The 61,002-nt window shown below is 41.3% G+C and overlaps 1 protein-coding gene across 4 annotated transcripts; it reads left to right on the top strand.

The window, feature by feature from the left end:
• Positions 1-15,273: 15,273 nt before the first annotated feature.
• On the top strand, positions 15,274-49,585 carry Csgalnact2 (chondroitin sulfate N-acetylgalactosaminyltransferase 2). 4 transcript variants are annotated; one of them, XM_041640521.1, is made up of 9 exons: positions 15,274-15,378; positions 23,317-23,396; positions 26,244-27,167; positions 29,537-29,753; positions 31,476-31,577; positions 34,970-35,148; positions 36,224-36,318; positions 40,832-40,913; positions 47,245-49,585. In XM_041640521.1, exons 3-9 carry the CDS (start codon positions 26,507-26,509, stop codon positions 47,535-47,537), a joined length of 1,629 nt encoding a protein of 542 aa, XP_041496455.1. In that variant the 5' UTR covers positions 15,274-15,378; positions 23,317-23,396; positions 26,244-26,506; the 3' UTR covers positions 47,538-49,585. The 4 variants fall into 4 exon arrangements, with proteins under 4 accessions (XP_041496455.1, XP_041496471.1, XP_041496483.1 ...); XM_041640537.1 differs by lacking the exon at positions 31,476-31,577; XM_041640532.1 differs by lacking the exon at positions 23,317-23,396 and having other exon boundaries at positions 15,276-15,378.
• Positions 49,586-61,002: the final 11,417 nt, after the last annotated feature.

The following is a 61,002-nucleotide window of genomic DNA, read 5'->3' as shown; positions in this document are numbered from 1 at the left end:
TTCTATACTGATGCCAATAAATCAGGGGAGGCAAGTTACAAATCAGAAGACTTGGGTAAGGTGGAACAAAGTCCTTATGATTCTGTCCAGAAGGCAGAATTATATGCCATTCTTATGGTACTAAGAGATTTTAAAGAACCTATCAATATAGTTACTGATTCACAATACGCAGAAAGAGTTATTTTACATATTGAAACTGCTGAATTTATACCTGATGATACAGAACTAACCTCATTATTTATCCAGGTTCAAGATTTGATCAGGAACAGGCTTTGCCCTATGTACATAACACACATCCGATCCCGTACGGGTCTGCCAGGTCCTCTAGCACAAGGTAATGCAGAAATTGATCAATTATTGATTGGTAGTGTGCTACAAGCCTCTGAATTTCATAAAAAAACATCATGTTAATAGCAAAGGTTTGAAGAAAGAGTTTTCTATTACATGGCAACAAGCTAAGGAGGTTGTGAAGAAATGCCCTGCCTGCTCTTTCTATAACCAAACGCCACTTCCAGCAGGGGCTAATCCGAAGGGCACCCATAGGAATGAAATCTGGCAGATGGATGTGTTCCACTTTGCAGAATTTGGCAAATTGAAGTATGTTCATCACACCATTGACATTTATTCAGGCTTTCAGTGGGCAACTGCTTTAAGTTCAGAAAAAGCTGATTCGGTAATCACTCATTTATTAGAAGTCATGGCTATCATGGGTATACCTACACAAATAAAGACAGATAATGGTCCTGCTTATGTCTCTAGGAAAATGAAATGGTTTTTTGATTATTACAATATCAAGCATGTTACAGGTATACCATACAATCCTACAGGTCAAGCAGTCATAGAAAGATCAAATCGAACTATAAAGGATATGTTGAGCAAACAGAAAGGGGTGGAAAACACCCCCAGAAATAGGTTACATAATGCTTTGTTAACCTTGAGTTTTCTCAACACTAATGAGAAGGGAACAACGGCTGCAGAAAGACATTGGATAATGGAAAAGTCTGCTGAACTAAATCAACCAGTTTATTTCAAGGATGTGCTGACCTCACAATGGAAGCCAGGAGATGTGCTGCATTGGGGAAGGGGTTTTGCTCTTATCTACACAGGTGAGGAAAAATTATGGATACCGTCAAAATTAATAAAGGTTCGGTTTGAAGAAGAGAAGTCACTTGGAAAAGATAAATAACAATTCATTCACAAGGATGGCGAGCATACTGAGGGTAAGGTTTACAGATCGGTTGGGGGCAGGGTTCTTTTCTTATCTCCACAGGAAAATACTCATCTTCAAAGCATTTAAGGGACCCTGAATATTTAATTACTGATGAATGGAAAATAGTTACGACCCACTGAGTATCAACAATAAAATTCTATACATACTGTAAGTATTGATTTTTTATATATATATTTATATGTTTTATTGAACACTTCTTTATAAATGTGTAGAGCTGGTTTTGGAGTTGGACTATGGCTCAGTCCCTCTTCAATTCCAAGCCTATTGATAAGAGATATTTCAGAGTTTCTGTCTCAGGTCAGGAGCCATGAAATGGGACAGAATAAGAATAATTTTATACTTGATAAACTTTCTTTGCCTTTCCTCCTATCTGTGTCTTTATATGTCAGTATATGTCCTTGTTGTTAATGTCTTAATTTCCCATAACAAGCAACATATTTTCCTACAGTAATCTTTGAAGTTTCCAGGATGAAGATGGGGCCCCACAACATCAACTCAATCTGGTTTTTATGACGTCATGAATTTTTTTTTAAGCGCTAATATTAGACCTGTTTTTTGGTACCAACTGCAGGAGACAATTTCGAATGATGCACATTTTTTACAAAAGTCTGGCTGGACCTTCTCAAAACACTCAGAGACTAGTTATAATTTCCTTAGGTCAAAGGTTAATTTGGGAATTTTACCATCATTTGCTTTCACAGGGGCCCCTAAGAAGAATGTCGCCCCCATGTCAGCTAGAAGCAATCTAAGAGGACGACGTCCCCTCTCCCAACAGAGTTTGCCCACAGGGTTAGGGACATCTTTCAGTGGTTGGTTTAGGGTTGAGGGGATGGGGGAGATATTGTATGAAATTAGGGGTTAAAAAAGGGGGGGCATTAACTGGTTTGATGGGATGATTGGTATTTGTGACTTACTGTTTTTAGAAAATTATATTGGTACTGTTTCTTGTATATTGATATATTGAATATTGAATGTGAGTGTTCCTACCTCTATTTTTAAATAAGAGTATGCTTATATTGTATGGATACATCTATCATATCAGAATGTACATTTCTACCTCTGGTACTATTTATGTAATAACATTGTTTACATTTGATATGTAATGACATTGTTTACAGGTGAAAATCATTGTCTTCATATATTGCACAGTTGTTTATTCTCTTAGTTTTCAAATTAGATAGGTATTGAGAATTATATGTTTGTCATATTTATTTTTAGGTTAATCAGGTCTTTTAGATATATAGAGATTATTTTTTGTATAGATAGTATAATCTTCAGCCTCTTTGAAGAGCTGTAGAAAATGGCCTTTAATCTAACCTAGAATTCTGTGCCAACGAGACACAATTACTCCTGGCAACACCACTCTACTCCCGAGAGATCGTTGAGCACCGAAGACACTCCACTGGGAGCTTGTCTTCTTGGCAGAACTGGCCTTTGGGTTAAGAAAAGCCCATACCTCAACTACTGACTAAGATATGAAACAGGATTATCTTATCTTGCCAAGACAGGGTAGGATAATTCTAAGAAAGTTCCTTGCATTTGATAATGGTATGTCAGTTATGTTAGGACTTAGCCAAAGTTGGTTGACTCAACATTGCAAATGAGACTTTGGGTGATTGCCCAGGTAGTCAGTTGTCTCTGTCATTTGTTGCACATTTTGGATATCTCTCATTTGTTAAGTAATATTTATTCCCTTCTCAGATCTTTGATGGAGTTGAAGATTATTTAATAGTAGTTACTCTCTACATTGTTCAGACTCCTTGAGATAGAATGTCTAGCAAAACTTTTGTTCTCAATATTGTTTGTTATATTTATCATTTGTTATTATTGTTTATAGTTATATTTGGTTTAGTTCTGTCTTATTTAGACAAAAGGGGTAGATGTAGGGTTAAGTCAGCCCCTTTAGGGGGCGGGGTTTGCCTCGGGCGAATGTGTACCAATAAATGGGCGTTCGGGAGGCGGCTCCTCCCTTTCCTTCCTACCTCCTGTGCTATGCGGGAACTTCGGTTCTGTAAGTTTTATTTAATCATTAAATTTGTATATATTCTTTAATATTTGCCTGCGTTTATTCACGCCGATACAGGAAGGAAGTCAAAGGGGCAATGTGAAAGGTCAGCTTTAAGCAAAAGACCATGATGTACACAAATGAAAATTTAGCATAAAACCCATGTTTTAAAAGCAAAGCTTCCCACCTTCTTGGTTTCTTTAACAGCAGAATGGAGGCACTATAAAGTGCCGGCCATGAGACATCCTTTGGGCATGTATTAGGGTTCTCTAGAGAAAAAAAAAATATGATAAAATACATTACAAAATGGGAATAGTAGATTGGCCTACATGGTGTCTTCGTTATAGTTTTTATTGCTGTGAAGAGACATCATGGCAACTAAAAAGAAAATGTTTAATTGGGGTGGCTCACTCAGAGTTTCAGAGGTTCGGTTCCTTATCATCATGATGGGGAGCAGAGCAGCAGGCAAGCAGACATGGTGCTGGAGATAAGAGTGCTACATCTTGCAGGCAGCAGGAAGTCAACGGACTGTCACACTGAGGGAAGCTTGAGCAAAAGAGACGTCAAAGCCCACCCCCACAGTGACACACTTCCTCTCTCCAAAAAAGGTCACACCTCCTCAAAGTGACACTCCCTTTAGGGGCCATTTTCTTTCAAACCGCCATACATGGTATAGGCTGTGTAGTTGAACGATCGCTGTCTGCATGTTGGAGAGGCAGAAAACTCAGAAGCCGTTCAGTCACTGAGGCTAGACCTGACAGTGAAGGCCTGGAGGATTCCCAGAGGGATGCCAGTCTTTATTTGATTTTGAAAGCCTGAAGAAACTGGGTTCCATGTAACAGAATAAATGCACTCACCAAGGACCACAGGCAAACAGATAACAGTGGTCCTGATTTTCCTTAGACCTCTCTGTACTGCTACCACCATGGGAAGGTGCCACCTGCTCTCATAGAACGTCTTTTCCCTTGGTTAATCTTCAGGAAGTACCCTCATAGGTCCACTTGGAAGCATGCCTCTTCCTTGGTACCTGGCCAAATCAAGTTGAAAGTCAAAATTAACCATTATAGGATGGAAGCACAGGTTTGATCATTTTTCTAGTTCTGCTTTTGAGGCACATTGAGTAAGCATGAGTAATAGTTTAGTAGAACCTACTAGAACTTTTGATTAGTCCTGCTCCTGTCATTTCCCCCCCCCCCCCCATCTGTGAAATCTTGATTCCTTAACTGATGTCTGTGTAATATGTGATGCAGGAAGCAAAGGTCCACACAGAGTAATGTCAACCTGCAGAAAGAGCAGTGTTTATATGAGAGACCGTCATGCTTGCTATCTGAAGTGAGTAGGATTGTATTCCTCAGAAGATGCGTTTCAGTCCTCATCCCAGAACTGTAAACCTTCTTTGGAAGTAGGATGCTTCATATTATGGAAGCAAATTAAAATGAGGTTATACATGCCAGGCAGTGGTGGTGGACGCCTTTAATCCCAGCACTCAGGAGGCAGAGGCAGGCATGGCCTACAAAGCGAGTTCCAGGATGGGCTCCAAAGCTACAGAGAAACCCTGTCTCAACAAACAAACAAAAACAAAAACAAAACATAAAATGAGGTTGTACTGGATTGGGGTGGGCCTGACTCCAGTGGCTGGTGTCGTCAGATGGAGAAGGCAGTGTAGCCATAAAGAAGAGAGTGTTAAAGACAGAAGATAGAGGTGTGCTTGGAGCATTGGAGATCTATAGCATGCCAAGGGGAGTCAAGGGATGGCAGAAACCACTAGAGGAAATTTCAGGCATTCCACAGAACCTGGGAGTTAGACTGTGACACCTGGCTGTGGGACTGTGACCTCCAGAACTATGAGACTCAAATGGCTGTTGTCCTTGTGTCGGCTGACGTGTGCCCTAGAAAACAATGCCACTACCCAACTCTATAGCAATTTTTCCTTGAGTATTAAAGGCCATAGTAACTTACCAGCAATTTCCCTGTCTCTGGAGAACTCCATCAGCCTTAGAGAGTTTTCTTGTTGGGGTTCCTTTTGTCAGGTATCTCTATGCCCCAGAACCCCTCCTATTCGCACTATTGACAACCTCACTTGTTGAACAGAAAAGATGTGGGAAGTGTCCATGGAGCTGTTAGATGTCAAAGCCACAAGTTTACTTGGGTTCCCCTCTTGATTCTCTTCTTTTCCTTTCAAAATTCTAGTCTGATGTTGCAGCTCGGGCCAGGGGCTATCTCTTCACTCCTCTTCTGTTAAAGAATCGCACCTCCAGTTCCAGGTTTAACTCCACAGAGAAAACTGTTAACAATGCATTTTCTATTTTATATCTCTGTGTTGGTTTGAATGAGATGACCTTATAGGCTCATATGTTTGAATGCTTGAATTCCCAGTTAGTGGAACTATTTAGGCAGAGTTAGGGGGTGTGGCCTAGTTGAAGGAGGTGTGGCTTTGTTGGAGGAGGTGTGTCACTTGGAGTGGGCTTTAAGGTTTCAAAAACCCAAGCCACAGCCAGTCTCACACACACTCTCTCTGTCTGCAATATGTAAATCAGATATAAGCTCTCAGGAACTGCTCCAGAGACATTGCCCCACCTGACGACCTGCTGGCTGCCACACTTACCACCATAATGATCACGAACTAACCCTCTAAAACTGTAAGCAAGCCTCCAATTAAATGCTTCCTTTATAAGTTGCCTTGGTTTTGGTGTCTCTTCACAGCAATAGAACAGTAACTAAGACAACCTTTTATATTGTCTTTTTGTTGTATGATTGACTCTTGATCCAGTCTTTTTATTTAAAGTATTTTAGATACAGTTTTAAGAGACTTCACTCTCGTGGTTTGAATCCTCTCATGGGCTGTGTTAACACACAGGGAAATACTGTGAGTCCTTTCTGTTCAACTCCACCTGCTTTTGCCTTCCAGAATTTTGCATGAGAGAGTAGAAACAAATCAGGTAATCCTGGATCATTGCCTGCCCCTCTGCCAAATACTGTTATTCTATGACTAATTGCCAGTATTATCCAGGAAAATCCTTAATTGTAGTTTACTTCTAGTATTTTTCTTTTACGTTTTTATTACATTTACCCGCTGTGTGTCTGTGCACACATTCACATGCCGCAGTGTGTGTGTAGGTCAGAGGACAGCTATCAAGAGCCCCTTCTTCCATCATGTAGATCCCAGGGATCAAAGTCGGGCTGTTAAACTTTGCTGCAAGTGCCTCTAGCCATGGAGTCATCCCTCTGGCCCTGTCCAAGGTTCTCATTCTACAGCTGTCTGCATGTGTGGCTTATAGGAAGGGTGAGCCTTTAAAGAAACGTCTAGCATTTGCAGGGACTAGGCAGGGATCTGAACAAAAAGAAGGAAGTGGTGGACAGCTGGTGGAAGGCAATTTGAGGGGGTGGGGGCGTGGATTCAGGGAGACAATTAGAGGATGCATCTACTAGGAAAACCCACCTGGTATTTTGCTATTAATATTTATCAAATTGGATTCATTTTTGAATTGGACTTTCACTTGGAAACTTCTGTTTAGTGTTTACAAACTACTGCACAAAGCACCTGGGAAGCGTTCTTCCCTTTGGTCTGGGAGCTGTCTCTAAGCTGAATGCTTGTGTCCAGTTTCTGGTTTCCAAATGCTCCCTTGGTGAAGTGAATACTTTTCAGAGAGGATGCACCAGCTGTGACTGTAAACACACTGCTGGTGCTCCTTCACTTAAAATGAGGTGACGTCCTGCTAACCTTAGTGCTAACGGAGAGTGCCAGATGTCACCATGTGTTTTCTCCACCTTGCCAACTGAACGCCATGGTTTAGCAATGCCACCCACTGTAGAGCACTGCCTGTTCACTCTTAGGACTGTGTGGCTAACTGTGGGCTGTGGCTCAGCAGGAGAGCCCACTGGTGCAGATTACCAGTGAGGAAATAAAACAAGGGACAACCACAAGATGGGGAACCTGAATTAATTTGCTACCACCCCAAGAAGAGGAGCCCTGGGAGACAGCTGTGCAGAATGACAAGCCAAAAGTGCAGGTGGCAGGAGTTTGGAGTCAGGCAATGAAGTGCTGACAGAAATGTTGCCCCACCTTTGCTGACTGGGGGCAGATCTCATCCACTAAGATTAAACCTGGTGCTTGTAATCTGGAGCCTTAACTCAAGGAGTGGGACAACCTCAGGTGCTGCCGGTCTGCCACTCACGACTGTGAATCTTGATGGCTGAATCTTCAATGCTCTGCTTGACCCTGAGTTGTACCCCTCCAGCAGAGGGACTGATAGTGAGGAATTCTTATAAGGACAGTCTCACCAGACTCTAGATACCAGGGCTGTGGTTGCGTCTACTACCCTGTCTCGAAAAACCAAAAAAAAAAGACATATTGTTGAGATTTCATGGGTGTAGCTTCCCTGCCACATATGGAAGATTCAGTTTACAGCAGACATCCTGATCCTCAGAACCTTACAGTCTTTCCACCTCCTCTTCCACCATTTTTCCTGAACTTTGGAATGAGGGGAGACTTTGTAGATGAATCACCCCACAACCACTTCTCTACATTTTGCGTAGTTAAAGCTTTCTGTAATGGTCTCCGTCTGTTGCAAAACCAGCTTCCTTGGTGCAGGATGAGAGGTTCGTACATCTGTGAACAGAAGGAAAGTAATTAGGATGCAGTTAGGAAGTCTATTGGTTTAGGGATGTAGCGGTAGTAGTTCTCCTATGACCTCACTAGTTACTAGTAACTGACTAAGTTTACGGTACCAGGCATAGCTTCCTTCCTGTGAAGTAGCTCTTAAGTCCAATTAGGCAGCAGTTGCTTACTGCCCAGGCATAAGCATCATTATTATACTTTTAGGGACATTTTCCTGTGGTAGTTTGAATGTAATTGACCCCCATAATCTCATTGGGAGTGGCACAATTAGGAGGTGTGGCTTTGTTAGAGTGGGTATGAACTTGGAGGAAATGTGTCACTGTAGGGGTGGGCTTTGAGGTTTCCTATGCTCAGAATAGCACCAGTGTCTCAGTCAACTTCCTGTTGCCTGCAAGATGTAGGACTCTCAGCTATTCCTCTAGCACTACATTTGCCTGCGTACCACCATGCTCCCCACCATGATAACAATGGATTGAACCTCTGAAACTGGAAATGAACCACCCAGATTTAATGTTTTTCTTGTAAAAGTTGCTATGGTCAATTGGGCAGTGGTTGGTGCATCCCAGCCTTCGTCCCAGCACTGGGGAGGCAAAGGCAGGCAGATCTCTGTGAGTTCAAAGTCAGCCTGGTGTACAGAGCAAGTTCCAGGACAGGCTCCAAAGCTACACAAAGAAACTCTGTCTTGCAAAAAAAAAAAAGGGGGGGGGGGTTGCTGTGGTCATGCTGTCTCTTCACAGCAGTAGAGACCGTAACTAAGATGCTTGCCATGCTGACCATTGTTTTGGTTCATAGGCATCACATCTCATCAAGACTGTCAAGTGTTTTCCTCCCTTGACAGTTTACATAGAACTTTCTGTTATTATAAAAAGTAGTCATCAGACATCTTTAGCAATAGGAACTTGCCTTTAACATCTGAGAGACAACCAAGGAGAACAAATATAGCCCACATTGTTTGGGGATTCTCTTGGAATCCTTTGCCCAATAACTCAAGGAAGTTTCTCATGACTTGTATTGGACATCTCTCCCCCTCCCCAATTAAAGTCCCTGTGGTGGTTTAAATGAAAATGGCCCCCACAGGCACACAGGGAGCAGCACTATCGGGAGGTTTGGCCTTGTTGGAGGAAGTGTCTCACTGAGGGTGGACCTTGAGGTTTCAGATGCTCAAGCCAGGCCCAGAGTGACTCCCTTTCTGCTGTCTGTTGATTCAGATGTAGAAATCCCAGCTCCCTCAGAATCATGCCCGCATGCATGCAGCTGCCAAGCTTCCCACTATGATAATAATGGATCAAACCTCTGAATTTGTAAGATAGCCCCAATTAAATGTTTCCTTTATAAGAGTTGCTGTGGTCATGTGTCTCTTCGGAGCAATAAAACCATAACTGACAGCTCCCCCTTCCATTTTCCTCCCTTTTCATCTCAACCCCACCCTGCTAGTCCTTTCTCTGGTGTTCCTCCCGTCTTCCTCCCAAAGTCCCCCTTTTCCCCCTAGTTTCTGCGCTAAGTCCGTGTATACTCACATCTGAGGATTCTATGTGAAGAGCTTCACATGATGAGAGATTTGTCTTTAGATGCAGTATTTGTCTTTGCAGTTCTGGATACCTCATCCAACATAATCTTCCCTAGTTCCATCAATTTACCTGAAAATTTCAGAATTTCATTTTTATTTTTTATTTCCAGATGACTGATATTCCATTGTGTGTGTGTGTGAGGGGGGGGGGGGGAGAGAGAGAGAGAGAGAGAGAGAGATTGATTCATTATCCATTTATCAGAAGAACATTGATGTTGTCTCTATTTTTAGCTATTATGAATACTCTGGCAATAAGTATTGGTGATCATGTGTCTGTGGAGTGTGATGACAAGTCCTTTGGGCATATGCCAAGAAGTGACATCAATGAGTCATATGGTAGATTTGATTTCAGTTCTTCAAGGGTTCTCTATACCGATTTCTGGAGCAACTGTACCAGTTCACAATCCCACAAATAGTGAATGAGGGTTCCCCTTAAAACATTTTTAAATAAATTCTAGATATTAATACTTTGTCATATGTATATCTGGCAAAGATTCTATCCTACTTCGTGGGCTTCCTCTTTCCTCAGTTGATTATTTCCTTAGATATACCGAAGTTTTTTTTTAATATTTTAAGATATCAATAGCCAATTGTTAGTCTTACATCTGGGCAAATGGAATTCTATTCAGAATTTTTTTCCTATATCTAAATGCTGCAGGATACAACCTATGTTTCCTTCTTGCAGTTTCAGTATTTCAGGATCCACTTTGAGATCTTTGATCTTTTTGGAGCTACATTTTGTATGGGGTAATAGACACAGTTCTAATTTTATTCTCCATGTAGACATCCAGCAACTTTCCCAGCACCATTTGTTGAAGATGCTGTCTTTTTTTTTTTTAGTGTATGTTTCTGACATCTTCATCAAATGTCATATTGTATGGAGCAGATCAATTCTCTAGTGAGTGTATTGTTGACATGAGCATGGCCGTGTCAAGGACCCCAATGTCTGAAATCCATGGGACTGGCAAGGACTTCTCCTGGTGTGAGCATGGATCTTGACAGTGTGTGCAGAAAGTCTCAGCCACGCTTCATCATCCCAGATGACTGTAGCCCGAGACTGTTTCTCTACAGAAACCTCCTGCCAACATTAACTAACTCCCCCTTGGCAGTGGTGCTGCATGGTGGGGGTGTGGTCCATGCCTTTAACCCCACACTTGGGAGGCAGAGGTAAGTGGATCTCTGTGAGTTTGAGGCTAGCCTGGTCTACAGAGAGAGTTCCAGGACAGGCTCCAAAAAACTACAGAAAAACCCTGTCTCAGTATAAACCAACCCCCCCAAAATAGCTAACCCCTTCCCCATTCAGTTGTTTATAATAAATGCACCTCCTCATTCAACTGTATATAACAAGACCACCTCCTCATTCAGCTGAATATAATAAATACCCCTCTTATTCAACAGTAAAAAATAAACAACACAGGGTTCTAGTCACCTTCAAAGAAAGTTGAAATCATGACTTTTGAGGAAAGGAAATAATCCAGACTTAGAGAAATACCATGTTTTCTCTGATATGCAGACTCTAGACTTGAATTTATATTTTTGTTTATATGTATGTACCTGTGAGTGTGTGCATGTGTACATGCATTTGTGTAAGTGTGTGTGTAGGTCTTGAAGGTAGAAGAGATTGTGATTGGGAAGAAGTCAATCCTATCATGGTGTTGTGTGGCACTCCTGAATAAATGTTTACTCACTTCAGAAAGGGAATCGACAATAGATCAGAGTAGTAAAGATACCATCAAAGTCCAACTTGGATAACCATTGAGTTTTTTTGGAGTTATTTACTGGAGAAAAATTACCCAATGACAGCTGCATCACCAGAAGCTTGCCCCAACATGGGTGTTAGCTCAGGAAAGCTGGAAGTCTGAAGCTCACTTCATAACCTGAAGGTAGATCAATACATTGGAGATGATCTCTTTCAGATAGCTCAAGTGGCCTTTTCCAGGCAGCCCAGATGGTCTGAGAGCATCCTTCAGCAGTCTTTACTGATTATATCTGCTTAAGAAGGGAGGTAGAAGATGTATCTAGTTCGTTTCATGGACTTCCTGAAGCTTTTGAGTTGTATCCTGAGTTTAACTAGCTCTCCTACAGGATGGAATGTTGTACCTTTCAAATACCTTGGGTCTTAAAAAGCCTCACTCCAAGATGGAAGGTTTTATTTATTTATTTATTTATTTATTTATTTATTTATTTATACATGGTTTCTTTGTAGCCTTGGAGCCTGTCCTGGAACTAGCTCTTGTAGACCAGGCTGGCCTTGAACTCACAGAGATCCGCCTGTCTCTGCCTCCTGAGTGCTGGGATTAAAGGCGTGCGCCACCACTGCCCTGCGATGGAAGGTTTTAATTGAAGGAAGTTGCTACTTAACACCTGCGTAGTGGTTCCTTTCTGTTGCTATGATAAAACCCTGACCTCATTCGACTTGGAGAGCAGAGGGTTTGCTTGTCTTTCACTTCCACATCACAGTCCACCACGGAGGGAAGTCAGAGAAGTGCTCAGACCCCTGAACTGAAACTGAGGCCGCAGCGGAAGCTGCTTACTCGCTCTTTCCATGCTCTCTCAGCTTACTTTCTTAGACACCCCCAAAAGCACTTGTCCAAGGGTGGTAACACCCACAGTGGTCAGGACATTCTCACATCAGTGATCAATCACGAAAACGCCCCCCAGATCAACCTGATGGATGCGACTCCAGCTGAGGTTCCATCTTGGAGAATGACTTCACTCTGTGGTAAAAGACAGCCAGCACAACCTGGAGTGTCCTCAGCATTTTCTTCTACGAGGTTCATTTTCTCTCTGGACACTGATGAGCCTAACTATAGATTTAGGAAAGATTCAAAGATTCAGATGAAGGGCTGGGAGGCACACACACTTCCCAGTGTGTGCCCCACAGAGAAAGGCACGTGGCTCTGCCTGTGGTGGTCAGGAAGGAAGGAAGATAAAGGGAAGAGAGCAAGCACACATGAATGAGCCAGAAACCCAGCATCTGTAGGGATAGCAAAGAAGGGGAAGAAGAAGATGCTTGAAGTGGCTAGGAATGGATCTACCCTGAACTACAGTGTGCTGAGAAGGAGCTGGATCTGAATTTGCTTAATGGGGCCACAGTCTTCTTTTGTGGAAACTTTGCAAGAATTCGGGCGTTCACAAGTCCACTTAGATCCTGTGTTTGGCACTGAGATGCCAGGAACTCTAGATGAAGTCTCATTCTTTCCATCATAATGCCCTTTCAATTTAAAGTGTCCACAGGAAAAATCCAGCCCAAGCATGTCCATGACCAGAGATGAGCCTAGAGGGTACATTCTAAAAGCCCCGACGTCTGCAATTTCTTTTCTTTTGAGAGAGGGTCTCAGTATGTATTCCAGGTTGGCCTGGAATTTACTGTGTAGTCCAGGCAGTCCTCCAGATTATTATTCTTCTGCCTCAGCGTCTTGAGTGCCGTGACTACAGGCAGATGCCACACATGGCTTCTGGGGACTTCTTGGTGACTGTTGATGAAATGTCAAATCTAGTGTGGGCACACAGTAGATGTGGGCTTGGACAAAAATTGCCAAAACTGCCAGTCTGGCATCATGGTTCTCTAACATGCTGATGAAATGCCATTTATACTTACCCTATTAGTCCCTTGGAGAACTTCGGTCTTGTCTTGGAAATTTAGCAGTGCTGAGACTTTACCATTTGCAGGAGGTTCCCATGGTCCACATCTCCTAGGAGAGAACCGTTGCATCTTTACACTCACACTCCTGTCGTGTGCTCACACTTGTGGTAAATAGCATGACAACCCCGTGCACTGGAGACACTTTAGCCAGACTCACATGTAGTTAATCTTCGCTCAAGTGCTTACCCTTCTAACTGGGAAGAGAGCCGACTATTGGGCCGACACGGTCAACATGCCTTCTGCTCAAGAAAGGTCATTACAGAACACAGAAAAGATCCCTACATGTTTTTATTTTAAGCAATTTTGTTTGGTGGGTGCAAAGGACCAGGAGGCGAAAAGACTGGCCTCTTCAGGAAAGCACAGGCTAGGGGAGTCTATGTCCGAATGAGCTCTTTATCCCTGGGCCAGGCAGGAGGCAGGGAAATCAAAACTGTCTGTGTTTATAGTTGTTTGGAAATGACTTGGGGAAGAGTGAGATCTTAAAGTTGGGAAGAGACTGGATATTCAGTCAGCAAGCCTGTCTTAGAAGGGTCCAGACCCTTACGGCATTAGATGAGAACATCTGGACTAAAGATATCGCAACAACTGCCAGTCAGGAAAGTCATCTGTGATTAACAACAAACCATCTCTCCTGGAATGCTGCTTCTATAGGATGCAACCTGGCAGTCACCTCAGCCATCCATCTACTCTAACACGTTCACAAACCACAGTAAACATGAGTTAATCAACTGCTGTCTGCCAGCCAAAATCCCAAATACTTCAAACGTAAAACAGCGTTTAATTCAGAAATAAAAGCATCATGTAGCTGGTTTAAGGAAACCACTCAAACCCTTGCCCCAGCCCAAACTGCACACTTCTCAGTAGACCCCTGTGCAATCAGAATGGTCCTTCTGAAGCCCTGGAGCTTTGCTTAGGAGTTTACTTTCATGAGAAATCTCTCCTTTTTTTTTTTTTATTTTCTCTTCTTGTGGTTCTTGCTACTTCAATGCCCAGAACGGTGAACACACTTATCCATTATGAAAAAGGGAAAAGATTTGAAAAACCAGCTATGATGGTGTGATAGGGCTGAAACTAGAAAAAAGGGGGGAAGGGAGCTTTAGATGTTCTTTTCTGTGCCATGTGTCCCTTCATCTACATTCCATGCTTCTATTTCGGAATTAGTTAGAATAAAGTGACTTTGTAAAATTGCATTTAATCCTCACTGTTTTAGGAAACATGTATTATTGTTATTGGCCGCTAAACAGATGAGAAAAATCGGGAGTCAAAGGGGCTAAGTCCAGATAGTCTGCCAAAACAACCCTGCAAAGAAAACAGAACCAGAGTGGAACAGACACCAGAGCTGCCCCTTGGCACCTCCACATTCTACCTGGACACACGAGGGCCTTGTGCTGCTAGCCGCTCACCTGATTATGCTAGCGTTTGTGGTGGACACTGCCTTGAGAATATGCCCTGAGCAATCATTAGGATAGCAGCAAGAGTGGGAGAGGTTTGTTTTTGTTTCTCTAAAAATTATATAATTTCAGACCTTAAAATCATTTACCGGACTGTCTACTTAAACGCCATAATTTAACATAACCTTGGGTCTGATGAAATGGAATGACTAGCCCAAGTGATGTTGGCAAGCTAGGTTCGTGGACTAGGGCCCAGTTCACCTGAGAATGGTCAGACCGCTCTGGAGACCTCTTGGTCCCTACCATAGCAACACAGAACATAGAGTAGTCTCTTAGGGCGCTGCTACACACCACTGTTCCCCAAGTCTTCTGGCAGGGATCTACAGAGCTAATCTGCTGTTTGGCCTGGCACTCCAAGTCCCTGCAGGAGCTTGTTTCTCTGCCTTCATCCTTTTCTGGAGGTCCACAGGCACTCTGCTTTTGTGTGTTTGATTTTAGAAGAATCAACATTGTCAGTTGTAGAGTTTCCTGTGCCTGGCATAGGACAGACGAGGGAAGAATGGGCGTGTCCTGGCTGTAAAGGGCAAGGCCTAGCCGTGGAAGGGCGGGACTTGGCAGTGGAAGGCGGGACCTGGATGTAGAGAGCGGGGCCTGGTCGTGGAGGGTGAGACCCGGCCGTGGAGGGCGGGGCCTGCCCATGGAGGGCGGGACCTAGGCCGTGGAGGGCGGGGCCTGGCTGTGGAGGGCGGGGCCCGGTTGTGGAAGGCTGGCGCGCGCGGCGGCGCCACACCCTCATTTCCCTCATTTCCTCGCGCGCGCCGGAAGTGGCGGTGCTCGGCGGCGGCGCGCCGGGCCGGCCAGCGCAGAGCGCTGGCCAGGTGAGCAGTTCCCCAGGGCGGCGGCGCTGAACGGAGGGCGCGGTGAGTACCTCCCTCGCCTGGCGCGCCTCTGGGCGGCGGCCGGTCCCCTCCGACGAGCCCTCTGGGACGGGACGCAACCGGGCGCGGTGCTTCACTGACGCGCCCTCCCCGGTCTGGTCGGGTTTCAGGAGACCGCTGCTGCCAGAGACCGTTGGTTTGCCTGTCAGTTATGGGCTGTGAGTTTTTATAACCTACTCGCCATCGTCTCTGCTGAGTGGCTAAACTTTTTACTGCGGGGTTAAAAAGCGTCCTCTGGCATCAGCCCTCCTGGCTCTGACAAAACGGCCTCCTGTAAAAAGATGCTCTTGGAGTAGGACTCGGTGACCCCCGGAGCCTGAAAAAACGGGGAATTGTCAGAACGGTCCGATAGTTTGGGAAATTCTTGCCTATCTGAGCAAGTGGCTGTGTAATTTGTCAAACACTTGGGCGGTGCTTGTGTTTGTCACCGGTGATGGTATTGGCTGCATGACAGTTTGGTTACAAATCTAAAGCTTCCCCTCTTAAACCCTTGTTAAATCTGGAGGTGTCTTGAGCCTGCTTTTGAGATGTGTGTGCAGTGTCTTGACAGTCCGTGTCGCCGAAGGCCCCTGGGCTTTTAAAGCTTTGTAGATTAACGTGTCTTTTAAAAATGTATTAAAATAGCACCTTCGGCTTGGGAAGTGACAAAAAGTGTTTTATGGCTTACAGTTCAGGAATAGTTTGTATTATTATCTGCTACTACTTGTTTAAAATTAGGTGACTAAAGAATGCAAAAAGGATGTTGGATTTCCGGTATATGTGGCTTGGAGGATTTGGAGTTAACCAGCTTTAGTTTCAAATAATTTAGAGATCACCTTTTTCCCTTCTCCACTTCTTCTGTGGGGGTATAAAATACACATGAAGTCAACAAACGCTTACAGGTTAACTGTGTAGGTCAGTGGCTTTCCATGCCCAGTCCCGTGTTTCCTGCTGCACACCTCAGATTGTAACTGTAGAGCATTTCTAGAGCGTTCTGCTTCTGCCAAGTAGGTTGTACCCCTGCTTCCCCATCTGTAGTCTGACTTCTCTCATCAGCCTTAGTTCGATCTATGTTGAGCTTCATTTTAATGGAGTTAATATGTAGTATTCTCAGAAGTCACCTGTCATGTTTTATGGTATGGTGTCATTCGTATCTGTGGTAATTGATAGTTCTTTCGTAATGTCCCACAGTGTTGTGTGACTGGTTTTCTGTTGGCGAGCATGTGTGCTTCTGGTTTTGTCTATGTATGTGAATGCATTTCTGCCAGATGTAGAATGACTGAGACATCCAGTAGGGGGAAACTACATCTTAACTAACGTGGACTCTTTCTTTTAAAAATGTAACCGAATTGCTATGCTTAACTATTACAATAGGAAAGGTTGGTTTTTAAAGTATAGCTGTCATAAGTTAAGTCATGGTGGTGCAAACCTTTAATCCCAGCACTCAGGAAGCAGAGGAAGGCAGATCTCTGTGAGTTTCAGGCCAACCAAGGATACACCCTGGCATGCTGTCTCTAGCAAACATTTATATATCCATTATAGTTACTATTTACATTCTGTATTTGCACCAGCAACAATCTTCTCAAAGACTCGTTGCATTTAATTATCTTTTACCCACAAGTCAGTTAGAGCAGGCCATGATATGACTGTACAGTTTGATAACAGTTAGGCAATAACTGTGTTACTCAAGTTAGTGGTTCTTAGGGGAAATGTGATAGCTGTCAGAGGAAATGAAGCACCGAAGGATCTAACTAAAAATGGATTGGAGAATCATGAGATTTCAAGACGAAAAACATAGATAGTCACTGTAATGCCACACAAAAACTAGGTGTGAATATAAAATTGAATTAAATTTATATAAAGTTAGTTTTGGATGTAAGTTTATTAAATTAGTGTAGTTATATCCATAATAGAGAAGAAAAATCACTAAACATCTGTAGGAAGTCAGATCATGAAATTTGGGCAAATACAAGAAGCAATTGAGTTGAAGAAGATGTTTAAATATTAGTACTCTTAAGTTTGGAAAGGTGCTTTGCCTACTGAACACACACACAGCAGGAGAGAGGGAGGGAAAGAGAGAGAGAGATGCATCAGGGGACAGAGTACTGGCAAACATAGATCAACCCTTCCCTCTAATTTCTGGGTTTTTTTCCCTCTATGAGTAGAGATGATCTGAGAGTATGATCTTTTAAAAGAGCTGTGGAAATATAGTTACCTGTACTGTCAGCTCCTGATTGTCGCTCTCCTACCAACTCACAGAAGATAGCAAATATGATCAAGAAAATAAGGGTATTTCTGAAAGCAGAAGTGTATGAGTTTATGAGTAAATTGATACACCAAAACTATTAATATTGTTGAAGTCACACTTAGATACTGTCTAATAAAATTTATGAACTGTGGAGATAAATATATAATTTTATAAGATTCTCAAAACAATGCTTTGTTTATATAAAGGAATGGAAAACAGATTTCCAAACATTGTGTGACAATAGTTTAGGTTTCTAAAGAGCCCATGGAAACAGGGCATGGTCATACATGTGTGTAATCCCAGCACATGTTAAATTGAAGATCATGAATTCAAGGCCAGCCTTGGCTACATTAGGAGATTCTATCCCAGAAAAGAAATCAAACAAACAAAAATTCCCATAGGACTGTTTTGAACTTGGAACTTTGTCTCTAAACAAAATCATTTCACCCATATTCAGTAGAATATACAGGAAATACTCTATCAAAATGAAAAATTTCTGAAAAAATATATATGGAATTCAAAGAAAACAATAAAACATTTCTTAGCTCCAAGTTGTAAATAAATTTAGCTAAAAAACTTAAATGTAATGCTAAGGATTTTTAAGTCTTTGTTTGTTTGTTTTTGTTTTTTCTTTTCAAGACAGGGTTTCTTTGTGTAGCCCTGACTTTTTTGGAACTTGAGACCAGGCTAGCCCAAAACTCAGAGATCTGCCTCCCACAGCCTCCCAACTGCTGAGATTTAAGGCGTGCACCACCATGCCCAGCCTGAATTTTTAAACTTTAATAAACTGCAGAAAAATTTTTAATGTGGTAGTTAGTCAGCTTTCTATTATTATAATAAAATGCTTGGAACAAAAGGGTTATTTTTTTTCTCCAAGTTTCAGCTTGTGTTCACTTGGGCCTGTTGCTTTGCTTCTGTGGCAGCATAGTCAACATGGTAGCAAAAATAGGTGGCTTACCAAAAAACAAAAACAAAAAACAAAGAGTGAAAAAGGATCCAAACTTCAATATTCCTCCCAAGAGCAAAGAACACACTCCCAGTTACCTAACTCCCCTCTCTGCTCCTTAAGTGGTTAGTAATGATTCTGCTACCTCCCAATAGCACCATAGGCTTGAAGCCAAGTCTTTAACACATGGAGTTTGGAGGGACAGTCCAGATCTAAGAGATAGCAGGTGGAAAGTAGAAAGCAGTTAAAGGCCTAGTGGAAACTTATCCTAGGCAGGGGACGTTGTAGAAACTGATTACATTCAAGGGAATTTAGGCAGCAGTTCCATTAGGATTTGTGTGTTAGTGAAATACTGTGTTCAAAGTCAGGTATATGAAAGCCATTCGTGCCACGATGCTTAGTAGTGGCAAAAAATTTTGGAAAGATACACAAAAATTGTGGGGATGGTAAGAGAGACTTTTCACTCATTCCCTTTATTCATGTTTAATTTTTTGTTTTGTTTTGTTTTCAAGACAGGGTTTCTCTGTGTAACAGCCTTGGCTGTCCTGAAACTTGCTATGTAGACCAGGCTGGCCTCAAATCATAGAGATCTACCTGCCTCTGCCTCCCAGGTGCTGGGATTAAAAGAGTGAGCCACCACGCTCAGCTACATTTAACCTTTTTTATCCTATTCATTTACTTTATGATATTTTATAAGCATAACCCTTTCTTTTTTAAAGCTGGACGTTGTGTAGCTGTAGTTCAGTTCTCTAGGAGGCTGAGGCAGGATGATCACTTGAGTTCAGGGGCTCAAACCTATCATGAACGACAGAGAGAGTGAGCCATAGGGAAAAACTGAGACGTATAAACAGAAGTTTTAGAATAAGAGTTGCTGTGTCTGGCTAGTCTTATCTGTGGCGTAAGAGGGGTTGCTACGTTTTTAAATGCTAGGGAAAGTAATACACTACGATGTGAGGATTATATAAAGTTCAGACTTCCGTGGCCCTTGAAACTCAACTCTGTCTATAGTTTCTGTGCTGTCTGTGACTCCTGCAAAAGTGGAATCAACTGGCTTCAACCTGAAGTCTTTGCTGCCTCTGGCTTAGAGACCAGGTATCGAACTCTACATAAAGACATTTTGTCTGTGACTAAACTGACATTTCAAAGGGTTTGTAAAAAGAGTAATGAAACTTACTTATCTGCTTGGGAAATAAGGTGCTAATTTTGCATTATGATTATTTCTGGTAAAAAAGCTAAAACTGAAGAGTTGTATAGGAAAAATTTGATAGATTCAACTATTAAAAATTATATAATATAAAATTATTGAGTACTTAATGCTTGTTGAGTTTTGCCTGACTGTTATAGTAGTACTCCAAGGTAAGTTCTTTAGTTATCCCCACTTAGATGAGGAAGCTCAAGCTCAGAGAAGTGTAGGAGCTTGTAATGTAGAACAGATATTGGAATTTTGGCTATCCAGCATGAAACCATTTATACAGGCAAGCAAGAAGAACTGAGAAAATTAATTTGCAATATATTAATGCCATTTTATAGGTATTATATGTGTTAGAAAGAACTATCTGCTTCATTTAAATATTCCATGTATAAATGCCTATAATTTTTTCATCTTTTCTATTCTTTATTTTTCAATAAATTGCTTTTATTTCATTTTTAAAATTTCTTTTATTTTAAGTATATGATGTTTTGCCTGCATGCATGTTTATGTATGAGGCCAGAAAAGGGCACTGGATCCCCCAGAACTAGAGTTATAGACAGTTGTGAGCTGTTATATGGGTGTTGGGAATTGAACCCAGGACCTCTGAAAGAGCAGCAACTACTCTTAACTACTGAGCCATCTCTCCAGCCCTAAATTGCTTTTTGTTTTTATTCTACTGTTATATAAACTTATGAATTCACATTATACACTAATATTGATAATTGTGTAGTGAAAATCTTAAAGGAAGAATTACAGATTACTGAAAGTGAATGCATTTTAATTAAATCGGTTCCACAAAAAGGGGTGCATGTGCATGCACACATATATATTTAGTTTATCTTAATGAAGGAAATCATAACATCTTAGAAGGAAAATTGGCTAGAGAGATGGCTCAGTGATTAAAACTGCATCCTACTCTTGCAGAGGACTTGAATTTGGTTCCCATCACCACATTAGGTAGTTCATAAATGCTTGAAATTCCATTTCCAGGGAGTCTGGTACCTCTTACTTCAGGGGCATCTACATTCACACACACACACACACACACACACACACACACACACACATTATTATTAAAAGTAATAAATAAAAATAATAACTGTCCAGAATAACTGCCTCATTTTATAGAAGAAGTCCAAAATGATTAAATATTATGCCCAAGATTTTATAATTGTTAAATAGTTGGCTGTATTCTTGAACTTGTTTTTATTCTGCCACAGACTAGCCCATTTTGTGCCATTGTTTGGCCTGCATTTAAGTGCTGTGAGTATAGTTTTCTCCAGAAGCACCTTATTGAAGGATCCATTTGGTGTTGCCCTTGGTACTCAGCACAGTACTTAGCACACAGTAGGTGCTCTCAAGGATTTGTGGGAACGTGCTGCTTTCTGATGATCAATCCCTTTGTTTCTAAACACTTAACATTTGTTACGTACTTAAGAAATCAATGGTTCTAAGCCGGGTGTGCTAGTGCCTTTAATCCCAGCATGGGAAGCAGAGGCAGGCGGATCTCTGAGTTTGAGGCCACCATGGTCTACAAGAACTAGTTCCAGGAAAGGCTCCAAAGCTAACCCTGTCTCAAAAAGCCAAAATGAAGAAAAAAAACTGGTGTTTTAGGCATGTATAGTCCAGCACTTGTGAGGCTGAGACTGGGGGATTGCCATGAGTTTGAGGTCAGCCTGGTCTACATAGTGAGTTCGAGGACAACTGTGCTATGTAGAAAGACTATCTAAAACAAAAAACAAACAAAAAAAAAAACCAAAAAAAGCCTTTTAAAACGTACAGTAAGAAGCCAGTTACCAATGTAGTTAACAGTACCAGTGCTTTACATTGCTTTTTATAGATCTGTTTTCCTTTTTGTAGTACAGGTGATGAATTCTTTCAGGTTATTTTTATGTCCAAATAAAAGTATTTTGCCTTTGTTTTTCAAAAATTGTTCTGATGACTCCTCAGTTGGTAGAGTAGAGAACTGTAGTGAACCCTGTCAAAAGTTGGTTTTGCTGGGCATAGAATTTTAGTTTGGCCTTTTTTTTAAGTATTTAAAGTGTTTATAGACTATATTTTATATGTATGAACGTTTTACCTGCATGTAGTATTGTACCGTGTGTGTGTGTGTGTGTCTGTGTGTGTGTCTGTGTGTGTGTGTGTGTGTGTGTGTGTGTGAGAGAGAGAGAGAGAGAGAGAGAGAGAGAGAGAGAGAGAGAGAGGGGTCCTCAGAGGTCAGAAGAGGGCATAGATCTCTTGGAACTGGAATTATAGGTGGTTGTGAGCCACAAAATAGGTGCTGGGAACAGAACTATGTTCTCTGTAAGAGCAGCAAATGCTCTTAACTGCTGAGTTAGCTCCCTAGCTCCTCTGAGTATTTAGAAGGTAATTCCACTTTTTCTCACTTGTATTGCTTCCAAGAGTTCATTTTGTTTCATTAATTTTTTTAGAGATTTTATTAATTTTTATTTTCGTGTTTGAATGTTGTGTCTGCATATGTTTGTGTATCACATGTGTGCAGTAGCTGGAAGGAAAATGGCAGTTTATAAAGGTACAAGGGGAAGCCCTATGTTAGGATGAGCTTGCTTAATTTTAATTGGGCAAGCCAAAGGGGGCGTTTGATGGCTGAATTTCAGTACTTTGATTGCTGGCCCTTGGTAGTCTGCCTCAGGAGGAGGAAGTGGCCAAATAAGGGAATAGACCATGGGGACTAGCTTTAGGAATGTAATCAAATTGTTTTTCGCAAGGCAAAGGGATTGGGGGAGAAGGGCAAGACCTGCCATAGCCATGCTCTTGAGAGGGCTAGTGCCCTTCAATACCAGAGGAGGCCAGGAAGGGTGACAATCCTCTAGGATGGGCGGTTCCAGATGGTTGTAAGCCTCCGTGCAGGTGCTGTGAGCAGAACCTGGCTCCTCTAGAAGAGCAAGCAGCCATCTCCTTTCTTTGCTCCATATGTATTATGCATTTTTTGTATAGTCACTTTTAAAGTAGAATAACTTTTATGTGAGTGTCAGATATTGTAAATTCTATTTTGTTGTATGCTAAATATTTTATATTCCTATAAATGTTCTTGAAAATTATGACATCATATGGAAACAATTTAATTCTTTCAGGTTTTGCTTTTAATATTTGTTGGCAGGAGTTAGATGAATGTTTATAAGTTGGTTATATTCCTCTACTAAGCCAAGACTTTTTTGAATGCCCAATGCCTCATAAAGTTAAAGTTTTCCAGTCTGTCTGCTAGGAGCATATACTATTCCTGGTCCTATTTAAATGTTGGGATTTGTGTCCTCTGGTTTTTTATAGTCTTTTCCTTAGCTTATTTCTTTATAACCCTACACTAACGAGCAAGCACTCTGTGGAATACCCAAAGGATACCCTCTTTAGGTCTCTGGAGTTGTTTTGAACCCTTACTGCCTTGAACTTTTCAGACTATCGGGTCCATCCTGTCAACTCAGGAAATCTGCTGGGCTTTGCTTAGGCTGGTCTTCCTTAGTATACACACATACATATTTATTATCAGAAACAGTTTCAGTAAGAAACAAGTAATCACTTGTTTCTCATTTCTCCAAGGATCACTACTCTTCATTTCCTGATGTTCAACATCTGGAAAACTGCTGTTTCATGTGATTTTGGTTATTTCAAAAATAGAGGTAAGTCTGGTCCCTATTATTCCATCTTAGGATGAAGTCTCTTAATCTGTTTTTGAGTTAGGATTGATTACTTTCAAAACTTCTTTCAACTATCTCTAAAAATACTTGATTTTGTCTTATTTACCTTTACTATCTCATTTTCCTGTCACTATAGTATTTTTTATCTCTTCAGACCCTTCACTGGGTTTAGAGGTTGGTTGAATTAGCTCCAAACTGTGAGTGAATGTCATATGTATAACATATATACAGTGCACAGAAGATGAAATCAAGATGGAATCAAGCAGAACGGTGTGCATGTGTGAAATCATAACATGTGTGTGCAGCATGTATGTGTGCATACAGGGGTGGGGGTGGGGGAGTTGTGTGTGTGCGCACGTGTGTACGTGTGTACGTGTGTGTGCATATGGTGGGTGTTGAACCTAGGACCTCAAGCATGCTTGCAAATACTCCACCACTGAACTATATCTCTAGTTCTTCTAAGATTCTTAGTAGCTTGTTACAGTTATAATCTGGTCTTGTGGTATGTGGTCAGAGTTCCTTTTAGGAACTAGGCAAGTAGGATGTAACAACTACTATAGAGACACGCAAGTATACTCTAATTAATTATAGCAGCCTTTCTTTTATTGCAGTGGAAAGCAATCAACTGCAACATTATCACGTAAATATTATAAAACCTATAGTTTTATTAAAATGAAGAAACAACACCCAAGTTTTAATGCTTCCATTTAATGGTTAAATAGCCTTATTTAAATCTCTTTATTTCTGAACAATTTTTCTTCTATAAAAAGAAGCTAATAGTAGCACTATTCTGAAAGGATATTTCATATATTGTATGGAATATGTGAAAAGTGGGTCTTAAACTAGTGGCTTTTAGGATTTTTTAATCACAACCCAATTATTACTATATTATCATGAAGTCTCATATATATATATACACACATATATATTTATACATATACACACACATTTAATCACAATGCAAAACTTACTGCTACACATGTTTTCTCTTTCACTGAAAAATAAACCTTTAGTGGTGACCCATTATGAATTGTATAAAATGTAAAATAAAGGAAAAGACTATGAGGTAACCTATTAATAAAAAGATATGGTACAGAGAGCATATATTACTTTATGATCAAGTTTTACCTCAAAATCATTTGAATATATTGTATGGTTAAGTGTGTCTATATTTATTAACAGTTTTTGTTGTTGATGTTATTTTGTAGAGTCTCACTGTGTAGCCCTGGTTATCCTGGAACTCACTATGTAGACCAGGCTGGCCTTGAACTCACAGCAATCCACCTGCCTCTGCCTCCTGAGTCCTGGGATTAAAAGTGTGTGCCACCACCACTGGGTTTATTAACAGTTTATGAAATTTTATTTCTATACTTTCAAGTGTAGCCTTTTCCCCTAACAAGTAGGCTAGTAATAACTTGCACATAGTAAAGAAATTCCTCTCAGTTTATTTTTTCAGTAACGGCATTCAAGTGGCTCTTTTGTTCATGATTATGTTTCTAAGGAATGGTAAATTCTTAGAATTAGTGTTAGCTTTGCATTGTCTTTTAATTAGTTTGTTAAAATTTAAAATTTCCCCTATTTTTCTCTAACATTTAAACAATATTTACAATTATTTTGTAAATATTGTCATAGTAAAAGATATTGTCATATAAAAGACACAGTGAATTAAATTTTTCAGGATGTCACTTGGTTTGCTAAGGTAACAAATGGCTTAGGGAAGTTAAGCCTATTATTTGTGGTCCACTATCATAAAAAGTTTTAATCTTGCCTACATTTTAATACAAATATCTACAAAAAATACACAATGCAGAATTTTTGCAGCAGGCACCCAGGTTTTCCTAGTGACTAAGAAAGCAAGTACCTAGGACTGATGTCCCTACTGCTCAGCTTCCAGGGTTGTGCTGACCTGGAGAAAGCATTCCTGCGAAACATCCCTTGTCATGTCACATTATCCTGCTTAGAACACTTGGTTGGATGGAAGTTCTGTTTGCAGCAGAGGGCTTCTTCCCTCCCTTGTCTGAGTTTAATCTCTTCTATTTCTAGAGTCAGTAATCCTTGGTTTAGAATTATTCTGGAAGAGTTCACACAGCTGGTTGGAGCATGAAAGGTGGCATGTACTTCTGTAAATTTACTGTTTTTCTCAAAGCATACAAACATAATTAAATCATTTGTGTTTTTTCTTTATATCAACTCCAAATCTTCAAGAATTGTAAGGAATCTTTTGCTGTGTCATACAGTGGAAAATGATCTAATGCTCAAGTAATCTACCAGAGGACTTTTGGATATAAAAATGTTTTAATGTGTTTTCCAGATGTCTGTGACCTTTTGAAATTGTACCCACTCTGCTTGATGTTTTAGGCTTCCTAGATTGGTTGAGTTGAGCAATAGAAATTTAGTGAGCTATAGTGAGTATAACCGGAGGAGCTTTCTCTTACAGTAAATCATTATTGCTGTAATAAAAACTACATACAGAAATCCAGTTCTCACATATTACATGCTCTAGTTGGAAAGTGGTATATTAATAAAGAGTTATAAGGAACATGATTTTAAAATGATCTCATTAGAATCTGTGTAAAAAAGCTGAACATAATTTTGATGTTTCTTTGATCCAGGAAGTAATGAGGGTATAAACAAATGGGTTTAAAGTTTTATACACAGTATTTTAGTATCTTTTATGGTATTTTTCTATTTTCTCCCAGTGCTTACCAATTTACTCTAAACTGTATTAGCACTTTCCTGAACCTCTACATATGGTAGTAACATAGCTGCCAGCAATTTGATATGCTTAAAGAAACAAAATTCTGATTGACTCTGATCTGTTTCTTTCAGAAAAGTCACCACCCATTTAATGGACTTTATAGATCAGATTGCTTAGTGTGGATGTCATGGTAACAATACAGGAAATATACTTAATTTCTCACTTCTGCAAGTAGTCATGACTACTGAAGAAAGAATCTTTTTAAACTACAGCAGAGTTCATTTGGGTACCTTTTATGGAAATCCTAATCTTTTTTTTAATTTTTGATAATTTTTTGCTAAAGTTATGAACAAGCCAAGAGCTTGTCTTGTTGGGCAAACACACAGTAGTAAGAATGTCTAGAAGAGGACCGATTCTTCACAGCCGGACCCAGTGGCTGCTGTTGGGCCTTGCTTTGCTCTTCAGTTTAGTATTATTTATGTACCTCCTGGAATGTGCCCCTCAGACTGATGGAAATGCATCTCTTCCTGGTGTTGTTAGAGAAAATTATGGTAAAGAATATTACCAGGCCCTCCTGCAGGAGCAAGAAGAACATTACCAAACCAGGGCAACCAGTCTGAAACGCCAAATTGCCCAGCTAAAGCAAGAATTACAAGAAATGAGTGAGAAGATGAGATCATTGCAAGAGAAAAAGAATATAGGAGCTAATGGCATAGGCTATCAAGGCAACAGAGAGCAGACACCTAGTGATCTCTTAGAGTTTCTTCATTCTCAGATCGACAGAGCTGAAGTTAGCGTAGGAGCCAAACTACCCAGTGAGTATGGAGTCGTTCCCTTTGAAAGCTTTACTTTAATGAAAGTATTTCAGTTGGAAATGGGTCTCACTCGCCATCCTGAAGAAAAGCCAGTTAGGAAAGACAAACGAGATGAATTGGTAGAAGTTATTGAAGCTGGCTTGGAGGTCATTAATAATCCTGATGAAGATGATGAACAGGAAGATGAGGAGGGTCCTCTTGGAGAGAAACTGATATTTAATGAAAATGACTTCATAGAAGGTAATATGAAAAATATGTTGCTAAGATCCATGCAAGTTGTCATCTGACCTCTACCCTCATGCTGTGGCGTGTGTGCATGTACATACAGACACATACAAATATAAAAACAATTTTTAATATCTTGATAAATTCTTGGGTTAGTATAATAGAATGCTAGTAATATATGCTAATATATCAATTATTGCCACAGTACTAAAGCATTTACATTTTTATCCATTTAGTTTCACCCAAAATTTGAAATGGCTTTTGGAAGAAGTTAAAATGAGGTCATAATAAAAATAAGAATAAGAGTTGGGAAAACAGAATAAATCTAAGCCTAAATATAAGAATATTAAGTTGAAGGGCTCTTGTGAGCCATGTGATTTGCATTCCTCTCTTATCTGGTGTTGATGTTCCTCTTATGTTTTTAAAAATGTATGAACTAAGGTTCAAAATTTGAAAAACATTTGATAAGGGAAGAAAAAATCTAATGCAATAGGTTAATGATATTTTTCCATTTGAGAGAAGCAAATGGTCACAGCCTCGAAGGGAATGCATAGTTTTACATTTGGAAACGTAAGGAAATAGTACATTTTCATAATACAGACTGCAAAATGGATATGGGGTCTCTTTCCTTTATTTTTATGTGTATGGGTGTTTTGTCTGCGTGTATAATGCACCTCATGCATGCAGTGCTTACAGAGACCAGAAGGCCAAATCCCTTGGGACTGGAGTTACAGTTATCTACCATATGAGTGCTAGGAATCAAACTCAGGCCCTCTAGGAGAGCAGCCAGGTCTCTTAACCTCTGAGCTATCTCTCTAGCCCCAGGATATGTTTTATAAGATGGTATTAAACGTAAAGGTCATGAAAATCTTAGATATTTGTTAATTGCTCTAAAAACATATAATTGTACATTCTTACCTGTGTCCATATTAATGCTCACTGCTAAATATTTAACTGCAAAGAAAATCCCTTTGGATATAAGTGTTTTCAAAAGTACTTTTTTTTCTATATTCTATAAACATCCTACCCCATAAAAAGCATTCTGTTTGACTCCGGATCTTCATGTCTGTCACTTGTATGGCTCTTGACGTCTATCAGGCAAGGCATTGTGCTTTGCTGGGACATTTTAGCTACCATCTTCATATGGCCTCCTCTTTTTTCCTGCTGTAATTTTTTTACTAGTTGTTTTTCTTAAAATTCTTCCAACTTTCTGGAAAGCTTAGGTTTTTTGGTTTTGTTTTGTTTTTTTTTTTTTTGTATTTTGCAGTAGACTTGAAAGCTGAAGAGAAAGTAGGATAGTTAAGTAGCATATGACAGTCTCATACTCACTCTGCACTATGACAGTTGTATGTTCCTCCCCTTCTGCTTATAGTTTTCCTTAGCTCCTGTCACTTTAAGGACTTTTCTTTGCCTGAAATATAGTCTGTCTTTTACTTTTTCTCTGCTGTGCCATGGCTGTCTCTCTCCTAAACGAATTACTGGCGACCACTAAACAACTTCTGTTCCTCTTCCAGGCCTTGGTATAAATGTCATTCCTTCCAGGAAATGGCCTCTAACCTCAAGCTTAAAATAGTGATGCTTTCTGTGTGTTCTTGTCACCTCTATAATGCATCCTCTGTCACAGGACTTGCTGCATTGTGTGATGTTGCCCATATCCTGGTTGGTTGTTCTTTTTAGATTGTAAGCCTTAGGAGGGTTGGGGTAAGTCTAACCTTTTTGCTCCTGAGTGTTACACTTAAAACTCATATTACACAGTCAGTCTTCATACTGTCTTCCTAAACATACCTCATGCATTGTATTGAAATCTATACTAATATTTCTTTGTCTGACTTTTATATATGTATATGTATGTATATATGTTTATATTACATATATGCATACACATACACATATTACACAGTATATTGTCACTGTTTATTTTTCTGTCTTCCTCACTAGACTGACCCTTCTCATACTGAGACCACATGGTCTCTGTATCGTCAATGACTAACACAAAGGTACTTGATTCATGTTTGTTGAGTTGAACCAACTAATAAAATTTTGACTCTTGGGCTCAGACTTTAATAATGCAAAAGTAATTTGTTGGCACTATGACAGTAGGGGGGATTAGGGGGGAAAAGTCGTGTGTAAAAAGGAATAATTACTATTGGATGTTATTTTGTGGATTGAATAATGTACCACAGTAAAAAGAAAAACTTCTTTTGTAAACCTTTTCTTCCCAAGAGTAGTTGTTTCTGGCTGTACGTAGGAGGAGGTGTTTTCACAAATAGATAAAGTCGCTACAGTCTGGTGTAATATTCTTAATCCTTGTCTGAGTGAAGTCTGTATTCCTGTTGAATTTAAACTTTGACTAACTTGGTTTTGTTCCAAACTCTTTTCTTTAGGCTATTATCGCACTGAGAGAGATAAAGGCACACAGTATGAACTCTTTTTTAAGAAAGCAGACCTTATGGAATACAGACATGTGACCCTCTTCCGCCCTTTTGGACCGCTCATGAAAGTGAAGAATGAGATGATTGACATTGCGAGATCAGTTATTAATATCATTGTGCCACTGGCTGAAAGGACTGAAGCGTTTTCACAGTTCATGCAGAACTTCAGGTAACTCTGAACTGGAGATGTGGCTAAGTTCTTTAAATACCACATTTTGTCCATGTTTACTTAATCTTCCCCAAATATGATTACTTACAATTATAGATGATTTTATAGGCCTTAAGGGATTTTTTTAGGTTTCTCTTTTTCTTAAATCATGTGTATGTATGTATATATATATATATATATATATATATATATATATATAGTTTCTTGACAGTTTGAAGGTGGCAGCTACTTGGGAACTCCATTTGATGACTGTGTGTTTGAATTTAAGATAAGCTGAACTTTTTTAAAAGATTATTTTGCGTGTATGAGTTTTTACCTTCATGTGTATATGTGTACCACATGTGTGCAGTGCCCGTTGAGACCAGAAAAAGGCATCAGGTCCCCTGGAACTGGAGTTCTAGATGGTTGTGAACCTCCATGTGGGTGCTGGGAACCAAATTCGGATCCTATGCTAGAGCAGCCAGGGATCTTAACTACTGAGCCATCTCACCAGCTCCAATAAGTTGACCTTTTAAAATCTAACTATATTGAAGCCAAACTTATGTATAATAAAAATCCATATAAGTCTAAAGATGATGTAAAGGATATTTTAAGCTTACGTCATATTTTCATGGCTTTTGAGAAATGGGTAAACCAGCAAACCACTACAATGAAAACCCAGAATGTTTCCCTCTCCCAGCAAAATCTCTTGAGAGCTATTTGAATTGTAAGATTGAAATAAACTCAAAAATGCAAACATTCAACTAAAAGTAGGAGAACATTCCATCTTAGGAAGCAGAGTGCTTATTGTGCTATTTTAAAATGCTCAGTGTTAAAGTGTGGTAGAAGGACATTAAAGGAAAATGCCGCTTTCTTGTTTCAGCTTAACAGTTGCCATGTTTTAACTTACAGTTTTAGTTCTTTGTGAGCCTAATCTTTATTTACATATGTAAAAGTTAGTTAACTCTGTTCTGTGGTATACTATCCAGGAGCCATACTTCTGAGTTTTACCTGTTTGAAATAGCTCCTATGAGATATGATTTCCTACAACTTTTTAAAAATTGGCTTTCTTGGCATTGCTTTAAGAGGCTACATTGTCCTCTTTACTGGGTGACCTACATTATGGCAGCCATTCTTGATGGCAGGTGCAATCAGCACTGTGCCAGCAGCTGACTAATCTTCTGAATTGTTCCATTTGAGAGCAGTTTCTTTTTTTTTTTATTGAGAAAAGGAAAAAAAAGTATCCGCCTCCTCCCAGCCTCCCATTCCCTCCCCCTCCTCCCACCCTTCTCCCCCTCCCTCTCCAGTCCATAGAGCAGTCAGGGTTCCCTGCCCTGTGGAAAGTCCAAGGTCCGCCCCCGTCCGTCCATATCTTGATCTGAGACATTTATTTATGTGGTTCTGAACTGATTGGACATACTTCCTTAAATAGTTTTTAATTTGCTACTGAAAGAAATCCCACTGCATATGTTCCAGAAATGTTTTGAAATATGGCAGCATTTCATGGCTGTCATGGCCCCCAGAAGGGTTGTCCTCACTGACACACAGACCGTGTGCCTTTGCTGTAATGCCTTCAACAATTGGGCAGATCATCACTTTCATGTTTACTTAATGCTGCATGTGATTTCATTCTGTATTGATGGTGTCTTATTCATTATCTTGCCAAAATGTCATGTGATTCTTTTTTAATAAGTTGTACCTGCTATGTTTTTTTGAACAAACTTTATCTTTCAATTCTCTTAGAGATGTTTGCATTCATCAAGACAAGAGGATTCATCTCACAGTTGTATATTTTGGGAAAGAAGGACTATCTAAAGTCAAGTCTATCCTAGAATCTATCACAAGGTTGGTGAGCCACGGGCATGCCAAAAGTTAGCATGTGTACAGATGCGAATTTCAGGGTCTGAGTGTTAGTTATTTAGATAGCTGCGTGAGCAGACGCTCAGTCAGAGAGTGCTGCTGCACCAGCCTGAGGACCTGAGTCCTCACAGCCTTGGAAGCTACGCTTGACAGCACACATCTGTAACCCCATGGTTCCTATGCAAGACAGGAGGCAGAGGCAGGAGGATAGCCAGAAGTTCACAGACCAGCTGACGTGTGTAGTGATAACACAGAGACCCAGTCTCAACATGGAGGGCAAAGTAATACCCAAGATTGTTCTCTAGCTGGGCCGTGGTGGAGCACGCCTTTAATCCCAGCACTCGGGAGGCAGAAGCAGATGAATCCCTGTGAATTCGAGGCCAGCCTGGTCTACTCTATAAGAGCTAGTTCCAGGACAGCTAGGATTGCTACACAGGGAAACCCTATCTCAAAAAACAAACAAAAAAATGTTCTCTGACATGAACTTGCACACCTATACAAGTGTGCACACATATGTACATGCATATATATCATACACATACACTTATACAACACACACACGTAAAGTTGTCTGAGCATGTGTACATGGGTGGTTGGTAATGATCGTAAGCTCTTCGTTTCACGTGTGACTCTAAAGCCCGTCTTTTCTTAATTGCTTAGCAGGCAGCCTGGGGTTAATCAGGATGTCTTGCTGTATCTTGTCCCCTTTTTAAAATCTAATCTCTACTTTAATACTGTCTGAACTTACCTCACCTTTCTTCCCTCCTATACCCGTGCTTCTCCCTCTCAGTGGCACTTAGGTCCCCTGTATCTTTAGACCCCCACCTGACTCTGCAGCACACAGTACATACGGCTTTGTCTCTGTGTTTATAGCCAAACCTCCTGGGAAAGTCGTTCTGTAACTCAGTCGCTCGTGTAGGACCTGGCCTATAGTAGATGCTCAGATTTGAATGAATGAATTGGTAATTCCTTAATAATTTTTCACTCTTTAAAATGAAATTTTTCTATACAAATTGTGGCCTTTCTCCCTGATACCGCCTTTGATGGTTCTTTTACATGTGGTAGCTAATCCTTCCTTCTTTAAAAATGTCATGTGAGTAATGCTTTTTATTTTTAATGTAAATATGCTCTCTACTATTAGGTTGGTTGTCTGTTTTTACTACACTGTAAACTGCATATCTTTCATGGCTTTTTTACCTTTTTGCTAGTTGTGAGCAGCCATTTTTCTTGAATTATTGAGCCAGCTTCTTTTGGGTCCCACCTACTATGTCCAGATATGTGGTTGGGATTCTGACGCAGGCATAACTGAGAGGGGAAAGCCCTGTCCCTGTGCTGCAAGGACTCTCACAGCCTTGGAGAACAAATATGACTCATCTTTCCCTCTGCACATCATGGTGGCCCTCTTTCAGCTTGAATCAGAACATTTTCATAGGCCCTGGGCCTAATGCCTGAGAGCCGGAGTCTTTTACTCTTTATTTCTAGTTGTCTCTGGTGAGTCACTTTCTGTTTGTGGTCTTTTTTTGTGTCCCTTCCTTGCTCCTGCCACTACCTAACCCCAGTTCTCACTTCCTGCGCGCCCCACTTCCCTCTTTACTGCTTTTCAGCACCTAGCAGCACCAGTCATTCACCCTGGAGTATCACTGAATCGCCTCCCTGTGTTGTCAAGATTTCTCTGTAGAAAACGCTAGAACCTGAGCCCGCTTAAGGATATTATAAGTAACACCAAAGAATCCTGGGTATCTCCCAGAAATGACAGGATTATTGCAAATAAATTCGGAGAAGAAATTAATCAAAATCACTTTGGGACCTGAAGGACTGGTATCAGACACTTAAATACCGTGAAGACTTTTTTGTGGTCTTGTCTGTTTTCTGCATGTTGACTTTATTCCCCTGCTGCAGGTTGGCTTATTCCACATGGTGGGGGTATAGCTGTTGGTGGCTCTGGGCTTACATCTTCTCAGCTTTATCATCAGAGAGTTTCAGTAAAGAAAATCCCAGGGAAGAACGTTTTTCTCACCCTTGGACTACTCGGTCATTATGGCTGAGAGGAGTGGAGGCTTCACAGATGGCCACACAGGAGCCTAGTCCTTACTCCTAGGAAATTACTGGTATTGGGGTAGGTAGAGTGAGGGATAGTCTGTGATGAGGGCATCCAGGCTGGCAGTGGGCAGTTTCTCAAAAAGAAGGGAGAGAGTTGTATACCATAAGATGGAGAGAAGGGTCTGGTTCCCCAGAGCTCTTGGGGTCACTCCGTGCATGGTGAGTTTGCTGCACTGTTATGAGAGCAGCCGTCCTCACATACGGCCCTGTTCCGTGGATCTCTAGCAGCAGTGCCAGCGGCACCTAGTGGACTCTTTAAAGCATAGACGCTAACTCCACCCCTTGCTTCCTGAGGTGTAGCTCTAGAGCTTACCATCTGATTGATGCCTTACCAGGAGGCTTCAGGTTGGAGGACTTCGCTATAAGAACCACTGTGCTAGCAGAAAACCCTGCTGGCTCCTCCTTCCCTGTAAGGCACTAACAAAGTTGTGTGACCTGAAATGGATGGTCTTGCTTTCCTCTAGGTCTCCTCAGTCTAGCTTTCCTCCCATTCTTCCTCTTTTACAGGTGTTGGTGTGACCCTCTCCTCATCGTTTCCGTATGTGTAATCTGACCCAGCTACTTTCTTTGCTTCTGAGGATCGTTTGAAATAACCTTTTTACTTGCTATTTACTTTGGGATCCTACCAAGGTTAATTCAAGTTCCCCATCTGACATTCAGTTACTGAAGGCACAAGCCTACACTGTTCCTTCTTTCAGCAAATACTTATTGAACTAGTACCCTGTAAGGGGCATTGTGTCATAGTAATGAAAACATAATCTGTTTTGATGGTGTGGGGAGGTAGCCAAACAAAGACGCCCCATGTTACTGAGGGAAACAGCTGAAGAGGAGGATAGAGATTAAAGAGTCTGCTTCCTATGTGCTGTCAGGGAGGAGCCCTCTGACGAAGGAGTGTTTGTCTGAGGACCTGAAAGAGGCTAGAGGGGCGATCTGGGTGCATCATTTATATAGAATGAATTATTAGTTACCAGAAACGATGGCTCTTTTTCCTTGTCTCTTTGTTTCTTTCATGGTACATTTTTAAGATCTCAGAAGGCAGTGTGCCTTTTAAAATGCCATCCCATTAGCATGTGACTTCAAATGTGGCATTTGGTCCATATCTCTTCCCGATAATAAGCAAATACATGGAGCTAAAGAGTTTCTTACCCTGTGTGGATATATAACCAACACAGTAAGTCATTTGAAATATAAAATATATTTTGTAAGTTCTGTTGAAGGAAGGACATTGTAACACTTTAAATGGAACTTACCAACTCTTGTATGTGCTTTTCTCATAGTGAGTCTAATTTTCACAATTACACCTTGATCTCGCTGAATGAAGAATTTAATCGTGGACGAGGACTAAATGTGGGTGCCCGAGCTTGGGACAAGGGAGAAGTCTTGATGTTTTTCTGCGATGTTGATATATATTTCTCAGCCGAGTTCCTTAACAGCTGCCGGTTAAATGCTGAGCCAGGTGCGTAAAACACTGTTAAACGAGCTGAGCATTGAACTTAATGGAGTATCATTGCCTGCCATTGATTTGAGGGAAAACAAGTTCTTATTAAACCTTGGATGTTTTTACAAGTTACATTAGGCATGATTTAATTGAAACAATAAATAGTGAATTGAAATGTTGAGCCTCTGATGTTCAAATCCTTTGTTTTCTTGAAGTCAGATTTCAGTGGTTCTTTTGAAGGAAAGTAAAGAAATGCAGAGGGTTGATTGGGGTGATCTCAGTGGTGGGATGCCTGCCTAGTATGCCTAGACCCCTAAAGTGGGTATGGAGGCGTGCAGAGGAAGGAAGCACAAAAGAAGGAGGTCTGGAAATTGATGAAGAGTAAGCGACTCGAGTCAGAAAGAGTCACTCCAAAGGTGGTGTAGAGGGGAGAGTTAGAAGTTCTTAGTTTCAGGAAGATAATGTGCCCCTCTCCACACACATGAGTACACACACACACACACACACACACACACACACACAAACGACACAAAATATACTCATGCACACACCTTACACAGGTACAGATGGCCTAGTTAGATGGTAAGGTCCTTGAGTACCATCAGTTTGAGTGAAAAGGTTTTCTCAACTTTCCCAGATCTTGGTTTAAATTTGTCTGCAGTTCTGTTTTATTATTCTTTATATATCTATGCTTCACACGATATTCTAAGTATTTACTGTTTTTATTGACTTTGTTTGAAGGGTGAAGAACAGAAATGTCTGAATTTCTTGGTGCTTATGAGAGGCTAATTTATATCTGTTACTGCGAATAGAAGAAGATAAAGAGCAATGAAACGGTCCCCTGAGGGAACACCTTTGTGTTCCTCCACATAGTTGAAAGGAATAAGCATGCTACACCCGTTAATGTGTTTTTTCCTGTTATTTTGCAGCTACAGTTTCATAGTTTGACCTATTATGTGTTATAAAATAGACAATGATATTCTGTATCTTCAGTATTGATAAAACTATCCTAAGTAAAAGATAAAAATATAGTAATACAAGTGCTTCATTTGTAACCTCTCTGTGTGAAATAAGCATGTATTTTTATTTATAGGTAAAAAGGTGTTTTACCCGGTCGTGTTCAGTCTTTACAACCCTGCCGTCGTTTATGCCAACCAGGGTGTGCCACCCTTAGTGGAGCAGCAGCTGGTGAGACTTTATGTCTTTGCTTATGGAGGCCTCAATCATTTCTTCTAGTTTCCTTTGTGTTTGTTACAGGTAGAAGAAAGTTTCAGTTAAAAACTTAGCTGTCTCTCGAAAAACAAAAAAACAAAACAAAAAAAAAAACTTAGCTGTTTCAAGCACAGTTCCATAGCATTTGCATGCATAGCATCCATTTGCACCCCCACCCCCATCAAAAGGCTTCATTTCTGTTACTTTAGAACTAAGTGATAGTGACAGGAGAAAACATTTAGCCGCAAGAAAAGCCCTCATGTTCCAGAAGGTACTGATTGGATAGTCACATTTCTGCCAACTTATTTTAGTAATACTAAAACTAAAATTAATTTTTAAACTTCACTAACTAGAAATTAAAACTGCTTTGCTGAACGACTTTGAGGGAGTAGTAGACTGTTGGAAATGATGTAGAAAGCCATGAAAGGCAAATGCCATGCGGGCATCAAGTCCTGTAGTGATTGCCTAAGCTATACATACATAAGCTTTTTCTTCATGTTAAATACACTTAGTGTTTGAAAAGATATGGTTTATAGAGGCATTGTAAAGCTAGGACATAGTATTCCCATGCCTCATTCACCATGTGCAATGCTAGTGCAGAGCAAGTGTGAGCCCACACACACAGTTCCTGTCCCTTATGTTATGTGTAGGCCAGTATTGGTTAGGAATGCATATACATTCATATGTATATGAATATATACATATATAGGAGCAAAGCGGCAAATGATCACTCACATCCACCTAATCTCCCACCCAGACTTTTAACAGTGAATGTCTAGGGAAGGACAGACATCTTCAGTAGTACAGCCACTGACAGGGCACCTGTGCTCCTGTAAATCACCTTGCATCTACAGTCCTAAACAACCCTAGTGAAACTTACTGGATGATAAGAAAAAACAAAACAAAACAAAACAAGAGGATGGGCAGATGTGGTGGGGGAAGAGGGTAATGGGGGTGAATATGATCCAAACAAATAATTTGTGAGAAAATGTCATAATGAAGCATGTTATTATATGTAATGAATATATTGTGAATAAAAATATATAAATTCATAATTAAAATGGATATATGGGTATTGCAAAATGAGATCAAGTTAGCAGACATACGTTTTAAGAAGTTTACCTAAGACGACATAAGATTGCTGCTGGAGGGTGGGTGAGCTTACTCAGGTCAAAGCACTTGTGTGAGCCTGACAACCCAGATCATAGAAGGAGAAATGATGAAGGATAGCATCACCAACAATCTTGTGTAGAGATAGGCACCTCACTTACAGTCTCAAGAGAATCACTAGAAAAGTTTCAGACAAACTCGCTCTGAGGGGCATCCTGCAAAATACCTGACCATAACTTCTTAAAATTCAATGTCATTAAAAACTCTAAACTCAGTCTCTTTATTTGAGACAGAAACTTCATCTATTTAATATTTAAAGTGATACTAAAAATAAACAATAACCACATATAATAGAAAAATTAAAAGTTGACAGTAATTCACAACTATGATTAGTCAACTTTTACTAGAAATTACTTCTTTTAAAAATCACAGCGTGCATGTGAGGCTTGGGAATGTAGGCCAGCTCTCTGGGTTCAGGGTTGAACAGATTCATCTCTGATATCAGTAATATCTACTCTTGGGATCTCTGCTGAGCAGATAATCAGAGCCTAGAATAGCAAGCAGTAAACTGACAACATTAAACACAAGCAAAACTCTAATAAGAAATTTAATAGTAGTTACTGTAGTGATTATTATATACCAAGAGGAGGGCATGAAATGTAAATAAATACCAAAGTGTAAGTATAGAGGAAACGGAACATTAAAAACTGAAATGTGTAGTCGGGCAGTGGTGGCGCACGCCTTTGATCTCAGCACTCGGGAGGCAGAGGCAGGCGGATCTCTGTGAATTCCAGACCCGCCTGATCTACAAAACAAGTTCTAGGACAGTCAGGGCAGTTAGTTACACAGAGAAACCCTGTCTTGAAAACAAACAGACAAACAAAAAACAAGACATGTGACATGGGTATATGTCCAGATGACTTTTTGTTATTGTTGTTTTATCTTCCTTCCTTCCTTCCTTCCTTCCTTCCTTCCTTCTTTCCGACAGGATCTTACTATATAGCCTAAGGTTGGCCTTGAATTTACTGTCTAACCCAAGCTGGCCTCTGACTTAAGCCTCAGTCTTCCAAGTACTGGGCATCACAAGTGTGTACCACTGTGCCTGGATAGTAATAGCAGCTAGTGTTTACATGCCCTTTCCTGTGTGCATGGTACTGCTCCATTTGGCCTATGTGTCAACCCTTTAATCCTCCTGACAACCTTTGTGGTGGAGGCTTTCATGACACCCTTGGACAGATGAGAGCATAGCTGTGCTACTGTTGTATCTGGGGAACGAACCAGACTGGGGCCCAGACGGTGTGCTCCATGGTTACTCTGAGGCACTGCACAGACTGCCTCTGTTATATGAGCTCTTCTAAAATAGTATGGGACTGTTCTGTGCCAAGCACTGTATTTTTCTGAGAACCACAGCACTCATAACCCTCCCTTGCTCACAAGATCTTTATTCTGAAAAGACAAAAATAAAGTCAGATAATAAGCATGATTAAAACAAACTAAGTTGTAAAGACTGATGAAGTGATTTCAGGGATGAAGCTGTTGACGGCCATGTAATGGCTGGAAGGAAGCAGCTAAGGAGCACAGCTAGCAGCATGGAGGCACAGTGCTGGGCTAGGTCACATAGAATTAGTGGAATCCCTAGAAGGAGTTTGCATTGTATGGTGTGTGCTAGCATTTAGAGAGAAGAAAGACTGTAACTCTGGCAAGAAGCAGCAAGTAGGGCTTTTGCAGCAGGGGTATAGTTATAGCTGTGCAAAAGGCATTAATGGCATAGATGTCTAGGTATTATTTAGACATGGAACTGATAGCTTGTTGTTGGCCCAAACGTAGAAACTGAGGAAAGAAAGGAATGAAAGTAGGAAAGGTCAGGTCTTAACTGTAGCAATGGTAGATGTGTGTTACTATATACAGTCAAGGAGGGGCCCATGTTGCTACCTTTGTGGACCTGGCATTCCTGGGGGTGAGACTGTGGGGGCTAGATATTTAGGTTATGGTTAGCTTGCCTGGTTCATGTAGCAATATATCAATGCAGTAAGTATTAACACCTAGGATTAAAAGTTTAAATAACTTTCTTTTTTTTTTTTTTGATTTTTCGAGACAGGGTTTCTCCGTAGCTTTTGGTTCCTATCCTGGAACTAGCTCTTGTAGACCAGGCTGGCCTCGAACTCACAGAGATCCACCTGCCTCTGCCTCCCGAGTGCTGGGATTAAAGGCGTGCGCCACCACCGCCCAGCTTAAATAACTTTCAAGATGAAACAGAACTAATTAATTATTTTCTCTAGACTGATAACATTTAAAGAGTTTTTCTAGAAACTAAATTTTAAGAACATATTCACTTCACCATCATAGTATGTATAGAATCAGAGTTAGGGTGGGGTAGAGATGTCAAAATAGGTTGTAACTATGCAGCTCTCTCTTCCTGTATTGTGAAAAACCCCATGTATCTTTGTCATGATAAAACTATTTGTAAAGCAGGTGGCAGGCAAGAGTTAGCCCAGGGCTGTAGTTTATTGACCCCTTGCTTATGCCACATAAAAAGAGCAAGTTATCTTTTCTATAAACTCTCCTAAGAGTAAGAGGATCTAATGTGCCCAACAGCCTACCCTTTTTAGCTGGTTGGTTTGAATTCCGTCTTCATACCTGTTAGCAGTCAACTTACACCAAGTGGGGCAAAATTGCCTCACAGGTACAAAGTGTTTATGCCCTCCTATGACAGACAAGCATTTCCTAAAACTTATAGGCTGTAGATATAATGGGGAGGGCCTTTGTTGACTCCCCATGCGAAGCCTTACCTTCTCCTAGGAATGGATGGGGCAAGGGGAGGTATAAGGAGCAGGAGGAGGAGAGGAAGTGGGGGGAAGGTGGAAGGAGCAGGAAGAGAGAGGAAGTGGGAACTGGGATTGATACGTAAAATGAGAAGAGATTGTTTTTAAAAATAATTAATTAATTAATTAAAAAAGTTACAGGCTGTATAGAATCAAATAATCACCAGAACAAAACTCTACCAAAGAAGATAGAGAAATGGGTGCTGGTAAACACCCGAATAGAGTATTGTGTGTAGAGATGATCATGGTAGCACATTTAACTCTTGCCATCCTATCATGAGTCCTTTGAAGTCAGAGCCCTGCTGTTTTATTATTAGTGACCTCAGCTTGAATTCTGCACAGGGTTCAAGTTCAGTTAAATCACAAGTGGTAGGATCCTGTGCTCACACAGATTGGAGTATCTGTCTTGTAAGGTCTCAACAGAATTAAGTGCATATGATCCTTCGTTAGTCACAAATGACAGGCAAAGAATTTTTGTAAAATGACTTGTTTAATTATTGATTAAAACTTCTAGTTATTAAAAATTAAATTGAATTTTTTTTCTTCTATGTCATAAGGTTCATAAAAAGGATTCTGGTTTTTGGAGAGATTTTGGCTTTGGGATGACTTGTCAATATCAATCAGATTTCCTGAACGTTGGTAGGTATATATTATATCTAAGGATATAGAACTTGATGTCTTTATTCTAGGCCTATGGCATTTTTCCAAAAGGTATCAGATTTGAGTACTTTTGGTTAAATTGTAAGGGTTATATATGAAAGGTAAAGTGAAGTTTATAATTAATGTCTTGGATTACTAAAAGTGGGGTTATAAAGGTAAAAACTAAATTTACCAGTTTTTTTTTAAAAAAAACAAAAACACACCTGTAATGGTCTGTTCTGTGCCTTTAAGAGGCAAGCCTCACCCAGTCCCTCCCCTGTCCACTGAGGCAAGCAGATCTTCCTTCTGCTTCTAGCCTGAACTCCTTCCTTTCCAGCTTCTGCCTCTTTCCCTTCTCCCTACTTCTCTCCTTCTCCCTCCCCCCTCTCTCCCTCTCCCTCTCTCTCTCTCCCTCTCTGCCTCTCTCTGCTCTTCTCCCTTTTCCCTTTCCCCTCCATAACCCACTAAATAAATACCCACTTTCTCTGCATGGCATGCCTAATAGGTCTCTGTCTCCCACCAGCCTGGGACCTGCTATCCCTCAGGGAACACATCTTTTTACTTCTACCATAACAACACTGTTCTAAGAGAACACTTGATTGCATGTTACTGTGTTACAGTTGTTTGGAGTGCTCTTCCAGAGCTCTCTAACTGTACCCTTGTGTCTAGTCAAAAGCTTCTTCTTCTTCATTTCTCGGTGAAGCCCTCTTTCATTCTCTGACCCCAGTATTAAGACAAAGGGAAGGGGGCATCTCTGAAGTGGGAGCTGGGAAAGTTGTCTAGCCCTAGCCCCAAGAAGCGATAGAGGGCTGGCTTAATCTCCTCTTCCCTCAGTTTCAGTCATATCCACAGAAGGTCAAGTGACAAAGAGGAGTGTTGGCGAAAGGGCTGCTTATTGGTTCCCAGCTGCCTGGCTAGCTTAGATCCAAAATAATCACACAGAGACTGTATTAATTAAATCAATGCTTGTCCCATTAGCTCTGGCTTCTTATTGGCTAACTCTTATATTAATTTAACCCATCTCCATTAATCTGTGTATTGCCACATGGCAGTGGCTTATCAGCAAAGTTTTGGCATGTCTGACTCTGGCAGCAGCTCCATGGCATCACCCTGACTCTGCCTTCCTTCTCCCAGCATACAGCCTAACTTTTCCCACCTAGTTCTGTTTTGCCCTTGCCATGGGCTCAAAGCTGTTCTTTATTCATTAACCAATAAAAGACATAGACAGAAGGACCTCCAACACCAGAGGAATGGATCCTGTGACCCCAGGTTAGTTAGCATCTCCATCTCTACTATGTACTGGAAGCCATAGGATGATTCTTGTGATACTCTTAATCCATAGTGAATTCACTTTTATAATCAGCCATTTGTTTTTTAAGTCCTTCCACTCTGTCTCTTTATAATAATTTAATAATGGAAAAACAAGAAGTAATGATAAGCCGGGCGATGGTGGCGCACACCTTTAATCCCAGCACTCGGGAGGCAGAGGCAGGCGGATCTCTGTGAGTTCGAGGCCAGCCTGGTCTACAAGAGCTAGTTCCAGGACAGGAACCAAAAGCTACGGAGAAACCCTGTCTCGAAAAATCAAAAAAAAAAAAAAAAAAAAAGTAATGATAAGACAAATGCCATTTCCCTGACTTTTTCACTATCTTTCAAAAATATTTTTTAGTACACTAACAATATTGTGAATGTTTTGAGTACTATATTGATTTACAGATTGTGGTGCGCCCACAAGTATTATACAGTAAATGTACAGCTGACAGATCTATTAGAATAATTCACGGGAGTATGGACACTCCACATGGAGAACACGTTCAGCAGAGCTGTGGGAACACTTGTCTTTTGGAAAAGTCACTGTTTATTCTTAAAAATCATGTGAAATAATGATAGTTCTCCCTTCAAAATGGAATTCATTCCCAAAATACCTCAGCAGTGTAACTTCCTCATGCATGGGCAACAGAATGACCTTCCATGAGGCCTTAGAGAGACAACATTCACTCTTTGTTCCAAGAGTCAAATTTACTTAGAGTCTATCCCCCACAGTTACCTTTGCTAACAGACCACACAGGAATTTCAAGAAGATAGGAAGACAGCCCTTACCAGACAAGCAGGTCTGGGTGTGTTTCAGGGCCCCTTAGTGACTTTATCTAATGGTTTGGAATGTCAGGTATTTTTCCTTGGATGCTGACCCCTCCTGGAGTGCTGCTTTGTCGGGTTCTACCTGCCTTTTTTGTGACTCTGAAATGCATATTGATATTGTTGTTTTGCCTATGAAAAATTTTTAACCCTGACTGTAAAAACTAAAAACTTGGTGGAGATTGCCCCTTTCTCTCACTGCTTCCTCACCCAAGGAATAAAGAATATGTAGAAGTTCCAGGCAGTGGTGGTGCACACCTTTAATCCCAGCGCTCAGGAGGCAGAGGCAGGTGGATTTCTGTGAGTTTGAGGCCAGCCTGGTCTACAAAAGCTCATTCTAGGACAGCTAGGACCGTTATGCAGAGAAACCCTGCCTTCAAAACAAAACAAAACAAAAAGAATGTGTATAAGTAACGGATGTGAGTTAATTCATTTACCCTCAGATCTTCGCTTGCCATAGACGTACTGTTCTGAGCCCTGAGGGGGTGCGGAGGTGGGTATTCAAGACCCCCCCCCATATAACCTAAGTTGTATAGTTATCACCAATCAATTTAGACTATTACCATCCTTAAACATTATGCCCATTAGTAATTATTTCCCATTTCCCATCAATCCCCACACCCCCAAACTCATTAATCTTCTTCCATTGATTTGCTTCTTCTGAGCATTTTAATGTTCCACTGTATGGTTATACTACATTTTTTTCTGTCTATAGATAGATATTTGGTTTCTGTTCTTATTTAGGCTATTACGAATATTTTTGCTATTTGTATACAAATATTTGAATATTTGTGTAGATATGGTTTTCATTCTCCTTCGTATACTAGAATTGCTGGGTTATATAATATGATGGTTCATCTTGAATATCAACTTGAAGGGATTTAGAACCACCAAGGAAGCAAAACATGCCCAGGCATGTCTGTGAGGAATTTTCTAAACTGTATTAATTCAGATGGGAATTCCGGAAAAGGTTAAACATAATTACCTGATGTAATACTTTTCTCCTTGCTGTGACTAATCCCTGACATGAAGCAATTTAAGGAAAGATTATTTTGGCTCCCAGTTTAAGGGTACATCACAGCAGGCATGGCTGCAGGACTGTGAGCAGTTGATCACATTTTATTTCCAGTCAGGAATCAGAGAGTAATCTTGTACTTAGATTTTTTTTTTTATTCAGTTCAGGACCTTAGCCCATGGAATGGTACAGCCCACATTTAGCATGAAACGTCAGTTGTTTAGCTTGAATCCAATTTTAAAAGGATCTCCATTCATTGTCATCCACTACAGTTGGCCTTTGCTTTTTCTACTTCTTCAGAATTTTGCTAATAAGCTTATAACATGTGTGCTGCCAGATCCACTGGCGCTCTCTTTTCTCTCTACTTTATTCAGTATGGAGATTGGACCTGGCTGCACCCCATTCACAGCCTTTATTTTTTGAGACAGGCTCCTGTAGCTCAGACTGGCCTCAAACTTAAGATCCCGCTGCCTCTACCTCGTGAGTGTTGGTATTAAAAGTGTGTACTGCCATGCCCAGTGTTCTTTGATTTCTTTTTTTTTCTTTTTTAAAGTCTTTAATTTTTATTATTAAAATTTCTGCCTTCTCCTCCCCCTCCCCCCACTCCCTTCCACTTCCCTCTCCAGTCCAAAGAGCAGTCAGGGTTCCCTGCCCTATGGGAAGTCCAAGGTCCTCCCGCCTCCATCCAGGTCTAGAAAGGTGAGCATCCAAACAGGCTAGGCTCCCTCAAAGCCAGTACATGCAGTAGGATCAAAACCCAGTGCCAAGGCCGGGCGGTGGTGGCGCACGCCTTTAATCCCAGCACTCGGGATGCAGAGGCAGGCGGATCTCTGTGAGTTCGAGACCAGCCTGGTCTACAAGAGCTAGTTCCAGGACAGGCTCCAAAACCACAGAGAAACCCTGTCTCGAAAAACCAAAAAAAAAAAAAAAAACCCAGTGCCATTGTCCTTGGCTTCTCAGCAGCCCTCATTGTCTACCATGTTCAGAGAGTCCAGTTTTATCCCATGCTTTTTCAGTCCCAGTCCAGCTGCCTTGGTGAGCTCCCATTAGATCAGCCCCACCATCTCAGTGGGTGGGTGCACCCCTCGTGGTTGCACCCCTCGTGGTCCTGACCTCCTTGCTCATGTTCTCCCTCCTTCTGCTCCTCATTTGGACCTTGGGAGCTCAGCCCAGTGCTCCAGTGTGGGTCTATGTCTCTATCTCCATCCATCGCCAGATGAAGGTTCTATGGTGATATGCAAGATATTCATCAGTACGGCTATAGGATTGGGCCATATCAGGCTCCCTCTCCTCAGCTGCCCAAGGGACTAGCTGGGGACATCTCCCTGGACCCCTGGGAACCCCTCTAGAGTCAAGTCTCTTGCCAACCCTAAAATGGCTCCCTTAATTAAGATATATACTTCCCTGCTCCCATATCCACCCTTCCTTTATCCCAACCATCCCATTCCCCCAAGCTCTCCCCATCCTCCCCTTCTCACTTTTCTCTCCCCATCTCCCCTTACCCCCATCCCACCCTGTTGAAGGAGCTGTGGGCAGGCCTGCTTTTCATCCTGCCCGGCTCGCGCCCGGCTAGCTCAGTCGGTAGAGCATGGGACTCTTAATCCCAGGGTTGTGGGTTTGAGCCCCACGATGGGCGCCATTTTGTTGAAAGGAGCTGCGGGCAGTGTTCCTGCCGCCAGCTCCCGGCCACCTGGCTAGCTTATACCCAAAATAACAACACACAAATTGTATTCTTTTAAACACTGCTTAGCCCATTAGTCCTAGCCTCTTTCTGGCTAACTCTCACATCTTGATTAGCCCATATCTAATAATCTGTGTAGCACCATGAGGTGGTGGCTTACCAGGAAGATTCTAGTGTATGTCCATCTTGGGCTGAAGCTTCATCGTGTCTCATCGTGTCTGCCTTGGAGAGTAGCGGCATGGCGTCTGCCTAACTTCCCTTCTTCCCAGCATTCTGTTCTGTTCACCCACCTATGTTTTAACCTATCAGGCCAATCTGTTTCTTTATTAATTAACCAATGAAATCAACAGATTGATATATGACACTCCCACATCACCACCCCACCCCCAAGTTCCCAATTTTTCCCGGCAATCTTGTCTACTTCTAATATCCAGGAGGATAACTATATGCTTTTCTTTGGGTTCACCTTCTTATTAAAGTCTTTTAATTGATTAACACACGCCTGGCAACTTCTTCCTTGAATATGTTTTTCAGTTGGCTACTGTCTTGGCACATTTTCCAGAGTTTTCCTCCTTGCCCGAATTTACGTCTCAGCCTTTTGCTGATTTACCTCTTTCTGCCTATGTTTAACCTCTAAAACTTGATATTTCTTGGCATTTAAATCTGGGCCTTATTTTTCTTCTGAACTCCTTCAGCAATCCCAGTTCATTCTTATAACTTCAAACCATCTGTTGCTAAAATTCCTTCCTAAAGAAGATGTAATATTTACTCTTTCTCCAAAGACCCCAAGGATAAACCGAGATACAGTCCACCACTTCACTCCATTGAATTCTTTAGTCTTCCTTACAGACCAGTGGGGTTACAGGCTGGAGCACAGGTGACTTAAAAGGAGCCACACTGGAAAGTTTGCATCCAGCATAGATCCCCAGTGACCAAGTCCTTCCTACACTATGTCCTTCTAAGTTCTCACAAAAGTCACTCTCAGTTGGGGCAGAATTGTATATGGCCGGTTGGGACGCTGCAGTGAGGGTCCCACAAGCCTCCCTGCTCCTCTGATGGAAGGTCAGTATCAGCAAGTTGAGCTGTGGTGATCTTTTGCAAACAGACTCAGCTGAACTCATGAAGATGGTGACAGTGTGACCCAAAGAGCAATCCTGTGTAGCACCATCTGTGCACCCATCTTACATTTCTGTTCACAAGCTTGTCTATTTCTTGTGTTTTCTCCTATGGAAAGTTTTCTGTAACCCAGAAAATCCTGTTTCTTGAAGGATAGAAAAAAGTATATTAGTGGTGGGGGTATTATTTAATATTTGCTGTGATAGGGATGCTCTCAGCAGCTGATGTTGAACGGCATAGTCAGCTGTTAATGGGATTTCCAAACCAGGAAGCTATCCTCGTATGCTGTCACTTTGTGCTGTACCGTGCCATCTCAGCTGAAGATGCTTGTCTGTGCTCTGTCTGCCAGACACTTGAAGTGTCAGCTTTGTTCCTTCCTGCAGGTGGATTCGACTTGGAAGTAAAAGGCTGGGGTGGAGAAGATGTTCATCTCTACCGGAAATACTTACATGGTGATCTCATTGTGATTCGGACTCCAGTTCCTGGTCTTTTCCACCTCTGGCATGAGAAACACTGTGCAGATGAGCTGACACCCGAGCAGTACCGGATGTGCATCCAGTCCAAAGCCATGAACGAGGCTTCTCACTCCCACCTGGGAATGATGGTCTTTAGGGAGGAAATAGAGATGCATCTTCGCAAACAGGCGTACAGAACAAACAGTGACACTGCTGGGTGACAGCCATCAACACACTGAAGTCAGAATCACAAACCAGCACTGTTATTCAGCCTTAATCCAAATCGAGATTCTGTGCCTCGTCCAGAGAAAAACTGTTTATTTTTCATGTTCTTACTGAATTTTATTTGTAGTTCAGCTTGATGTGAGAAAAAAACACAGGTGTTTTGATGCAAAGCCAGTTTTGTGAGAGTACTGTAGCAGAAACAGTTGACAAAATGAAATTTGGTATTTGTTCCCAAAATAGTTTAAAATAGAGTCTGCCTGGTACCTGTGTTCTGATTGGCCCAGGGGTGCTAGGCTGACGTTGTGTTAGTCGGCACATCTACAGGGAAACAGAGCATTGGTTTGTCATGCTCTGCAGGCAGATATCACCTGCTAACCACTAAGTCGATCATTAAACTCCAGTTTTTAATGAGAGCTTCTGTTGATGACATGTAGAATGCTTTTTACAGGGAATAATTAAATGACACAGCTGAAATCTCCAGTCCATCAGGAAGGCAGAAATCAGGGCCTCCTAACTTCCTGTTGCTTTACCTCTAAATCTCTGCCTTTAAGCCAATGGATACAGTATATATAGTTTAGAATCTACGGTTTGATTATAAATAAGATATATCATTATATTATCATCATCTTCAAAATGCATAATCAAAACTGCTAGATTGTTTTGAACAAACAAGTAAATGAAGAAGCGTTTAAACAAATCATTTTGTTACATTGGAATGCAGGAAAATAGCTAGGTTTGGGAACATCATCTTAATATAAGCCGGAGGCATCACAGCCTTCCTGAAGAGGCGTAGAAGATACAAACATTATAGTATGGTTTTGTATGGCTTTTGTTTTGCACTGTCTTATTTAGTATAGGTACAGATATATTTATTTTCTAATATGTTAATATTTGCCACAGCTGTGTTTGCATTTGTATTATACTTCCAGTTGAAGGCATTTCATAGGAAAAAAAAGCAATTTAATGCATTGTATAATAAGATCACTCTGATTTGAAAAAAGGGAAGGAAAATAATCTGATAGAAATATGAATTATGGAGTACTTTAAAAAATTATGTACAGATTGACTATTATTTTAATTGAAGTGTAAATTATATTAATGAGACCAGAGGAATAAGAAATTATATTCTGATAGGACTGTACTATAATATTTATCATATGGATATTTTATCATTGAGCCATTTACTAGACGAAGTAAAAGGCATGCATAATTTTTTCAGCCCTTGACTTTTAAAGGGCACCTACTATTTGTATATAACCCATGAAAACTCAGAAAAAGTCATTTTTTTCAGTAAGTCATACACTTTCAGATGTTACAGATGCCAAATTTCTAGGTGCTAAAGTGAATCCAACTTCATAATAACTAATACTGAGGGTTCTAGCTGGGTGGTGTGTAGGTGGGTTAAAATGTACAAAGTGCTTTCTGCAGAGTAGGAAAAGCCAGCGTCTCCTCTGTACACGTGTATTGTGAAGACCCTGGGTATGGTGTTTAGAATTAGGAAACTTAATTAATTTGCAGAGGCGAATTTTGGCTTGGTTTTGAGATAAATGATTTTTATTTAACTCCTATTTTTTAAAGCTACCTTTTATTTGGAGATGGAAGCTAGACAACAAAAGCATCACTATATTTTTACATTAAGTGGTACCAATAAAGTATTTTGTTACCAAAATTAAATGAAAATGTGGTAAATTAATCTCGTCCTCATTTAAAATATCTTAAGTTCAACAAAGTACACAGTATGCAGTTGTGACATTAAAGAATAATGGAGCAAGCCCCAGTGCACAGTGCTCTTCTGTGACCACCCTCACTCTGTGTCATAGTCAGTCTGATTTGGTCATAATTTGTCCACTGTTCTTTCATAGTTCCCCAACTCTGTATATCTCTACTGTTTAATTTTTGAATTCATGTTATTATTTCATTGTATGTTTTCTAACTTTTATACGTTATTGTGTTCTTAAAGTTCACCCATGTTAATATCCAAATACTCATTTTTATTATTGAGTAGCATTTCATGAATATATTATGATATTGGTATTATTGATAATATTTGTGGTGCTTCCAAGTTTTTTTTTGTTATACTATTGGTAGCTTTTTGTTGTTTATAGTTTTTACTGTTTTCTTTTGCTATTTCAAGCAGTGGTATCATGAGCATGACCGAGCATGTCTCTTGTAAGTATGGCACAATTTCTGTAGGAGTAAAATTCCTATATCATTAGTTGTATGTATATTGAACTTACTTTCCAAAGTGAACTGCCTTTAGCACTGGGTGGAGTTTACTTGTGTCCTTGGTAGTACTTAATTTTATCAGTCCTGAAAACAATACTCCTGAAATTAGTCTGTAAAATAGAAAGGAAGAATCTTTTTGGAATTCTTTTTACAAAGCCATGTTACCTTGATACACAAGCCAGGCAAACACCCTTTTAAAAAGGAAAAAAGAAAAGAATTAATTTTAGGACAATCTTTTAGTTCTCAACCTGTGAGTCACAACATTTTTGGGGACAAATGGCCCTTTCGTGGGGGCTGCCTAAGACCATCCTGCATATCAGAATTTTACATTATGATTCATAACAGTAGCAAAATTACAATCATGAAGTAGCAATGAAAATAAACTTATGTTGGGGGTCACCACAACATGAGAAACTGTATTAAAGGACACAGCATTAGGAAGGTTAAGAACCATTGTCATAGATGAACATAGGTACAAATTTTCTCAACAAAAGACTTGCAAACTAATTAAAAAAGATCATCCAAAATGGCCAAGTCAACCTCATCCTAGAGATGCAGAGGTGGTTCAACATACATGAATCAATAAATGTAATCCATCACATAAATATACTCAAATACAGAAACCAAATGATCATCTATCTCATTAGATGCAGAAAAGGCCTTGACAGAATTCAATATTCCCTCATGACAAAAATCCTGGAGAATCTAGAGACACAGGAAACACCTCAACACAGTAAAGGCAATAGCAATATACAACAAGCACACACTCAAAATTTTACTAAATGGAGAAAAACTTGAACTACTTCCATTACAATTAAGAACAAGGCAAGAAGCCAGGCAGTGGTAGTGCATGCACTCAGGAGGCAGAGGCAGGCAGATCTCTGTGAGTTCGAGGCCAGCATGGTCTACATGAGCGAGTTCCAGGATAGGCACCAAAGCTAAAAGAGAAACCCTGACTCGAAGAAAAAAAAAGCAAGACAAAGATGCCCATTCTCTGCACTCTTGTTCAACTATAGGCCTTGAGGTCTTGGAGTACCCTTATTTGTAGATGGTAAGATTCTATATACTGAAAAACCCTGAAAATGCCACCAACAAAAACACCTGAAGCTGATGAACATATTCATGGAAGTAGCAGGACACAAAGCTAACACAAAAATCAGTAGCCTTCCTATATACCAACAATAAACATACAGAGGAAAAAGTAAGAAAACAATCACATTAACAATAGCCTTAAAATCACATTTTTAGTCCAACCAAAGAAGTGAAATTCAGGCTTTTACCATGAAAACTTTAAGACACTAAAAAAAGGGAGTGAAGATACCAAAAGGCAGAAATACCACCCATGCTCATGGACTAGTGGGGTGATAATGGAGACAGCTTTCCAGCCAGAGGTAATCCCCAGATTTGATGCCATACCAATCAGAATTCCAATACAATATCCATAGAAACTCAGAGAAGAACCTTAAAATTGATACAGAATCTCAGAAGACCCCAAAAAGTAAGTCAAAATAGTCCTGAAGAATAAAAATAATGCCAGACTTACCACCAAACCTGATTTTCAGTTACGCCACAGATACCTAATAATCAAAACAGCATGCCACTAGCACATGAAAATTACTAATGAATGGGGAAAAAAAACAAGACCTAGCTATAAGTCCATTCACCTACAGCCACCTAAAACACAGTGTTGAGAAAAGACATCATCTTTAAACAATGGTGTTGGGAAAACTGGATATCTGTGTGTAGAAAAATGAAACTTGATCTTTTTTTTTCCTCACCCTTCACACAAACCAATTCCAAATGGGTCAAAAAAATCTCAATATTAGACCTGAAACAGAAGAAAGAGTAGTGGGTCCACTTCAGGATGTGGCTCACGTAAGGACTTCCTGAGCAGGATTTTAGAAGTGCAGGAAATAAGACCAACAATCAACAAGCACGAATCCATGGAATTCAAAGGCCTCTGTGCTGCAAAGGAAACAATTTACTGGCAAGTCAACAGAATGGGGAAGATTCTTTTCCAGATAATATAACTGGCAGAATATTAGTGTCTAATATACAGGGAACTCAGAAAAACTAAACACTAATAAAACAAACCAGTTTTTAATCTAGGCTAAAGAACTAAACAGTTTAGTTGGTGGGAGTGAAAATTTTAATTAGCTGCTGTGGGAATCAGTGTAGCAGTTCCTCGGAAGACTAGAAATAGATCTACTTTAGGACCCAATGATACCACGCCTGGGCATAAACCCAAAAGACTATTTCCTGCTATAGCGACTCATGACCATCCACGTTTATAGTTGCTCTATTCACAATAGCTAGGACATGGAAACGACACAGATACACTATACACAATAGAATTTTATTCAGTCATAAGGAAAAAATGAAATCAAGGAACTTGCAGGTAAAAGGATGAAGCTGGAAAACATACTGAGTGAGCCAAGACAGATCAGAAAGAAATAGATTCTCACTAATATGTGGATCTTAATGTTGAAGCTTTCAGTGTGTGTGCCCTTCATTTTGAGTACCTTTAAAGCCCATAAACCCAGAAAGGGACAGTTGGTGGCAAGAGGAAAGAAAGATCTTAAGCAAGGGGGCAGTAAAACGTAGGTAATATGAAGGAGAAAATGGGAATGCTGGGGAGGAAGTTTTAAGTGGGAAAGAGAATGGGGAGGGGAGGGCAGATGAGGTTGAGGAAAGGATAAGAATTTCTAAGGATGTTGGAAAAAGCCACATGGAAACCTATGTTATAAGCTTCCTAAATAGCTCTTGGCATAGCAAGGTATACCTGTGGGCACTGTGCTGGCTAATGGTGACTGTCAACTTCATTGCATCTGGAATCCACTAAAACTTAAGCTGCTGAACTTTCCTGTGAGGAATTTTTTATTCAGAATATTTGAAACAAGAGTCATTACCTATCTGGGCCAGACTTTCTGATGGCGGCCTACATGAAGGCATATGGAAGAAGGAAGCTGCTCCCTGCCTGCTTGCCCTCACTCTTGTAAGTCCATCTGTCTGTTGTTAGAACGTTCCTTCACCAATATTAGAACCAACGTCTTTGGGATTCCAGTGTAGACTGAAGACTGGCAGCTTTCCAGAGTCCTTCAAACTTTTGGCATTGGGTTGTGACCGCTGAGACATCCAGCCTCGCAGACTAAACAATGACCATATTCTTCCCCTCTCCATTGTGAGTCAGCCATTGCTGTGCTACCTGGAATACATGTTATAATCCAGCCTAAGAGATCCCTGTTTAATATATTTGTATCTATTCTATCAGTTCTGATAGAATACACTAGTGAACTAATGTAAGCACAGTAGTGGCATAAATGTTAGGGAGATAACCAACCACTTTCCAATTGGGTTTAAGGCATGCATCACAGGAGGAAACACATGCCTTAGTATTGGAAATCTGGCCAAGAACCCTTTGTTGTGGAGCTCACAGGCCTCAAGGGCGAAACAAACAGCCCTCTAAATTCATGTTTCTCTGCACACCAATGAATGCAGATTTTATCAGAGAGACCTCTTCATGCAGTGAATGGTGGCTAAGTTAATGCAGAAACTCATAACTGGTCCAAGGGAAGAGACAAAGTGACTATGGATACAGTCACATGTTGGACATCTTTATCACACCCCCTCCCCAAGGGACCGTCGCAGAAGAGTGTTGTAAGAGTCAGATTTGGGGGATGACTGGAGCAACAATGCTGTCTTATGGATGTAATAGGACCTCTCCACTTGTGAACCGAGAGAGCTGAAGTTGCCTGTACAGGGGCAAGCCAATCAACACTCTAGCACAGGATGGGAAGGAATCCATGATTCCCCTCCCCTAGTTAAGGAGCTATGAGCAGTTGATGGCTTCTGGGGAGGGGGTAGTCAGTTTTCTTTAAGGCTGTGGCTCCTAGAAGGCTGACCATTCTCCAGTGGATGGCTCCAATGTCCAGATGTATATGGACAGGACTCTGGAATCAATGGGTTATTGAACTTTAAAAAATAGAAGATATAAATTTAAAGTGGAGCTGGGAGGTAAGCAGGGTGGATCTCTGCTGCAGCCAGCACAGCTTGGAGCCAAGGCTGGCAGAGAGTGGGGGAGGGGGCGCGGGGTTAAGACGGAGGCTTCTTTTCAGGTGGAAGAACAGCAACCTTTAGTTTGCCCAGTAACCTTTTATACCTCTACTCCTTCTGTGGAGACCCACCTGCCAGAAAGAACACAAACATCCTTGTCAATTACAGACCACAAGGAAGTTCCACTGTCAGTCAGGGGGAGTGAGGGCAGCTGGATCACAACAGATCTCCAAGAAGTTAAGGTGAAGAGTTGGGTGTGAATATGATCAAAATATATTGTATGAAAATCTCAAAATATTAATAAAAGTATTTGCTTTTAAAAAGACTGAGCTGTTCCTAGAGAAGCTAAATAAGGTGAATCCAAAGACAAACACATAGGCATCCTCAGGAATATTAACCTTCATCAGGCGATGAAAGGAGACAGAGACAGAGACCCACACGGGAGCACCGGACAGAAATCTCAAGGTCCAAATCAGGAGCAGAAGGAGACGGAGCACGAGCAAGGAACTCAGGACCATGAGGGGTGCACCCACACACTAAGACAATGGGGATGTTCTATTGGGATCTCACCAAGGCCAGCTGGCCTAGGTCTGAAAAAACATGGGATAAATCCGGACTAGCTGAACATAGCGGACAATGAGGAATACTGAGAATTCAAGAACAATTGCAGTGGGTTTTTGATCCTACTGCACGTACTGGCTTTGTGGGAGCCTAGGCAGTTTGAATGCTCACCTTACGAGACCTGGATAGAGGTGGGCAGTCCTTGGGCTTCCCACAGGTCAGGGAACCCTGATTGCTCTTCGAGCAGATGAGGGGGGGGGGGGACTTGATCGGGGGAGAGGGAGGGAAATGGGAAGCGGTTGTGGGGACGAGGCAGAAATCCTTAATAAATAAATAAATTTAAAAAAAAAGATCACATGGTTGGTCACATTTAGATGTGGAATCAAAAAAAAAAATAAAAAAAAAATAAAAAGACTGAGCTGCTCTGGGGACCTGAGATTTGGAAAGAACCAAAAATCAGAGAGGGAGTTGTGGGGAACAGAAGGGCCGGACACTGAGAAGCTAAAGGACACAGGCAGCAGGAGGCTCAGCTCAGGCAGGTAAATGATTGACAAGAAAAGATAATCGGATCTCATCCTCTGAGGATCGTCCTGAAGTTTGGTAAACTGAGCCTGAGGCCAGGCAGTGGATCAACCTCTGGAGCCGCCTACTTGTCCCTGCTGTAGAACTGCTTAAGTTCCATGAATGTACTTAATACACCATAGCTTCTTTTGCCTGTGACTAATACTCAAAGTTCTTTTTTTTTTTTTTTTTTGATTTTTCGAGACAGGGTTTCTCCGTAGCTTTTGGTTCCTGTCCTGGAACTAGCTCTTGTAGACCAGGCTGGCCTCGAACTCACAGAGATCCGCCTGCCTCTGCCTCCCGAGTGCTGGGATTAAAGGCGTGCGCCACCACCGCCCCGCTCAAAGTTCTTGAAGGCAAGAAGACAGGTCCTCTGCCAGACCCCAGGCCTCTGGCTGCTTCTCACACTCCCAGTAGCCTTGGGAGAGACACACCCCAAAACAAAAACAGTAGTATCCCTTGGGGGTACCATCTGAGGAGTCTCAGGAGGGTGAGAACACTCCCCACCTTCCCCCCTCCCCTCCTTCAATCCTCCAACCCCTTCCACCTCCCCTCCCCCAGCTCAGTCCACAGACTACAAACTTAAGTGTAGCCAGCAGAAGTCTCTGGTACTCAAAAGAGATAGAGATAGAGATAGAGAGAGAGAGAGAGAGGCCAAAAACTTCTCCAGTATAGACTCACTGGGCAGTGCATAGACCAGGCTCTCAAAGTCATCTTCTATGCACAAGAAATTGGAAACCAGCCTAGAATATATGAGATCCTACCTTCAAATAAATGAACAAGAAGTCAGAAAGATCTCAAATCACCCAATGAAACATTTCAAAGTCTTAGAAGAAGAAAGGAAGGAAGAAGAGAAGAAAGGAAGGAGGAACGGAGAGAGGGAGGGAAGGTAGGTCAGAGAAGAAATAAAGAAATGTACTCAATGAAAACCCAAAGACTCCACCAGAAAACTCTTAAAACTAATCATTTTTATTGAAAGAATTTCCTACAATATATGCTGATCTCCTCTCTCACCTCCCCAAAGTCACATCTCCCCAACCACCCAACTCCATGCCCTTTCTCTCTCTCTCCTGAAAAAGGGCCAACAAACAAAACCCCAAAAAATTTAAATGAATAAACACAAGAAACATAGACAAAGAAAACACAAAATGATTATCATTTTCAGCAAAGTGGTAAAATACAAAATTTTCCTACAGACATCCATAACTTTTCTATATGACAATAAGAAATCTGCAGAGAAAGAATTGGGTGGAGGGAATGCTGTTCAAATAGTTTAAAAAGAAAATCCTAGGAACAGCCCTAATAAAAGGGTAGAAGCCTTCCAAATGAAAACTGGGAGTTACTGAAGGAAGAAATTGGAAAGGACGTGGCGGAGAGCAAGTCCGCCCACGCGCACGGATTGGCAGAATAATACTGCTAAAATGGCCGTGCTATCAAAAGTCAGTTCAGACTTAACAATCCTCATCAAAACAGAAAGGAATTCTTTACAGAATTAAAAATATAAAGTCCTAGAGCTCCTAGGAAGACACAAAAGTCCCCCAAACAGCCAATCAATCCTTACCAGAAAGGGCAGTGCTGGGAATGCCACTGGTGGCAGGCGTAATCCCAGCACTTGGGAAGTGGAAGAAGATCTCAGGCTGGGGAAGGGGCTCAGAGCACTGGCTTCTTTTGCAAAGAACCTGAGTTCAGTTCCCAGCACCCACTTGGCAACTCACAACCATCTGTAACTACAGCTCCAGGGAACCTGATGTCTGCCTCTGGTTTCCGTGGATACCAAGCACACACACACACACACACACACACACACACACACAAAGAGAGAGAAAGAGAGAGAGAGAGAGAGAGAGAGAGAGAGAGAGAGAGAGATTCATGCAGGCAAAGCACCCATACACATAAAATAAAAATACATTTTAAATGTTTTTAAAAGAAGATTCTCAGGTTCAGGGCCAGCTGAGCTACGTAGCAAGACCCCGTCTCACACGCTAAGGACAGTGTTCTCTTTCATTGTTCCTAGAAGGCTGTAAAAACTAGGAGTATTTGGGGGTTAAAGAGATGGCTCCACAGACAGGAGCACTCGCTGATCTTGGAGAGGACCTGGATTGCGTTCCCAGCACCTACATGGCTAATCACAGTTATTTGTAGCTCCATTTCCAGAGTATCTGACACTGTCTTCCGGCCTCCGAGGACAGCAGGTGTGCATAGGGTGTGTATACATATATGAAGGCAGGCACTCATACACATTAAATAAACACATTTGATAAACAAAATTGGATTATTTCTTCCATGAAAATTTGGTTTAAAAAAAAGTCTGGAAGCCACTTGGGCATGCACTTTTCTATATAGGAAGATATTTTTTTATAATCCACAAGTTCAATTTATTTAATAATTACAGGGATATTCAGGCTTTCTGCTTTTTCTAGAGTCAGTTTTGAGTAAGTTGTTTGGATAAATTACAGTTTTCTAATGGTAAAATCAAATTTAGATGAAACCCACCAAGCGACTCGGAATAGCCTCTTGTTTTCTGTGTTATGTACAGGATTTAGGGTAACATTGTCATTTACTCGTGTCTTCTGCTTCTTCCTGGCCAGCCTCCGCAGGATTGGCAAACTATCTATCTCTAGCCCTTTGCAGTAACGCCGTGGAGACCATTGCTCGGATCCTCCCCACGTGGTATACTCCGTGTCTTTAACTTAATACTCTTCAGGTTTAACCTCTGGGAGATGTGGACATCTCGTTTTGGTTTTAGTTTTGTTTCTCCTTAGGGAAGAACTGTTGGGAACCTCAGCATATGGGCATTAGCCATCTTTTGGAAAACACCTGTTAATGCTTTTTGGCAGTCATTTTTTTCTTTTCTTTTCTGTCTTTGTTTGTTTGTTTGTTTGCCTGGTTGGTTGGTTTTTTTGAGACAGGGTTTCTCTGTCCTGGAACTAGCACTTGTAGACCAGGCTGGCCTCGAACTCACAGAGATCCTCCTGCCTCTGCCTCCCAAGTGCTGGGATTAAAGACATGCGCCACTACTGCCTGGCCTTGTCAGTAATTTAAATGGCTTACTTTTGCGATGATTTTTTTTTGTTTTGTTTTGGTTTTTCAAGACAGGGTTTCTCTGTAGCTTTGGGGCCTGTCCAGGAACTAGCTCTTGTAGACCAGGCTGGCCTCGAACTCACCGAGATCCGTCTGCCTCTGCCTCCAAGTGCTGGGATTAAAGACGTGCATCACCACCTCCCGGCTTGATGGTTGGTTTTAACGTCAATTTGCCACAAATTAGAACCACCTGAGTAGGAAGCCTCACCTGAAGAACTGTCCTGAGACTCATGAGGGAGGCCCTGGCCCAGATGTCCGAGGGCAGAAGGAAGATGATTCGCCTTTTCCTAGCGGGCCTTCCCTCTCGCCACTAAGCTGACTGACCCTGCTGTTGTAGGTGATGACTCCTTCACGGATATCAGTTCGAAGGCCTCTGTCACTGACTAGGACCCTCCAGGCAGTTTCCAGGTTTCATCTGCTCCACTAGGACTGCGGAGACTCCCAGCTTCATGCATTGAGCAGCTAAGTACCAAGTTGTCGGCCTCCCCAGTGTGAAACAGCTACTGAGGAGTTACTCTGACTGTTGAGACGGCCAGCCTTGAGGGTTCAACAACCACTGGGTTCACAGCCTCTCGGGTCTGAGAAAACTGTTGTTATTTTATCATAAGCCAACTTAATTATATATATATATATATATATATATATTTTCGAGACAGGGTTTCTCCGTAGCTTTTGGTTCCTGTCCTGGAACTAGCTCTTGTAGACCAGGCTGGCCTCGAACTCACAGAGATCCGCCTGCCTCTGCCTCCCGAGTGCTGGGATTAAAGGCGTGCGCCACCACCGCCCGGCTATATATATATATATTAATGTGTGTATATATATGCATACGTATGTTCCTCTAGACGACCCTGACTAACACAAATTAAACAGATCAGTATAGGAATCTTCAACTTGTAGAAGCTGCTATTCAGGCTGCTCTGCAGCCTAGGCCCAAGTGGCTTTTGGTCCTGGTGTTTTATCGCAGCAACAGACAGTAAACGAGAACAGAAATTGGTACCGAGAGTGGGGCTGCTGTGATGGACCTGACCACGTGGCTTTCATGCCTTGGACTGTTTGAGGGAGAAAGGTAGAATAATTGAGTGCTCCAAGCTTAGTGGGCTGTTCTGTGAACATGAGAAGTAGTGCCGAGAGTAACGCAGAAGATAATGAACCCTGGCTTGGGAAGCTGCAGAGGGAAGTTTGAGTGTTCCCTGAAGACTCTGTCAGGACCCTGCCTGTGATACATCTGAATTCGGAAACTCGGCAAGTGAAGCTTGTACTTTACTAGGACAGCAGATGCTGATCACCCGGAGCTGAGGAATCTGTGGGTATTGAGTCCACCATTATTCTGGGGAGTATTCCCAACTGGCTCGGGCGGGCCCACTTCTCCAGCTTTGCCGCCTGAGGCTCTCACAGTTTATCTGTCTTACAGGCTCAGCCTCGTACATCTGCCGTTATCCTTGGTGGGGACCCTACGGTCTCGGCATCTCCAGTGTGCTGGACTCTCCACGGCAACTGAGACTGCACCTGCACCCGTAGCCGCCTGGCTTTCCTGCACCTGCACCAGTAGCCGCCTGGCTTTCCTGCACCTGCACCAGTAGCCGCCTGGCTTTCCTGCACCTGCACCAGTAGCCGCCTGGCTTTCCTGCAGGGCCTCTGACTGCCGCATGAATCCAGGCCTCAGCTCTCTACAGCTCCTTCAATACTTCAAAACCAGTAGCCTGTGGGAGATGCTTACACCTTATTTACCAGGTTCTGCTGACAGTTTGGTGTGCACCCCTGGCCTCCCACTGGACCACAGCTTCTGTACCAGTTATTTAAATCACTTCTATATTCTGGATTTGAGACCTACGTTACAAATAATTTCTTCTAGAAATGAGCCTATTTTTCACTCTCTGAATGGTATATGTTAACAAATGAAAGGTTTTAATTATAAGAGTCCAAGTCATCAATTTTCTTTTAATTAAAATTTTCTTTTTTTTTTTGAGTTTCATACAGGAGTAGCATATTTACATCATTTTCCCTCCCCCCCATCTCATGACCGTGTGTGTGTGTGTGTGTGTGTGTGCGCGCGCGCGTGCACAAAATCACTTAGTATTCCCCACATGTGCACGTTTAAAGCTGACCACTTGGTGTTCAAACACCAATCAAGGCACTCATCCCAGAAAGCAACCGATTCTCCTTCTCTCCTCAGCCACTGATTTCCTGTAGGTCCACGTCTAGGATTGGGGCCTAGGGAAATAAGTCCCATCCATGTTGGCACGTCAAATGGTGTGGTCATTAGGTAGGACTCCTCTAGCCAACCATATTGCTGATATTTCGTGGATATAGCACCCTTGCCATATCGGGCAATAATATCTGGACAGCTAGTGTCTGATCCACTGGTTCTCACGGTCTTCACACCACTTCTTTCACGATATTTCCTGAGGCCTAGAAATCGGGGTTGTATTGTGGATGTGTCCATTGAGGCCGAGCTCCTCGTGGCCAGTTAGTCTCTACCTTCTGACCAGTTGTAGGTCTCTGTAGTTTCCTGTCTGCAACAAAGAAGCAGCATCTTTGGTGGAGGGCGAGAGCTACACTTACCTGTGGGTAGAAGGATGAGTATTTAGAATACAGATGGAAACTCTATTGCTGTAGAAAAGACAGTAATGGGTTCTCCTCTAGGACCAATGACCTCTCCAGCCACAGGGAGTTGGCTGGGTTTATAGCATGAACTCCCAGCTGTTGAGTAGGCCTTCAGACCAATGAGATAACTGTTCCTTACCCCAAGATATAAGTGGCCCTATTAAACCACTACGGATCTTGCCAGGCTAGCCATTGCCATGGTCTACAGTCTTCACAGCTGAATAAGACTATTAATGGCTTCACTACCTCAGCAGCCCACATAGCACCTTCAGATTCTATGAGTGCTAGTTCTCAAGGACGAGGATTCCAGGTCAGTGGCAGCTCAGTTCCTCCTAGTCCTGTATCCAAAGTATGTAGTATCTTCAACAGTAGAGT

Source organism: Microtus oregoni, unplaced genomic scaffold (genome assembly GCF_018167655.1).
Source record: "Microtus oregoni isolate MIOR12 unplaced genomic scaffold, Mior012 000002F_ref0000024, whole genome shotgun sequence".
NCBI lineage: Eukaryota > Metazoa > Chordata > Mammalia > Rodentia > Cricetidae > Microtus > Microtus oregoni.
The sequence above is the reverse complement of the archived record's forward strand: the minus strand, read 5'-3'. Positions and strand labels throughout refer to the sequence as shown.

Coding starts and splice junctions, on each gene's coding strand:
- Csgalnact2 (XM_041640521.1), top strand. CDS start 26,507: ATGTCTAGAAGAGGACCGATTCTTCACAGCCGGACCCAGTGGCTGCTG. Junction 27,168..29,536: donor TGAAAATGACTTCATAGAAG/GTAATATGAAAA, acceptor TCTTTTCTTTAG/GCTATTATCGCACTGAGAGA. Junction 31,578..34,969: donor ATCCTAGAATCTATCACAAG/GTTGGTGAGCCA, acceptor CTTTTCTCATAG/TGAGTCTAATTTTCACAATT.